Raw genomic sequence first — 72,089 nt, 5'->3', positions numbered from 1 at the left:
TTTTTTGTTTATAAATCATGAACTATACAAATGTTATCAAAAATTAGCATATTTTGTGTTATTGATTACCATTCTTGTGGTTTGTTGTCATTGTTTCTTTAATTCAATTTGTAGCTTCAATCTTATGTATCTACCGTACATGAAGGCTTATGATGTAAAATCAGGTACCTGTGCAATAGTAAGAAAAAACAAATTAATAAAACGATTTATGAAGTCCCAATAAGCCCGCAATACGTTACTATACAGGCTTAATAAGTACGTTAAGCATTTGGTGACGGACCTGATGACAAGTTGAATTTGGTAATATTTTCTACAATCGCGAATAAAAAGTGTCTTTTTCATAAAACTAGTTATATGCTTGAGAAGTCAAAAGGTTTGAAAATAACATTGAAAATAATTTTAAGATGTAGCAATAATCGGAGACCGATTTAAAAATTTAGCATATGAAAGCTAAGTTTCACATTCTAGGACTTACTTTTTTAACGATTGGCGCACCATTCAAGCAAAGAGCCTATGCTTTTATACGTGTGGGTATGTCTCTTGCATCCTAAAAATGCATTAATATTAATAAAAAATTAAAATGACAAAGAACCGTAATACTACAAGTAAAGGAATAAAATATTATCTTTGTTCTTTAAGAAATCAAATCAGAAAATCTACGTTGTTTTTAGTCCAATTTCGTAGATCCAGTGATGGTTTCAGCAATGTGAAACAATTCTGTCTTCGACGCTTCCGATGTGAATCCAGCGTATGTGAGTCATTCCACGTCAACTGACCTAATTTTTCAAATCCTCCCCACTTGACCATCTCCGATTTAGATGAAATGTTATAGAGGTGTAAAGATGTCTTTAAAACTAACCTATGCAAATTTTCAGCTTCCTAGGTCTAAATCCTGAGGATCTAGGATCTCCGAAAAATGTGATCCAAAACGGTGGATAAACTTTTCGTGCCAAATTACCAACTTTAGACTGAGTTTACAGACAATTTTATCACGCTGGAAGCCTGAAGTTTTAGGAACTTAAAGTACAATTGGCCGTTAGTATAGTCAAGTATTTTTGTGAATTTCAGCTTGTTAGATTTTGTGTACCATGCGCCTAAACTTGTGAAAAATCGCGACATGGATAATTTTTCCTGGATTTTAAGTTGTCATAAAATCTGAACAAAAAAATTTCAAAAGCTCGTGCTCCGTAATTCCATTGTAAAAATACATGTTTTAATGAGTTACAGTTGCATAGCTGAAATATCTATTTTCTAAAAGATATTGACATACAAAGTGGCTATCAAAACCGTTCAAGTGAAAAATAACCTATTTTCAAAGCGCTATATCTCAAGTTTATCATCTTCTATTCGTTAAAACCATTAAAAAGAACAGATTTTTTTTCCTTTCAAAATAAGTTTTTTTTTCGATAGTTATTCTCTCATTTAGGGATTTAACAATGAGCTCAAAATTCTGTCTGTCGTAACGAATTTCCATCTTTAAGAGCAGATTGCGGAAAATTTTATCCCACTGGACGCCTGAAATTTTAGAGGCTTAAAGTACTTTCGGTTTCAATACGTTGTAGTATTTTTGTGAATTTGAGTTCATTAAGTTTTGTGTAGCACGCATGCAAAGTCGCAAGAAAAACGCAGGGGAGAAGCTTTTTTCTGGATTTTAGAATGTCATAAATTCTGAACAAAAATGATTCAGAAGCTCGTACTTCGTAAGTCTATTATCAATATACATTTTTTAATGGGTTATAGTTGCAGAGCGTATATATTGATTTTCTAAAAGATATTGCCATCCAAACTGGTTGTCAAAATCGTTCAGATGCAAAATAGCCTATTTTTGATGCGCTGTAGCTCAAGTTTGTCACCTTGCATCTTCTTTTCGTTGGTATCATTAGAAAGAACATATATTTTCCTATAGAAACAATTTTTCTTTCCAATGGTGTTCCTTCAGATAAGCGTAAAAAAATGAGCTTGAAATACTGTTTGTCGTTAGCGAGAAAATCTCGTTCTACAATCAATAAAGAATGGTGAATGCCGTGGAAACTGATTAATAAAGATTTTGCTATAGTTATTAGTCAGAGTTAGTTTGTTAATTTTCTTTTTAAAAGCTATTTTGTAAGTTAAATATGATGGAAAGAGAATCACATCCTGTTCTGGAAGAAGACTGATACATCAGACAGAATAAGATATTTTTCTAAATGCTACACAAAATCTAACTAGCTGAATTTCACAAAAATACTTGAATATATTAACGGTCAAACGTACTTTATCGCCAAAAAATTTCAGCCTTCCAGCGTGATAAAATTTTCTGTCTAAAGTTGTTAATTTGGCACCAAAAGCTCATGCGCCATTTTGGATCACATTTTTCGGAGATCCTAAGATCCTAAGGATTTGGATCTAGGAAGTTGAATGCATAGGTTAGTTTTAAAGGCAGCTCTGCACCTCCATAAAATTTCATACAAATAGAGATGGTCGAGTGGGGACCCCTAGCTCAATTGACATGGAATGACGCATAAGAGAAATTTCCTTTTAAATCTGAAATGCTGAACTGTTAAATTTTACTTTTTATGTTGATATCACACATTGGTTTCACAGACACTACATCAGACATTGTTTTCTGAACTGCATTAAAAGAAATAGAGATTAAAAAAAAAAAAACCTTATTCACTCTCAGTTTTAATTATGGTGAACGTTATATTATACTTTTCATACTTAAAAGTAGTTTAAAATTCTATAGAGTAAAATATCGTTACAACATAAATCAAAACAAAGAAGTAGACAGGTTACGTTTACGCGGAATTTTTTTCAATGCATTTTCTAATTTTTATATTTTAACCTAGGAAATTTTAGAAATTGTGGTTTTATGAAGCAATTAATGAAGTCAAAATGTGCATATTCAGTTGTTTCTCATCTTGTGTTTTAACTGTAAAAAAAAAAAAAAAACGTATTTTGAGCCCATGTCGATAGCGTAAACTTGCCCTGAACACGGGGCAAATATGCGCATCGAGTGGGGCACGTTTACGCATATTGAAAATGATACCAAGAAGTAAGTGAAATATATATTTAACCAAATTTAAATGTTTTATTTCTCTTAAAACACTTTAAAAATAAGAAAATCACAAATAATTAGTTGAAAACATTTTATAGGTTAAACTAAAATCATAGTTCTTACTGCTAATTAAAAACATAAACTACGTAAACTGTTTAAAAAAATCTGAAATTTTATGGTAAAAGTTACTGGCATCTATGTTGCCTGTGAATTTTACGGTAAAAATTATATTTTACTGTAAATTTTTACGGTAGAAAAAAACGAGAGTTCAAAAAAGCAAGATGCGAGCAACAGGTTCGATCTCGGGTCCTTTGTATTAACAGACGGCTTTCCTGATCACTATACCAGGCGTAGCACATCGAATGTGGGGAAATGCTGTTGTGTTATATGACTCACACTGTAAGTCACGTGGTGTATCAATTGGCAATCGCTTATTTTTTCGGGGCAATTTACTGTATTTTTACTGTACTCAATTTTACAGTAATTTACCATAAAAGATTCCTGAATTTTTAACAGTGTATTTAGGCCTCTTCTTCATCGCTGTTAGATTTTAGAAATAAAAATAAAGTATTTCTTATCGCACACTTGTCATGAGACTGCAATTTTGACATCTAAAACATTGAATCCTGTCTTGTACTTTTTTCGATTGGTTTTGAGCTTTCAAACAACAGATGCAAGCACAATTTTCTACGTCGTAAACAGAATTGTTCAGTAATTTCCTTTTTACAGCTTTTTTTACTAACTTTTTCCCTGTCGCAGGTTTTGGTTTCGTACTTTTTTCTTTGATGTCTTCTATTTCTGCTTCAGTAGAAACTTGTAAATTTTTAAGTAATTTCTCATTTTTGCTTTGTTCTGCACATTATGTTTTTTTTTTCCTTTGTAACTTCTAACTGATCTTGTCTAAGAGCTTCTTTAACCGGTGTATCAGGATTGTGAACATCCTCTTTTTTTTTCTTTCCTGGTTCCTAAGCTTTGGTCCTACTTTTCCTATATGGCCTCAGTTGGGTAGTCCGTATGTGACGACGTGGAAGGCCTACTGGGAGAAATACTTGGATTATCGATAAGCATTTTCATTCTTTTGACATACGTGCCTACACGAGTCATGCGTATGTATACGCATATACTCGTGTAGGCACGTATATATACGTATTCACATAAATGCACCAATAAACACGTATTTGGGTACCTGCAAGTATTTTTTATCTATACAGATATACATTCGACTATACACGTATATTATAGTATATGCTCGTATATACGAATATATGCTCGTATATGCTTATATACGAACAATTATATACTCAGAGAAACACGTATATACGCGTACGTACTCGAGTAGACACTTGCATACAATCATATGATATACATGCATACAGGGTGAGTCTAAACTCTTGGTCAAATTATTAAAAGGTGTTAGACGGGAGGATAAGAAGCAAGAATCATAAGAAACATCCAGAATCAAACTCAAGGCTGACGCGCTACATGCACGAAAAGCCAGAAACTGATGGATACAAGACATGTCACAAATTTATTACACAAAGACAATTTTACACAACATTTTAGGGTTTAAGAAAATTTTAAAGTTATTGATGAAATCTGCGGCCGGCAGCTGTAATACATGCATCGCAATCACTCTGTTGCAATTACGAGACTTTTGAAAAACTTTCATCAGTCGCTGCACCTTCGTTGCGATGCGTGTATTAGAAATACTACAGGCCGTAACTTTTAACAACTGCTCTAAATATGTCTTAAAAACTAAAATGTCGAGTAAAATCATCTTTGTGTAACAAATTTGTGACCTGTTTTGCTAACGTCAGTTTCTGACCTTTTGTGCATGTAGCGCGTCAGCGACCATAAGTTTCTTATGATTCTTTGCTTCTTATCCTCCCCTTTCACACCGCTTAGATTTTGCAAAAAATCTTGGATTCATTCTGTAAGCATACATGTATATTAGCGGATATACTCGTGGATATACGTGGATACATGTACTGGTGTATACACGTAAATGCACGTATATACGTCTAACAGGTATATAATCGTGTTTACACGTAAACATACGACTATACTCGTGCTTTCATATATATTTACGTGAGTAGACAGGTACAAACACGAACTGGATATATCCACGAATTAACTCGTGTATACTCGTATAAGTATGTATGTACACTTATATATGCGTATATACGTCGACTGTACACGTATATACTCAGGTATGCACGCATATACTCGAGATACAAGCGTAAAACACGCATATGTTCTTTTCTACGCTTTACTCGCATATACACGTGATACGTATATACTCGTGTAGACACGTATACACTCCTATAGGTAATCACGTATACATGCGTGAGTATATCCGTGTACACACTCGTGTATACACGTATATACTTGAGTAGGCGTGTGCATGCATCTGATGTATACATGTATCTATTCATCTATGAACATGTTAACTTATGTCTACACGACACGTATAGTAGACTTGTGTATTCCCGTATATACTCGTACATATACTTGTAACTATAAAAATAACCGAAATATACAAAAATTAGGGTTATTTGTAACGGTTTTGCAGTTTTTTTAAACTATGACCACTTTACCCCATGCTATAACCACTTTCCCCCATCCCATGGGGGAAAGTGGTCATAAATACAAAGGGAAATGAAAGTGTTATAAAACTACTTAAATTCAATATTTTTTTCCTGAAATGCAATGTACCGTGTTCTTTAATAATGCAATGTAAAATAACAACAAAAAAAGTTGAAGTGTTTAAAGAATTTATTGTTTTTATTATCCACCTAAGTTGAAAACCTACGATTTTATGACCACTTTACCCCACCAGACCCTATTTAGTTCCATTTCAATTGCCATTACATTGCTTGAATTACATTAAAAATTAAATCCTCGTTACAAAGAACAAAATTTACGACCCCTTCCAGTTTATTGTAAAGGGATTTTCTAATATTAAACCATGTGTATAGCATATTCTGTATTATTTTGTTTCTCAAAATTTAATACTTCTGATAATCAAAACCAAATGTGTTCCCAAGAGCAGAAGATAATTGTTCTATTGCTTTACAGCTTTTTCATTCTCCTTTCTCCAGGAAAAAAATGCAAAAAACCCCGGAAAGGGGGGGCAAAGTCGGAAAAATATATTTTTTAATAAAAAAGAAAATGGTGCGAGTCATTTGTGCACTGTCATCTTGTCAGTCCATGTATGTCTGTCACACCCTTCAAACAGCTTTTAAAGAAATAGAACGAATCAAACACAACTTATGCATTCAAAAGAATTTTTCCTTGTATTAATAAGCTGTATTTTTTGACTTGAACAATATTTCGTACAATTCTGAAAATTTCAGAAAAAACGAACAAACTGAAGAGAACTGGTAAATTTTAGTCCAACATGAATCCTTATTCCAAAGGAGAATCTGTTTCTGATTTGTTAGAACAATCTTTTCTTGCTATATACACAGATAATTTAACTTTTTTTTCCTCCAGTAAATTAGGTGACAAACGTTTTGAGATTATAAGTAAACTGAACCTAGCTGTTCAATTCATATATCACATCCAGAATCGATCTGGAGCTTACGTTCCATAATTTGAGTCTCATCCAGCAACTCAACATGTACCTTTCATTACTTTCATTTTAAAAGCAATAAAAGAAAAAAAAAATACCACAAAAAAGACACACATCTTTAAACAAAAGAAACACTTTTTAATTGCAAAAATAACTTTTATTATTTGTTACAAAAAAAAAAAAATGCTTTGAAGTGCTTAAAAACCGCAGTAAAAAAACATCTAGGTATTAAGGAAAAACTCATAAAAAATTTTTGATGTCGCAAAAAACATTCAAACATTCAACTTCTAGTTCTTAACAAAAGTGCCTGGGACCCCTTTTTATGGCTGCGAAAAAAGAGAAAGTACGTTTTACTAATTTGTTTTCCATTGGAGTTAAAGCAAAAAAATAAATGGTTTTCAAAATATACTTTTATGCACTTGTCTGAATTAATTCCTCTTGTGATGGTAATTATTTGCTTTAGCTTTTGACTTAATATTAGATTTTGTGAGACTAGAAGTTCAATTTTTCTATTATACGGCAATTTTTTTCGACAGTTAAAATGGATGGCCTTAATTAAAACTTTTAATACGCACTGGAGTTTCTTCTTTTACCGTTCAATCTCAACATCTTCGTCATAAAAGACTTAATAGCAAATTCACAAAAACACACTATAAAAAATACTAAAAAAATTCCCACGTATGTGTACTCTGAATAATTCTTTTCTTCACCATTATTTTTAAATAATGCATGCTAAAGTACTTTTTTCCTTCAGAATGATTTTGTTTTATTTCAAGCAATCCGCATTTGCATGCAAATGACTTTCTGCTATTCTTATATTTGAGAATTAAAAAGGTTGCATTAAGAATACTCAAGTAATGTTTTCATAAGGTGATTCAAAAATGAATTTTTAGGTTGGAAACATGTTTTCTTGTTCGATATATTTTTTTTTCATCATAAAATGTTAACTTGGAAGATAAAAAAAAGAGAATTGATCCCCCCCCCCCCACTCAAAAAAATCTTATCTTTTGATAACTGTTCAGCGAAAGGTTATCAACTTTCTTCGAGAAATTATTCTGCCTTTTTGTTTTCTTCAAAGGATAAACGTTAGGCAAGATAGTAGTATGACTAGTATTATGACTGTGAGTGATAAGGTTTTATGTGTGTACCCATTTAAAAATAAATCTAAAATTCAAAGAGCTAAATTTGAAAATTGAAATTTTAGGTAAGTTGTTGGTTGGTAGACACTTAAAAGCTTTGCAGTCACTTTTTAAAAATATTATTAGCTTCAGATATACCTTTCTTTTTAATAAAAAAAATTGTATATGAAACCTAATTGCAATGTTACACATTTGAATACTTATAAGAAACGTAATAATTTGTATTTAAGAATTAATACTGATCCGTCAACTGCTGTAATGTTTACGTATGCTTTTCTTATCCGTTGGTTTTAAAAAACACCTTGTGCGAACTTGGAATCGCTTTTATATTTAAAAAAAATGACGCATTACAAAAACGAAAAAAGATCATATATTGTTTCTCAAAGGTTTCTCAAAGGTTAAACGCGCAAACTTCCTCAGTATTTTATCAAAATTTATAAGTAAGGCACCCCCTTTAAAAAAGGAAAAAATTTAGAAACAATTACTTTTTTGGTTAGTTTTTCAAGAAAGTGATTTATTCTGCCTTACTACGCATTGCTTGAATGCATAGCGTTCCCAAATTAAGACTCACTATCGCAGATGGTTAGAGCGTCGTGCTCATAACGTGAAAGCCGTGATATCGAATCCTCATGGTTAAAAAAATCGTATTGATGACTTATTTTCTTCTGCAGAATTTGTTATATTTTAATTACTCAAGTTACATATGAATACTCTTTAACAGTTGTATGAAAGTAAGCCTAATTTTCTCTTTCTTTTTTTTTTAAACCGCTAAAATATTTTAAGTGTAACAAGTGTTGTTTTATGTCCTTATTTAAATTGAATAAATCTTGAAAACTGGCACGATTATAAAGTAAAAACCGAAAACTAATTTAAATAATAATATTAAGAATAAAACATTTTGGTTTTGTTTTAATCCATGTAACTTTTTAACGATCACTAAATTTCTCTTTTTACTATCGCAACCTTTTCATCTTTCAGTTTTGTTGCTACGATAAAATTAGTCAATATCGTAAAACATCCATTGTCGTGTTAAATGAACCAATCATAAATGACTTTACTACGTTCCTTTTTTCCCCCATTTTGTTTATTTTCTTCCCTGCTAGCAATTTATCAATATGAAGTTACCTCAATTGGGAAAACGATGCGTTTTTTTTTCTCTTTATTCTTATCTTCGAAGCATAAGATTCTGCATGTCCTCATTGAGTAACCATTACTCTACTTTATGCTTTTGTTTCGATTCTTCCCTCCCCCTTTTTTTGCCCAAACAAAGACTAATGTTTTGTTTTGTCTTCAGTTCATTTGTTTCTTGCTCCAAATAATCTTGCTGATTTGTTTTCCGCCGTGCTCCTTTGTCATGTTAAATAAAGGCCAATGTATGAAAGATGTCTCGTTAAGTGATAGCGAGTAAACGATTCAGCTATTAATGCAAATGGCGCTGCGTCAATATATTTGACTGGGAAAAGGGAGTTTTGTTACTCTTTTCTGACAACTGTGCGGATGGGGTTTTTATGTGTAGAATATCAGATGAAGTGAATATGTTAGGTAATTAGTCTAATTTACTTTCGCTGAATTGAGTCCTTGTAAATGAATGAGTGCAAGTGCATATGGTGCTAAAAAACCATTCATTGTTTCTGTTTTAGGTAATGAACAGAGATTGGGAAAAAGTGTATGCTGTATGCAAAAACAATTTCAAAATATTTTGATACCGAGCAGTGAATAAAACTCTGGCTACAGGTTCCTCCTATTCAAGGATAATTGAAAATAATTTTGTAGAGAAAATACAGGGTCTGTTCAATAAGTATCGGAACTGGCTACAAAAATCAAAATTTATTGCAGATATCATTATAATTACTTAATAATCTTCAAAATACATTCCTCCTGCAGTGATACACTTATTTTGGCGCGTCTATCAGTCGTCAAAAGCCCGCTGGAAGTCGGTTTCAGGAATACTATTGAGAACCTTTGTCGTCACCTATTGAACCGCATCGATGGAGTAGAACCGATGTCCTTTGAGCTCCCTTTTCATACCCGGAAACAAGAATAAGACTGGAAGATTGGTGAAGCCAGGTCTGGGCTGTCCAAAATTTCTTGCGGAATTTCCACCCGCAACAGTTTTTGTTATTCGCTCAAGACTTTCGGTACCAGCTATGCGCTCACTTTCTTCATCGCAAGATGTTGCAGTGATGTGAACGGTTCCGACTGAAAGGTCGGTCTCCTCACTAATAACGGCGATGGTTAAACTCCTGCCAATGTCCAAAACTGTTTTCACTTTGGCCACCTTGAGCGGCTTGAGGGTCGTCGAGAGTCTGACGCGGTGATCGTCTTCGACAAGTTCCCGGCTTTCCCTAAACATGTCGCGAAAGCTCTTGTGCGGCTTAAGACATCATCCCCATTAGCCTGTTTAATGAGTTCAAGGGTCTCGGACGCGGATTTCCCGAGTTTAAAGCAAAATTTCACAGAATTCCAAGCTGGCGCGATGACACCATAAAAAATCACAGGTCACAAAAATTCACCTCCTTTTTCAACGCATGCCCGCAGGCGACTGAATTAAAGTGTGCCTGAGGGGTGGAGGACCCCTCTACCGAAGCCCATCGACCACAACGCCCTCCAACTCTCCGTTGAAGATACAACGAACCAGTCCCGATACTTATTGAACAAACCCTGTATTTAGGTGCTTTGATATATATGTATACACATTCATACAAACATATATCAGAGCACTCCCAGTCAATAAATATATGTGTCAGATTTCAATAAGAACTCATTGACACTATTCCACAGCAATTTTTACAGACATAAGGAATAAATCACTTAACAGAAGCTAGTTTAACGTTATGAAATCAATATCTGTGAGGGGAAAAAGACAATTCGATACGAAATAGAAATAAATAAATAAATAAAAAAGTAAAAGGGTTGTGCACAGGCAGGCTCATACAATTTAGTTTTTCCTTCATGTATCAGTCCTTTCATACTTCAAAACCGACATTGAAGCAGTGGACATAAATTTATTGAGAGTTATTTAAAATAACCAGGCATTTTTGGATTTGAAAAATTAAACCAGTGCGTCAAAAAAACTAACCTATCCTGGAATCAGATGGCTATAGAGAAAAAAAAATGCATTTGGTTAGCCAAACGGGGGGGGGGGGAGTGTCCAGAAAGGAAGCTTTTAACCGGGCTGAAGGAAATGCCACGGTAGCGGCAAAACACATCTTTAAGTGTTACGAGAATTAAGTCAAGTCAACCGTCAAATCAATTGAATATTTACTTTTAACTACTCCGAACCTGTTTTTATGTGGTAGATAGTGACCGAATAAAAAATCGCATTAAAAAAATCGTTCGAAACTCCACGAGTGAAAAAGTCTCGCGTGTAAAACCTGTCTACAACGATACTGTTGGGACCTAAAAAAAATAGACAGGTTATCGTTATCGACAGTTTGACTATTCATGCTAACTTTTTGCTGGGGCCAAAAAAAAAAAAAAAATGTTATAGACAGGTTATCGTTATAGACAGTATCGTTATACACAGGTTTCACTGTATAACCCAAAAACTTACGACATAACTAGAAATTGTATCCTTAAACGAAATCAAAACGAACCAAATGATGATAATTTTGCCGAATCGTCAGACAAAATTTCCCGAATAAGGAAATTTTTGGGAGGTCACAGTAACCTCCTATTTGGGTACCCCTGTTGTCACTTGAATATTCTACCTAGCACTCTTTTTATAAGCAGTTCCGTCAATTGATTCCCAATCTGATTGAAATGTTCATATGACGCACATAAAAAGAAAAAAAAATCGCAAAATAAATTTTAAAATTTTACAATAAAAGACCGCACAAAACCAGGTTTGAGTGTACATCTTATAAATTGACATAGAGAAAAAATTATGATGATCAAAATTTGGTTTGGCCAAGTATGCCATGGAATTGGCTTGCTGCGAACTAAGACGAGTTTATCCAAATAAGAGGGAAAAGAAAAACATTGATGCGAGTGTTTCATTCATTTTAATGTTACTCCGCATAATTTAGATGCTTATAAACAGCTATAACATCAAAATTGCATCGCAGCAAATGAAAAGATGCGTCTGTTTCTTCTTGTAACCCGGATTTTCGTTCTTTAATCTTATCGATGGTCAGACAGTACTATTTTTCTAATGTGAGAAGGTTAGTCCTAAAGAACTCATAATGAATTTCCCTAAAAAAATGTCGACAGTGTTATTTAGTCTCTAACAGTACGCTATTCATAACTAATTTGTTTTAAAAGGGTACATGCATACCTTAATTCGAAATTTTTCTTAATGATGAAAACATCCGCATTTAACCCAATAGAAGTGCTTTATAGTATTTTATATAAAAACAATCAGATACAGTTCTGATCTTGGAAAAAAAGAGCATACAAAGTAATGTGAAAATAGTATTTATGAAATAGTAGTAAAAAATGTATTATAGACATATTTTATTTTTAACTTGATAATTTTTATTTGACAGTTTAAGAACGGAAACATTTAACAATAGGCTGCTTTTCATTTGAATTTAAACATGAAACTTTGCTTACGCAAATAATTAAATTCCGAATGTTATGACAACTATACATGATTCCTACGGTTAAATTACCATATATATCGAACAAAGTTGATCACTAGCTCTAAAGCAATTACCTAGTTGCTTTTAGTTGTTACAAAACAACTCCCCTCTTATCATTAATATTTTTTTAATTAATAAAGGTAATATTGTTTTCGAATTTTATAAGAAGTTGAAATATATATTTAATTTCATGAAACACAAGCAGGAAAAAGAATAACAAAACATGCTCGCGTGTTTGAAGTAACTGCTTTTAATTACCAGTAAATGTAAAAAATTAGAAAAAAAATGTACCCATAAAAATCTTATTTCCACAAACACATTTCTGTGACCCAAAAGCTCTATTTACCAGTTATAATAAACCAAATAGCACACTAATAACACCTCAAAAAGGCTTTTTCTTTCTTATTCTTTGATGAAAACTGAAAATAAACAGTGGCATTAAATTAACCAAGTGAAAATATTCAAATAGATTGAAAAGTATTTTTTCTCTCAACACAAACTAAGTTTCACTTTATTCTCAACCACCAAGATTAATGAAATATGCTGTGATAAATAGCATCTTCAGGGTTTTGAAGCATTGCTTTGAAGCAGCTTTTTCTAATAAATTGTTTTTGAAAAGAAAGCATTCAAAGGAAAGCCTATTAAGAAGAGAAAACAAGAAGTTTCCTGAGAAACTTACAAGAAAAACAAACATTCCCGGAACTTGAATCATTGTTGTCGTCCTCCAACTAATAGAATGCTCTTACAGGAGCAACGAAGCTTTAAAAGATTTCAATGGAACGTGCTCTAAATATCTCCGAGCTCGAAAGTACGAGATTTTTCATGAGTCTACACTTTTGGAATTCTTAAAGGAAGACAGAAAGTAAGTTCCTATGTCTGAAGAATAACAAGAGTCTCCATGGGGGATTTCCCTCCGTGTAAATGTGGCCTACAAATAGGACGGACTTGAATTGAGTCTCATTGAGTCCGATGTTTTTTCTGCACTCTGTGAGCAAACAATTAAATCGAAGAAAAGTTGTTCAGCCCATTAATTAATTTCTTAATGGTTGCGTAAAGATCTTGTTTTCCCGAAAGGAAAGTTGAGAAAATGTAATTTACCGAAGTTGTTTATTTTTCTCCCTTAGTACTTGGAATCATAGAAGTGTGAATCTCAAACATGTGATGTATTTAATCTCGCCTAATTGCGGATTGTGTGAAATTATTTTTAACCTAATTAGTCTCAGATATTTATACGCAATAAAAAATTAAAAATCATATTGCTTCTGCAAAAGCGTTACAATAGTTTAAACAAAGATCGCTCTCGTAATTTCTACCTCTGTATGGATGGGTACATTGAAGTTTTGAAGCAGTATTTGGTGAGTTCAAGTTGAAAGAAACAGCATTGGGAGAGAGAGAGATTTTTTTAGTTCAATTTATATGCCTGTATTTTTTGATCCCTTAAAAATAACTGGTATTTTAAATATTTTGAAATGATCTATTTAAAATTTTTGTTTTGTTAATTTAAACAAACTAGTATTGTAAACTGGAAATTTACTGATTCCGTGTTTTAAACTTTGGTTTACTCAAAAAACTTTGACAAAAACTAAAACTATATTTTTCGAACCAGATAACAAAATGGAGTTTTTTGTGATAAAGTAAATTTCCAGTTACACATGTACAGTTATTCGATACAGGACGCCAAACACTATGTAGAAACAATATAGTGTACTGAATCAATACAGAAGAATAAATGCTAAATACTTGTAAGAACAGGGTTGCTATTTAAAAAAACGTAAAGCAATAACAATGAATTTAAACCATTACATATTCAAGTTAGGAAATTTATCTAAAACACAAGTCAGTTTATCTAAAAGCAAGCACTAGTTCTCAGTTCATTTGAATAAGAAAACTTTTGCATCCCTACATTAGTAATATACCAGTCCAATCGACTGTAATGGCAGCTATGCATGAACCACATTTTTTTTCACAAGAATTACTACTTAAAAATTTCTACAATAGATGCAAACATAAACAGTTACTCATTACAGGACGCTGAACATAATGCTGAAATAATGAAGTGCGCAAAATTAATACAGAAGAATAATTACAAGAAACTAATAATAAATACAATAATGATGAATTTAAACCATTGCAAGTTTAAGTATTTGTCTAAAAGCAATCAAATAGTTCAGTGTAAATGACGAATAATTGTAAAATCTTTGAAGGAGAAAAATCTGATAGAACGTGCAGCTTCAGCTCCAGCTCGAAATCAAACTTTGGCACTAGGTGCCAACTAATCATCTGCCGTAATCTCAAAAACTACAAATAAGACAATCTTTAAGTGCATTGGTAAAACACACAGACTGGCTAAAGTGCAGATTACTGATATTTTGGCGATATAATGGATTTTTTGCTTTTAGAAGCCGCCGACTTCCTACTTTGGTAAAAGTCTACATCTATTGGAAGATAAATGAAAATTTATCATATAAGCTTTGTGCTACAATATGATTCAAGTGAAAAACTAACGTAAATAAAGCACACATTTTTCTTCAAAATTTATTATTCATTTACATTGGTTTTTCACTTGAATCATATCTATTGGAAGCCCTAGCATGTAACCATCTTTGAGCACAGTGGTGCATTTGAAATACTTTTTTTGAGTTGATGTATTTACAATAAGTTACAGAATATCTGATAATATAGCTGTGACATTAATGCATTCTTTCTGAAACTAAAAAGTTTAAAGTAATGAAAGAAAACAGTGTCCCAAACACGCGAATAAAAAAAAAAAACACACACAAGTAATTAAACTAGATTAAGTACACCATTGAAAAGCAAATAAAACCAAAAAACAACCAACAAAAACCACGCATTTGTTCTTCAAGTGTAAATTATACCACTAAGTAAGTAAAGAAATCCTTCAAATAGTATTCAAAGCTCCATTAAACATAAAGTGTTAAAGAACGAAGGTCAAAAACGCTGGTGGAATGAATGATACATTTCAGTCTCCTCCAAGTTAGGGGGAGGGGGGAATAAGTCGCCAAATGGCAATGTACCCCTATTCTATACTCCTGTGCTATAAAAATATTTAGAACCACCGCGAATAATCAAGAATGATGACGATGGTTGATATAACATTGCTGTTTTCGTGCTAACCAGAAGTTATTGGAAAATATAATCTTATTTTGGGGTATCAGATAAATAATTATTTATGATACACACGATTTTTAATTGCTTTTTTTTCTCGTTTTTAAGACTAGTTTATTTTTCAAAAGCCAAACGAGAAGATAGCGCAAGACAATAAGAAAGAGCAATGTACATCAGCGAATAATAAATATTCAGACTGAAAGCATGGTGTTTTAACGTTTCCTTGATATCAGAAATTACATGAATGAAGCATAGACTATTAATTAAACCAATCGTCAACGAAAAAGACACATATCACAAATAAATAATAAATTCCAAATTGCTTATTCAAAGATGAAATGTATCCCCTTCATTACTGCAAGAGTGTTTAAACCACAACAGCAAGAGGAAAACGTTGCTCTGAAGGGGCTACACTGGGAGCAAAAATATTTATTCGAAGTATGTTCCTCCTGATTTTTGCTTTTTTTCACGATGATGGTTTTATTCATACTTAAGCTCAAATATTTTTTGACCTTTTTTCCATAAAATGCTAATTTATTAGTAGTTTCCATAAACAAAACTGTTACGTGTAGCAGATTCAACCTAGCAAGCTCTTTGCTTGCTTCAAACCAGCTATTTATTTCACATTTTTGAAATTGAACGATAAAAACTGAAACACATTACATAGTCCTAACTTGCAAAACGGAAATAGGAAATTATGAAACCATCTCCGAGATAATTACTAAGCGCGAAGCAGAATGGATACCCAGAAGTCCAAAGAACTTAGAAGCGGAACATTCTGCGATAGACAAAACAAATTATGACTCATATTTAAGAACATTATTAAATTTAGTCAGAATGATAAATGAAGATTCTTTAAAACATTATCACTAACAAAAGGCGTATTTCGAAGACTAAAAAAAGAAGTCAATCCAAAGCGTCTAAGAGACTCTAGTGTAATCCTACATTATAAATTAGGTTCTTCTTCGGATTAAACTGCAGAAGATATGAAATAAAACGTAGTATGAAAACAAACAAATTATTTTTCTTCTTTTCTCACAATACATGGAGTTTATCTTCATTTAATGCTCTCAGTTGGAAAAAAAAAAAAAACCTCTCTTCAGTTTCACTCTTTAAATCCTTTCCATTCATAACCAGTGGGATCTTTTTGCAGCGAGAAAAAAAAGGACTGCTCAAGGAGATAGCAGGACCCACCGTCATCAATCATTTTAATGAGTTTCATATGGGTATTTCTTAACGCATGCAGATTAGCACCCGGCCAAAGTCTGTTGTTGCGAATAAGAAGCTAAAGAAATGCATTAAGGAAATGTATATGCAATAAAAGATTTTGACGCGTCAGTTCAGGGGTGCCTATCCCCCTCCCCCCTAGTGCAATAGTGCAAATTCATCCTCTTATTTTTTAGCGTTCTTTTTTTATTCACTTATTTTTAATTATTATTTTTTTTTATTAGAAAAGTACTGTGAAACATCAATAACATACCACATACACACACAGGTAAAAAAAAAGTTAAATAGAATAAAATAAAATAAAATACAGTAAAACCCCTTATAACGGACACCCCTCTTATGCGGACAATTTTTAATTCCCCAGTTCCAACACAAATGACATTATTAAACCCGTGTCCTGCGGACACCTCTCTAATGCGGACAAAAAAAAATTTCCCTTAGTGTCCGCATTAGAGGGATTTTACTGTAGATAATTCGAATTATAAAAATAAATCAATAAATAAATGTAAATAAATAAAAAAAGTCCCCCCCCCCATTTTGATGACGTAAATTGCGACATAATCCCCCCTTTTGAGCACTCCTTCGTTAGTTCATACTTTTGTGTTATTATTTCATGTTACTTGACATAATCAAAAAAATTTTTTGAAGCAAAATAATTATTGAAATTATTCAAAAACACTACAACCATTTATGAAGCACTCAGGAAGAAGGAAATGTATATATTTATATTTATTTATTTATACAAACGCCAGTCATTAACACTTAAGTTATTCGCCTTTTTGCTACCCAATAATTTCGGACAGCACAATTAAAATCTTTAAACATATTTTTATTGATAACTTATCATCAAAATAATTATTTTTTGAGTAATATATCTGGTTTACCTGAATTGCACACACGATAAAACTGCTCAATAACAGACTCGTTTACAAAATTCTAAAAAGTAAAACGTAGGAAAGTTTAGCACTGGCTCAAAACAGTTGTAATATATTTAGTAGTTGTAGACGTATTTTCTGAATACTTACACATATAAAGATTTCTGCTATCAGTCGAAAATATATCTACGGCTGCCGAACTACAACTACAAGTTTTAAAGATGCATATGAAAAATGTTCTCAGGTACACCACCACGAACATACATGTTTGCAAAATTGTAGAAAGTAAAGCAAGACTGAAAGCTTGGTATTGGTTTAAAATATAGTAAAAAGACGCTTAGTAACTAGTCATATTTTTTATCCCAAAAATCCATAAGTTATTCAAGGATATCTGCTCTCGAGTAGAAAAATATGCACTCTAACTAAACTGTAACTATTTTTTAGTAAAGGTGTACCTAAACTGTATACGATTGTTAAAGTGCCCATGCATACCATTAACATTCTCGAATTCATTTACAAAATTTTCGAATGCAAAACGCAAGCTTCAATAATGATTTAAAATAGCAAAAAAAAAAAAGGTTCACTAACAGTAGAATTATTTTCTACTTTTACTAAAGTTAATTATAAAAAAACTTATACATTACATAAACTAATAAAATTAAATTACATAACAATTTATTATTTTTTTTAAAAATAATAAAGCAATCAATAAAATATTATTTTGAAGAAAAATACATTAATATAAATGAATTAAATAATAATAACAAATAAAAATGATAAAACTATTAGCCTATTTGTCTAAGTTAACTATGATGAGGTTAATTCGCTGGAATTGCAAGTCAGTATTCGCAAAGGTGTAGCGGGTTTGATTATTTCTTTGTTGTATGACTTCTGCATTCATGAGTTTTACAAGAAACTAAAACTAACAATTAACGCCTATAAAAAGTAAAGGTAAAGCTGAAAGGGCACCTGCTCTTTATAAAAGCAAAAATTATTTAAACGCAACCAGAAACTTTTTTAAAAGAAAAATTGCAAACAATGTGTAATAATTTCAAATAAATAAATAAATATAAAAATAAAATGATTAAAAAAAAAAAAAACGTTAGATATGTTTTTGCAAATTTCGGTATGTGGCTTCTTTTTTGGTATGTGGCACGCGGGCAAAGAACAAAAAAAATTTTTTTATAGTCAATAACACTATTTTTTAAAAGAAGAAACTATTCAGCACAAAAACGTTTCTGTTAAGACATTTAAATGCTAATATTTTTTGTCATTGTCAGCCATCAAAGTTTGTTAAAATGTAACACTCAAGGATAAATGTTTAATCTTTTCTTCTCTCTCTCTCTTTTTTTTTTTTTTTTTGTGAACGAGAAACAAAAGTTTGTACATCCAGCTCGTTAACTCATTTTTTAAAGTTATTTTCTGAAAATAAAAAGAAAAAGAAAAATCTAAATGATGGACTCTGAGATTTTTCTTCATCTTTTACGCTTTTATCACAAGAAAAAGATAAAGGGTCACTCGAGCGTAAAATTGTAAAGGGAAGGCAAATGCGCATTCATGCTTATTATAGTGTATAATGTCAAGAGAAGAAATAATAAAAGATTTTAAAAGGTTTAAAGCTTACTTTGTTTTCTAATTTCGAGGAAACTTAGCGAAGAAAAGGTTTAAAAAAGAAGAGAATGGCGAAAAGGTTCATAAGATTTATGCGAAAATACATTTTTTTTTTAATTTTTTGGTTTTTTTTTTTTTTTGTAATTTTTTGAAATCTGATTCAAAGCCGAAATTTAACGTGGAAAATCTTACTTGGTTGTATTAAGTATTCTTATTCTTACATGATATAAAACATCATTTTTTAAAAAAATTCTTTACGTGAAATTGAAATTTATTTTATCTTTCGTGGTTGTAGAGGTTGCATTTGTTATTTCAATTACTTTTCTCTTATTCGTAGTTGGCTGTTGAAACAATAGTAATGAAAAAGAAAAATTATGCTCTCAGTCAAGCTAAAAATAGAGTGTTTTAATTTTAGAAGTGAAATAATAGGTTAAAAAACATTGAGGAATAATGTCTGAAACGGGACATGAGATTTTGAAAATTATAGCATTGATTCCCTTCAGGATATATTTTAAGTTAAAAATAAATAACAAAAATTTCAAAACATATATCTTCAAGGGAGTTTGCTTTTAATTATCAAAAAATCTACATATAAGGGAAGTGTTTTGTTTTTAACGTGTCTCTGGTGGGTCAAACAACATCGTAGTACTTAAAAACGGGGGTAATCATCGTGTTTTACGCAACTGAATACTCTTGAAATGTCTCCCTCCCATCTTCAAAAATGTATAATAGTTATGAGTATATCAGTTTCTAAATGGTTGTAGAAAACAGGGACTTTCCAAATTTTCTAGAAAAAAATTTCTCTTCCGTATTTTAATTATATTTTTATCTAGTAACGGTACTCTAATAGTCTAAACTAAGCAACAAAGCTTTAAATCAGAATACATTTCATGGCTCTGGAATATTTTTATTTTATTACATTAGAAATGTTAAACGAAAAAAAATTTTGAAAAAAAAATAGAACCGACTTCAAAATTGCTCCAAAAAGTGAAAAATAATTTATTCTTTAAACACCATCGATAATACTTTTAAACATAATTTTTGAAGTGGGCGCAAAAACGATCGATAAAATCATTCACAGCCATAACTCAACTACAAGTATAAATTTAACCACGTCCAGTTTCTTCACTACCACATGCATTACGCATTGATGACAGCATATTTGAGTAACGATATAAATGTTTCGTTCCTAAGTTTGGATGATTTTTTGATAAAAATATGAATGAAGCATGGTTACAATGGATTTTCCTTTTTGTTTTTGCGCCAACTTCAAAAATTATGTTTAAAAGTATTATCGATGGTGTTTAAAGAATAAAATTTTTTTTCACTTTTTGGAGCAATTTTGAAGTCATTTCTATTTTTTCAAAATTTTTTTTATTTCATTCTTTTTAGTGTAAATGTAGATATTTCAGTAAAAGTAAGAAGTTACCGAGTAAGAAGTGCGGCTCTATATCACTGTATTGCTTTAGAAAAGCCTTTATTCAAAATTATCATTACAATTACTATTAATGTTACAGTTATATGGCACCAAACTTTTATAACAATGAGTTTCATATTGTCGCGTAGATGAAGATAGCGAAGACAATGTGAAAGCCAAATGAAGCGAATACTCGTTAGTCTCAACTCGAGATCTTTATTCAGAACCACGAATGAACGTTACATCTCCTTATATACAACTTGAAAAAGTGCTGGAACTTTCCAGACTTGAAAAGATACAGAAATTAATAGAACATTCGAGAAAATACGGGAAACAGTAGAAACGAAATTTTAGTAAAATTCACTTTGTCCTAGTCGGGATTTGAACCCGGGTTGCTCGTGTGGGAGACGAGAATTCTACCACTGAGCCACCGTTATCCACGGATGAAAAGTGCGAACTTCGCTACAATATCATTTTAATCATTTAATAGGGAAATTTACTGTTTTTTGCCCATAACTTTTTTCCTAAAGAACAAATATGGTCAAACAAAGTAATGGGACCTAAGTTGAGCCATCCTCTATCCATTAAAAAAAGAATCATCAAAATCGGTTCACTAGGTGAGACGCTATGAGTGGACAAAAAAAAAAAAAAAAACATACGGTATGAACTGATAACCGCCTCCTTTTTGAAGTCGGTTAAAAATGTCGATTGTATAAAATTTTTACTGCATTTACAAATAAACTTTTTGATGCCTCGTAATTATATCAAAGGTTGTGTTTCTAAAAGAAAAAAGAAAGAACAAGGGATTATTTTCGATCTGTTTTCTTTACTAATAATATAGCTGAAAGTCTCTCTGTCTGTCTGGATGCATGTGACGCGCATAGCGCCTAGACTGTTCAGGCGATTTTCATGACATTTGGCACAAAGTTAGTTTGTAGCGTGGGGGTGGGCACCTCGACGCGATTTTTCGAAAATTCGATTTTGTTCTTTTTCTATTCAAATTTTAAGAACATTTTACCGAGCAAATTATCACAACGTGGAATAGTAAATTACGAAATTATCATAACGTGGAACCATAACGTGGGCGAGCCACTTAACATAGCAAATCGGCGAGAAATTAATCATCCATTATTTGTAAATATACATGCGAACCAAATGACCGTTTAATTTTCTACAACGGGCAAAGCCGTGCGGGTACTATATATATTAGTACAAAATATAACAGCACATTCTTCCCGTTTTATGCCAGTTCATGTCGTAACACTATACAAATATCAGATGGGGCAGTTAAAAGCCAGGAATTAAAGAAGAGGGCCAAAAGGGGGAAAACTCCGCCTTTTTAATACTTTCAGTAATCACAAAAATAAATAAATTAATAATTAAATAAAATAAATATTAAGATTCAATTTTCAAGATTTTATCTTAATATCCAATGTTACGAGGGAACTGTTGCCTCTACGACACCAACTTTTATGGCATTTTAATAACATACAAGGTTACCTATATGGAATTAAATGTGTTATAAACCTATCCAGTTTTTGCCTTATTAAGTACCTAAAATTCAAAAGGCTTTTTGAAATTATAATTTATAATCTATATAATAGTTACTTCTAGTAGGAGAACAATGTGAGTAATGCATCATTAAAATTGAAATGATGCATTTCTCCAACAGATTGCTTTATAATTATTAATACTTTATAGACGCTTTTAAAAAAAATAATTTACCGAGACACAAATAACGCGCCAGATTTTGTCGATGCTTCTTTCCACAATAATAGCGAACGTTATTCATTGAGTCAATTTTTAATCATGACATTTTTTACATCGATCTTAATTACAGTACATTGAAATTATAATAAAATTGAAACTTTATTGTAATTGCAAAAGAATCTGCAAGGGAAATTCATCATTCAAATTTAAATAAAACATATGTCTAGCACATTCTTAATATAAGAACATAAGAGAAAATTTGTACTATAAATAATTAGGCCGGATTTTTATAGATGCCTCTTTCCAAAAAAATGCGAACGTTGTTCATTGAACAACTTTTTTTTAAACATGACTACTCTGCATCGATTTTAATTACTGTACATTGTAATTAAAATAAAATTGAACCTTTGTTGCAATTCAAAAAGAATCTGCAAGAGGACCGAATAATTAAAATGCATTTATCTAGCAGAATCCTTAATATGTAAGCATAAAAGAAAAAAATATTTCATCGACTCTTTTAAAAACTTTATTTACTGTCGACACAAATAATGTGCCGAACTTTGTCGATACTTTTTTTCTAGAAAGAAAAATGAAAACTTTTTAAACGTGAATTTTTTGCATCGATCTTAATTACTGTACATTGAAATCACACTAAAATTGAAATTTTATTCTAATTTCAAAAGAATCTGCAAGAGATATGCATTATTAAAATTGAAATACTGCATTGTGCTAGCGTATTCCTTAATATAAAAACAATAGAGAAAATTAATTGTTCCTAGATGCTTTTAAAAACATTATTTACTGATACACAAACATTTTACGCCGGATTTTTATCAATGCTTCTTTAAAAAAAAAAACAAGAAGTTCTGTCTAGAACTAAACGACCCTACTTTCCGTATAACAATATCGACTTTCTAGAATCTGATCAACTGATCGGACTATTCACTTAAAAGCTATTTGGGGAGGGGTAGACAGGCAGACCGACAGACATTTTCCCCCATATCAATACCCTACTTTCCAATTTATAATTTTTCGATATTAATTTAATTATTTTATTTTTTTTCAGTTATTTTTTTTCGTGATATTTTAAAGATGTTTTAAGCTTTCTTTCATGCTTATTTCTTCCTTCTCTGTTTTTTACTGTGAAAGTAGACTAAAAAGGGTACGCTATTAATTGGGCCACTTTTTATTCGATTTAAATTCCTGTACATTAAAATTACAATAAAATTGAACCTTTATTATAATTTCAAAATAATCTGCAAAAATAAGGTATTATTAAAATTGAAATGCATTTATCTAGCATCTTCCTTAATATGTAAATATAAAAGAAAAATAATACTTCATAAACGCTTTTAAAAACAGTATTTACTGGAACACAAATAACATGCTAGATTTTTGTCGATGCCTCTATCCAAAAAACGCGAACGTTATTCATTGAACCACTTTTTTAAACGTGACTTTTCTGCATCGATCTTCATTATTGTAGTGGCACATAAAGACCAAAAGAAAAAAAAAATGAAAAGAAAGCGTTAACTTTCTTAGTTACTCAATCTCTTCATTCAAGTAAACTTAATAGACTTGTCGAGATTATTATCAGCGTCAGAGGTGGAAAGCGGAAGGAAGGAATGATTACATTGTTTCCCAAGATAATACCATACCTTAAAGCTAAATATCGATTTCCTTGTTTACTTGTGCCGTTTTTTGTGCAAGTGATTGTTTTTCATATTGTGCGTAAGCTCCCCTTCCTCGCTATCAGGAATATTTCGGAAAAATAAAATGACATGGATTTTCCAATCTTTAGTCAATTTGTTAGAGCGCTTGTAATTTTTCTGATGTCAAAGGGAAGCTCGATCAATTTATGCAAAAGCGCATTATTTTACATTTTTTTTATAATCAGATTCTAGTTTGAGTGAAAGAGATTGTTATTATGCAAATTTCAGTTTGCCTGAATGGATGCGTTTAATAAACTGACGGTGCGATGCTTAAGACAGACATTGAAAAGAGTTGGTACTCGAGTGCTGGAAATTAAGTAAGCGATGAATGATTTATTTGGGTATGCGCGAAAAGAAGATTAAAAAACTTAAAATGGTGCAAAACATACGCTTGAAAACAAACTTAAAAGTTTAAGGAAATTTTTTGAAGCTGCGTAGAGCCAATATACACAAAAAATCTAATGTAAACACCGCGCGAGTACCGTGTACGCCTGATAACGATTCAAAGTTTTTTTTTTAGTTTCTGAAAGATAGGCGTGAGTGTATGCAGTTTGGAGATATTATTGTTTCAATACATTTTTTTACATACATTTTTGTTTTTGCAAATTCCTATTCATTTTTCTACAAATTTAAAATTTAGTTAACAAAGAGGATAGTACTTTCAGATTCAAAGAAATGAGGTTGTTTCCATCAGCTAAAGTACTACTGAAGTTGATAGAATGAGCGAAAAAAATAACATGGAACGAGAGTAAATTCTTTTATTTTCAGAACATTAAAATTTTAATAATTTTTTAAGTGTCCAATTTTTCAAATAAGGCGTGGTTTTTATGACGTCACAAGTGATGAACTTAGGCACTGGCCCTCTGAATTCTTAAGCTTGCTGTCTGCCTGTTACAAGATAATTCAGAAACGAGTTAAATACTGCGCTCTACGCTTGCTATCTACCATATCGTTGCGAATACATGTGAGTAAATAAGCGAATTAAGTTTCTACGGAAGTGTCTCTAAATGTCTCTCAATAATGCCAAAATGGCACTCAGTTCGGCATCTGTGTTTTGTCTCAAATATTTTATCACAAGTTTAAGCTTTTTAGATGTTTTTTTTTTTTTTTCAAAATGACGCATAATCAAAATGGCGTAAAAAATATAGATCAAAACGTGAGTTACATTTTCGAAACATACTTTTTTGAAGTAAAACTTCTTATAAAAGAGATTTGAAATTCCTATCCAGAGCACAACAACCTTTTTTGTTACGAAAAGTCGCACATGCGCTGTTCTCACATTCTTTCTTTCTCGTTGTCCGTTGCAGCGTGTGTTGTGTTCAGATGGCTTGGCGATCACAGAGTACAACTGTTGGTTACCATCAGAGCATCCCGTTGATACACAAGTGTATAACTAACGCAATTCGAATATTGTACAATATTATCGTCGTTAATAACCTAGTTTATTCATTAAAATATAAAATGATGTTCTGAATTTGCTGAAGTCAGGCGTAGAATGAACAAGAGCTTGGCTTGAGAGAAATTGAGCGTGAAAAGTAAAAGTTCAGAATTAAAAAAAAAAAACCGTCATGGAACAACAATCGGTGCAGTTTTCCCACGGTTCGAAGAAATTTTGGAATCAATAGTTTTCAATACATATTTTAGTTATCATAAACCGATAAATTATCTTTTTAAAAAGGAAAAAAATAATGCATATTGACACAAACGTATATAATACTACGTAAATAAATGAATGATAAATGCAGTCTTTGCTATACAAAAGTGATTGATGAATAACTAAAATGTATCCCCTTAATACAAACCGTTTTACTTGCACTGCGCTTCTTTGCGACAGACTGTTAATTTTTCTTTGATTCACGAATATGTTAGCGTTTTTCTTTCACATGATCTAATTTTCTTTTCATACTTTAAAATGTTTAAAAAATATATTGCTTATTTCAGATATCCTTTAATAGAACACGCATCTAGAACTGCGGGTCAATTGGTCATTAAACATGTGATAACATGTGTTTGTTCGGGGAAGTGTCATCTTATTTTTAACAAACGCTTTTCCTTCCTAAATCCGCATTACGCCATGATTCCATAAATATTTTTAGAGCGCTTTTAGTTTGATATGACGTTAATTTTGCTAAATTTCATTTTACTTTTCGTATCGATTTTTTAATTTTAAGTCTTCCATATTTTGGGTATCTCTCCCTCCGCTTCTACTAACGAGTGATACAAGTAAAGTACTACAAATACAGTCTAAGGCTTAAAATACTCAAAATACATCGCCAGCTCAGTTATTCCATCCGAGGACTGCAGTTTCGTGTTTTTTAGCACTCATCAGCCCGGAATAGGAATCACATGAGCTGGAGGCGAAAAACCTCTTAAGGGAGCCAAGAGAGCCAAACAAACTGGTAGCTAATGCAGAATTAGCAAATGATCAGAATTAGCTTTTAAGCACGAAACTGCAGTCCTAGAATGGAATAACTGAGCTGGCGGTATATTTTAAGTATTTCTGCCTTAGCCCTGGCTTTAGGGCGGTAACTTACTTCAAAAAACAGTCTAAGGCTGTTTTTTGTGGAAAGTGTTTTCTGTGTGGGAGGTCGCACCGTGCTAAAACAAGCTCAAAAGTACTCCTCACACAATTGCGAAAAGTGCACATGTAAAAATTTACTAAAGCAATGTAGAAATTTTAAAAAATAAGATCAAAATAAAAATACTTATGTATAAATTTAAACCAGTTTTTTTTTTTTAAATATATGTTTTTATCAGTGCGAGAAACACCATATATATAATACAATAGACTTATGGAAACACTTTGATATCTATAGGTGACACTAAATTTGATTAGCTACAACTTTCAGAGATTGCAGTTTACATTTTTAAACTACTTCCATATTTCGTGATGCATTTAGTTTTGAATCACACGATGTCAATATTATTGGAAACTGAGCACAAGGAAACGGAAAACTTGATTAATTTAAAATGTCTTTCTATTTTCAATTTTCTCCTCTGAAATAAAAAAAACACTTTAATGTTACGACAAAAATATTCCAGAGAATTGAAGCCTGGAAAAACAAAAACAATACGTCTCGTTTTTACTTTTCTTCCGTTCCCTGAAATGCTTCTTATTCAAAAGAACAGGATATGACAAATGATACGGAAGTATAGAGCAAAATTCTACCCCCTTTTCATTTTGAGGGAATCGAGAAGAATGGTTCAGCTGGAGAAAGAATTTCAATCAGCCTGGTTATTTGTCGGATTCTTTGTCTTGTAAGGTCCCTTAGCATTTCCTTACACTTTTTGAGTGTTCCGGAAAATTTTGGTCTCGAAAAATTTCTCTTATTTATGATGCTTTGAAACTCCCCGGCACCATTTCTTTTTGGTGTTTGTCATTCAACTTCCTGTGGATTTATCGTTGCATTCTGATATAAAATCAAAATAATATACAATTTTTCTGTTTTCAGGAAGAATACTTTTTTGTTAAAAATATACGCTCGTTTTGTTTTTATGCGTAAGTTGGAGAATATTTTATAAAATAGAAACCTGGAAATGCATTGCTTTATGCTAAATGGTTGCTTGAACTCTTTTTTGAAATTTAATAATTGTAATCAAAACTTTTCCGCAGAGCTGTTTTTTAATTAGATATTCAATAAGTGTTTGCAATGAAGCAATGAAAGTTTTTGCATGCAAATGAAGTAAAAATAAATTTATCTGATTTTCTTAAAATAGTTCAACAAATATCGCATGCTAGTTCTACTAATCAATTTTTTGTTTTGGGCATATGAGACAATACGATTTATTTACTTTCACGGATATATTTTCCTTTTGCAGACCTTCTTCTTATACATTTCGTAACGTTTAGACTTAACTTCATGAATGAGTTTTTTTTTCACTTTGTTTTCTCCTCATTTTCGAACAATCTGGCGAAAACGATTTCCGGCATTGTAACTATTTGCTAACTATACCATTGATTGAAGAGTTCTATTTACTGCACTCGATTCAGTCTCGCTTTTATAGCGTAACTGCAATCACTTGCAATTCTTTTTCTACGTTAACGTTCAATTTTTTATTTGTTTGTTTGTTTATTTTTATAACTTGTGAAAGTGCCCTCAAAATAGTATTTTTTCCAGATTTCTGAAAAAATATCGTAGGTTATATCTAAATATTGAACATCTGTTGTTTTACAAAGAAGAAGGGTTAATGAACGTGATATTAGCAAGCCAAGTGCTAAATAAATTTGTAACCTAAAATGTGCAAAATCTATAGCTGGAGACTGATCTAAAATGATGGAGTGACCCTTAAAATAGCTTCAAGTTACAAAATTAGGTTACCCCGAAATCGCATTAAATATGAAAGTTAAAAAGTCAATAAAAGAGCTTTTCATGTGCCATTACTTGGAGCGTTTAGCGAACAGTGGTTCTTGACCTTTTCACTACTAAGGACTACTTTGCACCCTTCCGAATCCTATCCGGACCATATACGATAGAAAAAGTACTTTCACAACAAGTATATTTGTTAAAATGACATGAATACAAAAAATACCCCAAAATTTTTTGTGCGCCACTTACTTGGAGCAAATGGAATCAAATAGAATGTATATTGCAGAAAAAAAAGACATTATTCAAATAGTCAAAAATGCGTCTGTGAGAGCTAAATGAATGGTTGAACAGTTGGAATGGAATATTATGGCATATATCACACGTTTATAGTTTATATTTAAAATATTAAGGGTAATTTCGAGTGGCAATAAATTGCATTAAATTATAAGTTGGATTTGAAAAGTAACTGCGTGTATGATAGGCGTTCGCATTGTACATGTGTAAAATGTAGATAAACACAATCAAACTGCATTTTGTAGTTATAAAGTATAATTTAGTGTTTGTAATAGGGGTGGGCAATGTCGTTCTTTTCAATGATCCGTTCATCAAAAGATCGTTCATTCGCTTGATCCGTTCATTCAACTCGTTCATTTGAACGAATTCGTTCATTTAAAAAAGTTGCAGGAGATCTCTCTACACGACATACTCAACTGCATTCGAAATGTTTTTTTAGATCAGTAATAAAGAAAAAATAACTAAACTTATCTAAAAGTAAGAAAATATGTCTGTGAAAAATTAATCAAAAAATCTTTTATTTGGGGTCAGCTGTAGAATGTTGAGATAAGCACAATTAAGCTCCTTCTTCGTCAGTGGGGGGGAGCAGCATACCCTAAAAGGAGCCCCACTGGTTTTGCGACGCGTCGCGAGTCAACAAGTAAACAAGGCAAAAGCATTTCTTGATATATTATAAGCATTTTTGAAATAATTGCAGAACTAATATTCATTAAAACAATCCAGAATACGATTTAAAAAAAGGCGAGATGTCATTAGTTTAAAATAAAATTAACGTAGTTACAGCCAGTTTGTTGTAAACTGATTTCAAAAAAAAATTTTTTAGCAAACACCTGCTCTTTAAATAAAAACTTGCGTAAGTTGTCGAAACTGACCTTTTTTGATCCCAAAACAAACAGGTATCAATCATGACATCTACCCAAACGAAAGAGGTGTGTTCTTTGAATGTTTCTTTTTTCCAGTTACCAATAGACCATGTATAGCGATAAAAGTAACAACCAATATATTGGTAGCTCTGCCGAAGCACCGGATAACTTAATTTAAAAAAAAAAGTCTCGCCTAAATATTAGGGAGTTTCAAAATTATTCCACAGTACCGATGAGAACAGAAAAAAAACAACACTTTTTTAAATGCTGGAAAAAATAGACAGTAATAATCCTTATTAAAAATCTCTGGACATTGAATGTTAATGAAACGACTTTTCAGTCGCCAACCATGTTAAAAATAAAGCAAAATCAATGTAGTTCGTAGTTGATAAGGGTGTTGTAGAAGGTTAAAGGATAGCCAGAAAAGTGATAAAACGAATTTTTAGAAATAATTTTAGCGACAGAAAGCGTCAGAAAGAATTTAGCAGGTGCGTAGGACAGGAAGTGGAAAGTCCAAACATTTTGTTAGTTGCCCAAATAAGTAACACAAAACATCACTAGTGAATAGGGGTAACTAGGGAGACTTGACCCAATTTTCGGTTTTTTATTTTCCATTTTTTCTAGAATAATTAAAACGAAATAAAACATACTTTTAAATAGTTTTTCTTTTTGCAAATTATTATGGCTAAAAATTATAGCATAGGTCTAAGTAGTAATGGAACAAAAAATTATATTCCCCAAGTCTGCAAAGTTGTCAACTGTCCCTAGATCTAATGAGACTTGACCCGACACTTAGGGAGACGACCCACCTTCATGAAAGTAAGAAGACTCGTAGATACTGAAAACAAAACGCAGGTTTGATGGTGTTTTCTGCTTTAATAAGTGATACTTGAAGTAAATGAACAAATGTTCATTCTTTAGGTGAAGTGTCACACATTTTTTAAAAATGAATCTACTTTCAGCAGAGAAGCATAAGTCTAATTTAGAACTTCATCAGCTTATACCTAAACAATATTTCAGTTACTTTAATAAGTAACAAATTATTGGGCTTAAATATTATTAGTATTTTGGTTATTTTTCAAATAAAAACAACTTATTAGACCAAAATATTTTAGTTATTCATTGAATAAAAAAAAATCAGACCTTCATATTCACAATATTAGAGATATTGCTTAAATAAAATCATTAGGCCTATATCACAATATTTTAACTATTCATAATCCAAAAAAGGACATCAAGTCATTCTTAGGGTTGAGTCTTGCTAGTTATCTAGGGTCATAGCTAACTAGGTCGCTTCTTTTTTGTTTACCTTAAATGTTTAGCAACTTAGATCAATAAAATCAAATCATCAGGCCTAAATCACAATATTTGAGTAATTCATAAACAAATATTAATTAAAAAACATAAAATTAAACAAAAGCATCAAATTAGTCTTTAGGTCAAGTCTCCTTAGTTAGCTTGGGTCAAAGTTTGGGGTTTGTTTTTTTTTTTGGTTACCTTAATTTTTTAGCAACTTAGATTAAAGTTATATAAAACTACTGCATATCAATACATAGCTAGAAAGTGACTAAAACATGAATTCTTCTTAAAATTATTTCCCTCAAAACTGGAGGTTAAAATTGAACCAAATTTCAAAATCTTCAATTTTTACTTGAAAGATGAAATATCATTTAACACTGAATTTCTTGTAAACCGTAGATAATTCTAAAATATCTTCGCCCTGAAAAATACTGTTCTAAGATAGGTCAAACAATAATGTGTCTAAAATTTTCCCTAGATATCCTTTTCATGGAAAAAAGCCAGATGACTCATGCTTCCCTATGGGTCAAACCTCCCTAGTTTCCCGTACATTGGAAAATGAAAATGAACTGCAATTGTTAAAAAAAAAGATAAATGAAGCAGAAAGTAAAAAAGTTCGAAATCAATACATATTACTGCTCCGAGAAAAAGGAAATGTGAGATTAATGAAGAATTAAAAAATTGAAGATAAATGTAATTCAAAAAAAAAAAAAAGAGCGATTTTATCACAAAAGCATCAATACAATGTTCCAAATTGTTCATCGTTCAAAAAAAAAAAAAAAAAAAAAAGATCGTTCTTTTTGACCCTCTCGTTCATGAACGACACATCCGTAGTTTGTAATAGACAAAAAATTGGGAGTAAGCTGTCAATGAACTTTATAAAAATGCAAAATATGTTCAAAAGTTAGCTGTGCGGAACTTTTGACGTTGCAGCCTGTTCGCCCCCCCCCCTTCTCCGCCTTTTTTTTTCTTTTAATTAATTTATTTTTTGTGAAAGAAAGAACACCGGATGCGAGCTAAGATCAGAAAACTGGTGTAATAGATTTTTAAAACCATACATCACTGTACTGTAACTTTTAAACTGTACATAATAACACACCTACATAAATCCTCCAATAATCTGGCAAGTAATCCTGTGTCAAAGAATTGAAGATGATGAAAACCATCAGAATAAACTGAAGCCTGGAATTTTCTCTCGCAAATGGCAAAGTGATAGCGTTCCACGTACTTTCCTGGGATTCTATCCAATATTTACAACGTAATACGCAGCTTAGCAGAAATCCATTCAACAGCTGTACTAATCTGATACTCCTGTGTCATTAATTTGCGATTTAAACTCCCATTACCAGAAACTTCTCAAGCGTAAGACCGATTTATAACCACCACAGAATATTAGGTTTCATATTTTCCTACATGGCGATTCTACCTAATTTCAAAGGTAGCGTTCGATTCTCAAAGATTACTGAAGCTTACGGTAATTCATCAAGTAACAGAGTTTAAAGTGATGATATGTTCTCGAATTTGGAAAGAGATTAGTGAAAGTGTTCTCCAACCTCTAGTACCGACCCAATACTACTAATTCTGCTAGAAGTTGGTTTAATTCAATGCATGAAACGGTCCAGACGTTTATTCAATACTTTCTGGAAGTCTTCGCCTGTTCAAGGCTTGAGAAAAATGTATGTGTTCATTTTATTAATTACTTGCTCTATTGAGTTGAGACGTTTTTGTAAGTGAAATAAGAAATATTTTATTATATTAGTCCTTATTAGTTTAGATATTGTGTGACAGATGTTCGACACAAACATTTAAAGTCATTTTGCAAAACTTGTTAATTTTCATTTCATTTTCAACTGCTATCCTACCTCACCAGCTCTTTTTAACCCTTTGTGGCATGGTGGTTTCTCGTCTGAGGTCACCATTATTTTTTCTTTTGATAAGTGTGGTAATCTCTGTGTCAGTTCACTGAAAAATGAATAAATAAAATAAAGATGGAATCATATGAAACTGCCGTGCTTCAAAGGGTTAAAATGCACACAAGTATCAAAGAAAATGTCAAAACTGATATTTCGCTTCTTAAAGGACAATTTTCACTTTTCACTCGCGGGTCCCCAGAGATCCTCGGAGCACAAGTGCCTTACCGATCTGGTCACCACAGGCATTTTTTACAGGACAGCAGCAATTATTTTATTTTACTCAATTTTATTATTTTAATTATTTTATTATTATTTTCCTCAATCATTTTATTTTTTGTCTCGTTGCTTTAAGTTTTTAAAATCGCAGTTATGCGTATGCGTATTTTTCTCCCCCATGTTTGTACCTGTATGCATACAGTGGCTCCCAAAAGTGTTCTTACACCTTAAAATTTTGTAGTAAAACCAAAATAACGCAAACCTGAATTCGAATATGAAATCCAATTTTTTTTTTCACACCATACCTATGCCAGTCTGAATAAAACCTAGTAGTTTTTTTTTTAATATTGCCAGATTTTAATTTTGAAAATTGTCAAAAAACGAAGACAAAGAGAAAAAATACGCTACAAAAGTCATCGTACACTGAAATATTTTCGAATAAATTCATGATTAAAATTATCATATGTCGTTTTTTCATTAATCTTGCATTGTGTCGACCCTTAAAAGTCATTTGGCTTTAAATTTTTGTTTATTTATTCCTTAATATTGGGCTTATTACTTTAAAATGGCTGGTATTCGTAAAAAACCACAAACACCATTCGAAATTTGAATTTTTTCCCTCACAGTACAGGTAAATTGGTTTGAAATGTCTCTAAATTAGATAATTTATACCATTCTATAGTAAAATGATTGATAAAATGCTTTAAAGACAAGAATAGGATCCAAAACAAGGTAAGAAAAGGTCAACTGGCAAAGTTTACAATGCGTGATCGGAGGTTTACTGTTAAAAAAACTATGAAAAATACACATTTGAGTGCTGAAAAAATTTCTGCAGAATTGAATGAAACATTTTACGTTTAATTTTCACCTAAAACTGTTCGCCAAGTTCTCTGATAAGCTGGAATATATAGGACCTCTTCCCGCAGAAATTTTCTTGTTCGTGCGAAAAACAGTAAGCTTACGCTTTCCGTCGTAATATCAATGATAAATAAGCTCAAAACGTTTTGGAACAACTTCTTACTACTAGATGAAAATAATTTCATCATTTTGGGGTAAATTGTTTATAATTGTAAATAGAAGAAAAAATGAGAAATTTAATCTTAAGAACTTAGTTGGATCAGTTAATCAGGACGGTGAAGGTGTTCTAGTGTGTGGGTGCATTACAGTATCAGGACTTGGAAATTTGGAATTTTTTGATGAAATAATGAATCATGCTGTTCATTTAAATATTTTAAAAAGCAATTTTAAAGTATTAGCCCAACATTTGGTAATCGGAAACAACTTTGTTTTTTATCAAAAGAACGATAAAAAGTACACGTTTGCGTTTGGGGCCTCAAAAATTGTCCTTAAGATTAGAAATATCTCCTCAATCGCCAGATTTAAACTTAATGGAACATATTTGGGGATATCTGATAGCTAGATTACGAAAATACACAATTAAAACGAAAATCGAACTAAAAACAGTAAGACTCGAAGTGCGGCTGAACATTTACTCAGAAATTGCACAAAAAAAGAAAGAAAAAAGAATGAAATCTATTCCCAGACGTTTAAAAGTTATTGTTGACACTGCATGATATTCTACTAAATAATAATTTTGTAAAAAGTTAGATTATTTACTAATTTTTTGACATTTTTTCAAAGTGTACGAAGACTTTTGTGAGATAAAATTTCCGGCAATTTTCGGTTTTTTATTTTTTAAAAATTATGTTTTAATGTTTTATTAAAAAATTTCATGTAGTTTTGTTAAAGATAGATCATATATCTTATAATAAAATACCTGTTCCGAAATATTATTTTTAACCAATGGATAATGGCCTATTTCATTGAAAGTCGTAGGTGTACGAACCCTTTTGGGAGCCACTGTACATTACGTATATGAACTCGATACAACACTGACTGTTGTGGTCGAGCATAATAGACAAATGTTCGAATTCCCTTGCGCATTAAAAAGACATTCAATTCAAACTATTTACTCAAGTAACCTATTGTTAAATTGATGAAGTTGACGCAAGAAAGTCTTTAGTTTCACAAATCGAAAAGATTTTCAATGTATGACATTCTGCCATTTTGGTGGACAGCGGATAGCGCATTACCAGAACGAAGGATCAGTGTGTGTTCTCTATAAAAACCAAGTCAATATCTTGTGCTCAATTGCAAAGATACTTTTATCTTGAATTATGCCAAAAAAACCCAGATTGCAGGATCACTTAAGAATTTCCTCAAAAATAAAGGAGAAAGATTCATATTAGTACTACAAATATCTTTTTCAAGGGCTTGCCATTTTCGTACATTTCATGTGTGTGAATCTTTGGCTAAGTATCACAAAAGTAATCAAAGGTTAAAGAATCCAATAGCTTGACGAATCCATTTTTGTTCAAAAAATAAAACATTGCCAATTTAGCAAAGGAATTCGTAAATCTAGCAGGTGTTAGTGATAGAAACACTTTATGTCTACTTCTACTCTCATTTATAGATATGGTTCATAAGTACATACAGCTAATAAATTAAGAGAACGTTTATGTTTATTGCTTAAACCGATGGTATTATCAACAGAAGACGGTAATAGTTACTTGTTACTGACTGAATGGCGAGTGGGTAATAGAGCAGCATTGAAGGTAAATACACAAGGAAAGAAAAAAGTTCTTTAGAACAAACTATAATAATGTATTTGCTGTTTTAGAAACTTCGTGATTACTCATTAAAACCAAATGCGTTGACATTGAAGGTAAGCAAAATTTAAATCAAAAAAAGAAAAAAAAAAAATGTGTTCATCAGCTATTAACCACAGAGACAGAGACGTGGGTAATGGGTTGGGATGTAATGTAAAAGAAAAAACCTAAGAGAAGGAAAGAGAGAAAAAAAGAAAAAGAAAGAAGATTATTGCGTCAGCTTTTTCTAGTATATCTAGGAAAGACCAGGGCACGTTTACGAAGATTTTTTGAAAAATTCTTTCTAATTTTTATATTTGAAACTAGGATATTTTAGACATTGCGGTTTTATAAAGCAGTTAATGAAGTAAAAATTTGTATTTACAGTTGCTGCTCAGCTCGTGTTTTTAACCGTTTTTTTTTTTTTTTTTTTTTTTTTGAGTCCAAATCGGATGCGTAAACTTCCCCCAAGCACGGGGCAAATTTACGCATATAGTGGGGCACGTTTACGCATAAAAAATGGTACCATGGAGCAAGTGATATAGATATTTAACCAAATTTAAATGTTTTATATCTCTTAAAACACTTTGAAAATTAGCAAATCACAAATAAAATAATTAAGGAACATTTTATAAGCTAAATTAAAATCCCAGGGTTTTTTTGCTAATATATATTAGAAACTATTTAGTCATCTTCATCGCTGTTAGATTTTACTAACAAAAATAAAGTATTTCTTTTCGCATACTTGTCATGGGACTGCGTTTTTACATTGAACCCTGTCTTGTGTTTTTTTTTGCTTGGTTGTGTGCTTTCAAACAGTAGATGCAAGCGTAATTCTCTACTTCACAAACATAATCGTTCACTAATTTCTTTTTTTACAGAGCGTAGTAACTTTACCCTGTCGCAGGTTTTGTTTTCATAATTTTTTCTTTGATGTCTTCTATTTCTGCTTCAATAGAAACTTGAAAATTTTAAAGTAATTTCTCATTTTTTTTTTGTTCTGTTCATTTTGTTTTTTTCTTTGTAGCTTCTAACTGCTCTTGTCTGTGAGTTTCTTTAATCGGAGTATTAGTTACGAAAAAAAAAAGAGGATGCTCACAATCCTGGTTCCTAAGCTTTGTTCCCACTTTTTCAAATGGTCGCAGTTGGAGTAATCCATATGTGACGATGTGGAAGGCCTAATGGGAGAAATACTTAGATTACTGATAAGCCTTTTCATTATTTTGACACCTAACATGGTTCTGTTAGTGTTTTGAACGTAATGTCTTACCATCTTTAAAATAAAGAAAATTAAGTATTACAGGCTGAATAGTGTATGAAGTGTTAAAGCTGAACATGCATGAAGACAACACTATATGATTGTAAGCTATAAGATACGAATCTGTTACGTAATTAAAATAATTAAAAATGAATGGTGATTTTCAAAACTAAATAACCTGAAAATACTAAAGGTTTGAGACAGTACATAGCAAAAAAAGTGTTTCGTGGGCTGTTTAGAAGTAAGACAGAGTAGTAAGACACAGAACGTACGTAAATATGCCCCGATGAAAACGCGCAAACGTGCCCCGTCGGCAAGTTTGGATTTATTTTTAACTTGCAACAAAATTTAATAACTTTTCTGTCCACATAAATACAATTCTCAAAAAAGGATAAAATTCTACTTTTTATACATTTATTTGTTTTTAACAAAGCATTATTTATTCACAATAAGCTTCATAACGTTCAAGTAGCATCAATCTGATATAACTGTTGGTTCTCCTTTATAATTCGTTTTGAAAAAAAAGCACTGCGTAAACGTGCCCCGGTCTACCCCACTCTTTCTATCTCAGAGATTTACGGAAAGTTGTTTTCATTGGTGGTGAAATTTTACAACTTACTGCTTCCTAAGCTACTTTAAAAAATTCGATAACTTTGGTTCATGTAGTTTGCTTATGACAGTGAAAGTCATTTTTTTCAAGTAGATTTTTATTAGTTTCCTAAACCACTCGATAACATTCGCTTTGTATTAGCGATTGAAACTATTTCAAAAACCTGGTAAACAAAAGAAAATAAAATGAATTCATTACTGTTAGTTTTTTCGTTTTTTTTTTTTTTCTCGTTTCACTGGAAGTTTACAATTTGTTTGAATTTAACATTGTGTGGTGTCCCATACTATTAATTCGAGTTTCCTAATTTGTATATATATATATGTGTGTATTTCTCTTATTCAGTTGGAAAGAACGGAAGTCGAGTTCCTGTGATGGTGTTCATTCATGGAGAATCCTATGAATGGAATGCAGGAAACCCTTATGATGGTCGTGTACTGGCAAGCTACGGTAATGTCGTTGTTGTAACAATCAACTACAGGCTGGGGGTGTTAGGTAAGTAAATTATCACCTCTTGAACAAAACTTACATATTTGCTTTAAGTTTTGAAATATGCTGCTTAAAAATTATTTTTTAAATTAAAGATATACGAACCTAAAAGATTTTTTTAAAAAAAAAGAAAAAAAATTATTTTTGACCTCCTGAATTCAAATTATGTTTTTCGCAATCACGAGTGTGTGTGTGTGTGTATGTAGGCGCGTGTGTTTATGTGTGTAGGGGGGTATATGTGTGTAGGAATGTATGTTTATGTCTGTGTGCAGGTATGAGTGTGTGGGTAGTTGTGCGTATGAGTGTCTGTGTGTGGGAGGGGGAATGTGTATGTGTGTAGGCATATGTGCATGTGTCTGTGTGCAGGTATGAGTGTGTGGGTAGTTGTGTGTAGGTGTATGTGTTTGTGTATGTGTGTGTATGTTTGTGTGCGTATGTGCGTGTGTGTGTAGTTGTGTATGTATGCGCCTGTGTATAGCATATGGATGCAACCTGACGGAGACGGTTTTCGCTAGAGGAGCAGCATCGTGAGGAGCCGTTCGACGGTGATGCTGCAGAGGGTGCTGGCGGGAAAATAAAATGATAGGACCTCAAAACAGTCAAATGAAGGCAATAAGCAATCGTGATTGCTCAAAAAAAAAAAAAAACACTGACAGAAAAACTGTTTACCAACAGGATTTTAACAATTTCGATGCACTTTAACGGAAAAAAAAATAGTTGAAAGTTGTGCTAATGGTTTGCATTTTGACTAAACCAATTCACAGTGAACTTTCCTGCTTTAATTTTACGACGTTTTGTGAATCTCCAAAACTGTATCAATAGATATCCATACTACATCTCACTATTTATTCGTTAAGGTCACATTTAAAAGCAAATTTTAATTCCCGTGATTTATATTAAACTGTGTCATTTTATTTATTTTTTTTAAATTTAAGTAAGCACAGGCTTACACAGGTATTAAACGCTCTCCAATTAGCACGAGTCTAATTTTACTTCATTCTGATCAATTTAGAATGGATTTTAAAATTTCGGATATTTTTCTTTTGTAATTTCCAATCAGGAGAGCAACGACAAATACACCCAAACCTGTTTTTATGCGGTGGAAAGGGGCCGCATAAAAATCGCATTAAAATTTTTTTCGAAACTTCACGAGTAGCTATAAAAAGTTGTCTTCGCAATTCAATCAAAAAAAAAATATGCGGTGAATAGGGAGCGCATAAAAAAAGTCTCACGTAGAAAATAACCCAAAATGTTTCATTAAAACGAAATCAAAATAAACCAAGTGATGATAAATTTACCGACTCCCAAATAATTTCCAAAAGAAGGAAATTTTTGGGAGGTCACAGTGACTTCATCAGGACCATCAGGATGTCCCTGTCGTCACTTGAAGACACCTCGCACTCGTTTCATAAATAATTTTCACATGCCGCACACACACAAAAAAAAAAAAAAAAAAAAAGAAAGAAAAAAAAATCGCACAAAAAAGACCGCACAAAAACAGGTTTGGGTGTATAACTATTCACTCGCAAACATGCGTCACAATTGCTGCTTGTTAAGGCTTCACATTCATCTATGTAATGCTGATGAGTAAGTGAAAGTCGTAAAATTACAACAAAATCATCTGCTCGAACTCGGTCCGCACTTCTAGTAGCGCTTCTGTTGAAATGAAGCATGCAACACAAGAAATATCAGAAAAACTTATAATTAATCCCTAAAGTTATTTTACTGAATTTGCAAGGGACTATCTCCATTTTCGATCTAATTTGACATGGTATTGATGTACTCAATGGTGACATTTCATTTATTCGATTGAGTCTTGAATTTCATCCTTGTAACAAGGATTTCAATAAAAAACATTCTGTGATGTTTTCGGCTACTTTTTATGCGACTTTTTTAAATTCTATGTCTGCTGAAGAACAGTTACGGGTATGAAGCGCATGTCTTTTTACAAGCAAAGTTTCTGTTCCTTAGAAAAACGCTTACAACACTGACCAAGCTTGCAACTTTATCCATAAGACTAACACAACAATTTTCCTACTTGGTATTGAATTTTGGATATCAAATGTTCTCACATAAATCTCATGAGCATAAAATGTTTGATTCAACTCTTATTTGCTAGTATTTTTTCGGGAGGTTTAAAAAGTGTAAAAGCAGATTTCATCTACTCTTGACATTCTATACATCTTAAATGTTTACTTTTAGAATCATTTTTGAAATATGAACTAATTTCGTTACTCTCATTTCCCATTTTCAACTTGAGTTTAAATCTGTGCTATAATTTTTCATTTTGTACTTTGGGGAAGCAAGACACCGAATGTCATTGCCTTTAAATCCAAGAAACTTTTGTTCAACAAGTAACGCATGATGAGCAAGATAGTTTTCATTACGTACGGAAAGAAATGTTTTTAAGTAACTTTTTTCTAGAGCATTAATATCGACACATCCTGCCGCCAGGGTAGTTATATGGTTATCATACATACGATTTATTTAAGGCAGCCCTTCACCCCCACAATAGGGTTTCTATAGCAAATAAGGCTTTTTCTGTCATCTTTCTGTCAGAAACATTATTGTTCCCCGGTCCAATAAGTGAAAATATACCACTTTTACTTCCTTTTACAAAAAAAGAAGTATTGTAACCACGAAAAGATTTTCACTCAAAAATCGGTCTTAATTTCCATTTTACTCATCCCCGAATGAATGTTGAGTTTTTTTTTCCGAACCGACCACACGTGGATATATTCCTAAGAACGTGTAGACACCCGAATACCACGTGTAGACATTTTGGCGATCCCTGAGTTAATTACAACGAGTTTTCTCGTGACGTATGTATGTAGGGGCTATGTATCTCGCATAACTGAAAAAACAGTATGTCCTATAATGTTGAAATTTGCTACGTAGACTCTAAGTGGGGTCTAGCTGTGCACATCCTCTTTTGGTTGCATTCGGATGTTCCAAAAGAGGTCTTTTACATCTTTTTGGGGGAACCTAATTATTAATTTCAATGCAAACTCAAGTAGTGTTATAATTTGGCAAACACTTTTGTTGATATTTCGCCAAAGTTTTGGTCACCAAGTTTTGTCGCCAACTTGACGAGAAATTTGGCGCTTTTTTTAAAATTTGGTTTTAATTTGGCCATATTTGGAGAGTTAACCATTGAATAACATTAAAATTTCCAATATTGGGAACATTTATCTGTATAAAACGTTTTCTTTGCTTCGGTTCGCAACAAACTTGAGGTGAAAATATTTAAAGTGTTTCTTTTCTCACTCCGAGGTACTATTATTATTAAATTTGAGTAAAAGGAAGTCATGTGAGGCACAAATCAGCTCGTTTATTCTTCCATTTGCACCCTATCAACAGGGTTCATAATCTTGCATTTAAGTACAAAATTATAAGGCCTGTTAAAAACCGTTTATATTACTATAGCACCTTTTTTTTTCTATTTAAAAGTCTTTCTGTTGTTCATTCGATAGAAGTAAGTACTAGAAATAAGATTTTAGAAGTGTTAATCACAAATCACGATGTAACACAAGCTAGGCTATTTGAAGACTGATGAAATTCATTTTCGTAGCATATATACCGAAAACCTTGCATTTCCATTGATAAAACGTAGCACAGTGCTTTGTGGTCAGTTCTTTTCTGTCGTCCAATACAGGCTGCCTTACCCCAGCTTGTAAAATCCTTCACAAAGCGCTGAGAAAGTTTTAAAACTTTACTATAGATTAAGAAACTTTATTAAAATTATTTAAAAAAAAAAACTAACTGAAGTCCTTGATTCCGAAATTTGACTTTTTTGGAAACTTCTTTTTTTAATATGAAATTTGAATTTTCAATCATAAAGTATATTTTTTTTATTATGAAAACTAATAATCCTCAACAGATTTTGAATTTTCCTATTTTTTCACGTCGTTCGTATGTTCCTTCTCCTATTTGCATTTTTTGCCTTAAGTCAATTTGGTTTCCGAAATATTCTTCTCCTTTATCGAAGTCATAAATTTTGCATTCATGGAAATATCGTGCGCTTGATATATGGGCCCACAAAAGTGAAGTACAAATCTGCATAAATAAACACATCCCTCTTGATGAGGCTCTTCATTGCCGATATCAATTTTCCACGCATGACGTGGCGCTCCTGGCAATATCCCGCCTGAGTGAGAAAGAAGAGATAAAATCTAGTCTTCTTTCACCGTTTTTTTTTGCTTTTCCGCTTTACTTAGCAGTTTTTCCCTTTTGTGTGGGCTCGGGCATTCTCAAATTTCTCGTTTCAGGCATCAATGGGAGAGGATGTCTTTTCGAAATGACGTCATCTATTTCTTCTGCAACATCAATATGTTTTGTACGCCCTCTAGAGATGTAGGAATACGAGTTATCCGATATTTGTCTGAGAAAGATGGAACCTAGCTTTTATACCTCTTATGAAATATGAATATGTATTTTGTAAGGCTTTCATGGGAAATTCCATAAAGCCTTAGAATCCGATAGTTGAGTTTTCTTATGAAATTCGTAATATGTTCTTGATAAATGTTGCTCCATCTTAGAAGTTATTACATGGATAACTGGCTCAAATGTCAAAAAACTGCATGGGACAAATTGTTTTATGTACCCTGAAAGGATTGAAAGCACCAAAAGTTTTAGTTAATTGATCCTTGGTATCAGCTGTAATTTCCTGGTAAGTAAAGGAGAATACAATTTGACTGAAAAAAGGACATCAACTAAGACTCTCCCAAAATAAATACTAAGTATAAAAACAGTACTGACGAAGAAGATGCAACATTTCCCCTTTCCATTTTTAGCCTCACCAAGCTAAAAATTACGTGTTTTGCTAAGAAAAAAATACTTCCAAATTTTTTCCTTCTATAACTGTTCTGCGAAAAAATAAGGTAGGTGAACACCATAAATTATGTTTTTTCTTCAATATTCATCACCCCTTTTAAAGTTTTAATCGATTGTAAAGTATAACCTAAACTGCACATTTTGACTATTTATTAGTTGAAAAAAAAAAATTCGAAAGGTTTTTTTTTTTAGTGAAAAGCAATTTTTATTAAACAAAAAACATCCATTTCCTTAACACTTCCACTGCTTTCACTTTTTCATAATTTTTAGATTTTTGTGTGTATATCTCTGCGATAGATACCAAAGAGTGTTATGACTCTTAAATTAGGAAATTAAAAAACAGGTTTTATGTGTTATTGTTTGCAAAAATCCCTCGGAAAAAGTTCTTTTTGTATCCTAACTTTAATTAATCATTATTTCAAAACCATTTATTGCATGTACATTAGCTTTTATAGGTTTATATCACTATGTTGAATCACCATCTTTGCAAGTTTCAAACGTATAGAGTGAATACTTTTTTTTCTAGAGTTGTTGGTCTAAATAAAAAGTATAAAAACGGGCTTATGAGAAAATCAAGAAAGAAAAAATAAATTTCATCTATAAAGCAGTGCATTTGAGTTGAATAAATTTTATCTAGTTTTCTCAATAGTTCATCGATTAAAAAAAAATAAAAAATAAATGCGGATTTAGAAAGAAGAATATTGGAGCTTTTTAAATTTATCAAAATTCCAAAATCAACTTATTTTGAAAATTAGAGTGTTCGCCAACCTTAATATAAGATAGAATAGCATAGCATTCCGCAGCTATTTTACTGTAAAAATTCTCAGTAAATGGTTTTTTGACATTTCAGTCTTTGATCCTTCAATCAGCTAGCATTCCTATATTTTCCTTTCTGCAAGCCTTTACTCCTTGCTTTCAAATAAATAAACCGTAATTCTCTGAATAAATTCAATTTTATTCATTTATGATTTATTTTCAGAATTTAATAAAATACATTTGTATTTTAAAAGCTGAGAAAATTATTTTAATGCAAATCATTCTTACAAAGTACACATTTGCCTATTATTAAGTTAAGCTGCAATAAATGAAATTAAAGTTGTTCCATTCTTTTAAGAATGCTCTTTTCATATCTAATAAATTTTGCGTATGTAATACTGCGTATGCAAAATTGAACTCAAATTATCTCTGCTTGAATGAACATTTCCAAGTATCACAGTTGGCTGATTTCAGACAGGGCCCTTGAGGATTTTTGAGCTACGTCATTATGCATATTTATATATTTCATTTTTTCCTTTCGCTGCTTTTAATCGCTTACTGAAAGTTATCACTGTGTTTGCTACGAGAAGTATCACAGGTTTCTGTGCATCAGAATGACGAATTAATTTTGTCTTATGCTACTTCTGCTAATTTTATAAATATCTTCTTTAGGTAAAAAACTGTTTCCTTGAAGTGCGAATAAAAAAGAGCAAAAGTTGATCTTAGAATACACGTTTGAGGGGTTAATTGTTTGTGCTTCGAATTAAGATATTTCTGAATTTAAAAAAAAAAACCTATTGGAAGATCATTTCTCTATTTTAAGTTTTAGATTTACAGGCATCTGAGAAAAATTAAAACAGTTATGATTTTATTTCTCGTTAATATTTGTGTTTTGTTTTTACGCGGTCCTCCGATCTTTTTTTTGTTACTTAACTTTCTTACACTCTAAATTCTTTCAGACACTTATAACTTAATCGTTGTACTGCGAAATATTAACCAATACTTTCGAAATCTCAAAAAAAAAAAAAAAAAAAAACTTTTTAACAAGAGGACTTACAAATTTTTTAGCTCTGCTTAAACAAGGACTTTTTTTTCGTTTTGAATAACACACCAGAATTTTCAAAGTAATTTTGCTTGTTTCTAGTATGAATATTATTTAAGGCACAGTCCATGGCAATTCTGGCAAGCAAATAAAAAAATATGTTAATAGTATCTGAAGTTTTTGAATTTGACGTATGTTAAAATTTAGAAAAACTGAGTTACATACGTACTAGTATTTTTTGTCGCTGTCTCCCAAGAAAAAAACTCTGTCCTAAACCAGCCCAAGGTGACAACCTTGGTGCAATTTCTGATCTGTGGTTCTCGACAAATTTTTAAACTGATCTCTCCTCAGAACAGTGCTTTTAATTTGTTGTTTTATAAACTATAATTATTTTCTTTTTAAAACAATGTTCACCATTTGGAACTATGGTTTTATTTTTTTTTCCTGCAACAGACTTTTGAATCAATATTTGTTTTTTTTTTTTTTTGATTTGGCAATTTATTTATTTTTATTATTTGTACTGTTGATCAGTATCATAAAAAAAGTACTATATTCCCTAAAAAAGAAGTTTTAGAGACATTTGAAAATCTGAGAGTTTTTCAGTAAATGTGTATGTAACAGTAGACTTAAAAGTGCAAAATTTCATTTAATAGCAAGCGGTCAAGAGAAACTTTGAATTTAGTTATTTAACCACATTTTCATTTTTAGTAGCAGTTTCATTTAGAGTTTTTAATTTTAATAAAAGGAAGAACGTGATATTTAATCAGGACAAAACCTCTTTCCCCACGCAACCTTTTACCGTACTTGCAAATGCCTTCTTGTCTTCATAAAAATAAAAATTTCGGCAAATTAAAATCAAAATGTGGCTGCATAAGCAATGTTTTCTGATGGCCACTTACTACTAAATAAAATTTTGAAGTCGTCCTTCACACATGCAGTTTGGATGAAATATCAAGCTCAACCCTAAGAGTGGGTTTTCAAGAAAACACAAACCTACGGCCTATAGCGGTAACAGCTTCATTAGCTACCCGCCTCTTATTGGTGCAGTGGACGCTGTCATTTGATCAACTCTACTTGGAACAAAGTTTAGTCATAGCCCACTAAACAGTGCTTTAATAAAACTGGATTTATAGCCACTTCAAAACAATTAGTTGTGATTTCGCCATCATCTGCCACGATAGAATTTGGATGGATAGGCTTTGAAGATTTTATTAGACAACGATTTGAAAATCGGAACTATTTGAGAAGATATATTTGTCGATAGCACAGTCCAACAAAAAATGTAGGAAACTATAGTAATGATGTTTAAAGACCCAGTGGGGGAGGAAAAGACTGAAAAGCAGCGAATCCAAATAAAGACGTCAAACACATGCTTAAGCAACTTACATGGTAGAAAAATTATTATGTATGGTAAATAGTTTAGTGAGAGCAAAAAGGGATTTTTGTTGATTTTTCTTTGGGAAAACGAATGCTCAGAGAAATATTGACTCATTCTTTAAAAACTGTAAAATAAGGGCAAGATTGTCAAGTTTTAAACCGCGTTTCAAACATTAATTAGTTAAATGCAGGTACAGTGTATTCTGTAGCAAAATTACGATAAAAATGTTGATGCGTTCGGTTAGTCTACAATACGTTTGCCATTACCGTATGCTGTCCTGTTGATTGTAGATAAGCAATGAAGCGAAGAAACGTTATGACTCAACGTTAAGAAGTTGGGTGAGGTGGAAAAAGTTAATTGAAGGTGGTCAAATTACGAAAGCTATACTATAGTTAGATATGATTGAAATGCATACCATACAAGCATTTCAATCATATTTAAAATTGTTTGCATTCATTTGTTTGCTTTAATTCTATAAAAAACATACAATTATTTCTAGATTTTTTTTTTTTTAAACTGAAAATCTGTTTCCGCTATTAAGTTATAAGAAACAAAGTTTCTGCTTGTTATAATTCACAAGATTAATTTCGTTCATTGTGGGACAATTGTCTTGACGTCTTATGCTTTATTGTTTTTCTCATAACTACATGCTCATCAATGTAACTTTTCTCATTTTATCTTTAAATCTCTTTATGCATATAAAATTTAATTTTCTTGTAGGGTTTCTGCCTGCTGTTGATAAATCAGCTAGGGGAAATTATGGGTTGATGGATCAAGTGGCAGCTTTGCATTGGATTCAAGAAAATATTGAAGAATTTGGAGGGGATGCGTCTAACGTCACCATATTTGGTCACGGCTATGGTGCAGCATGCGTAAATCTTTTAATGCTGTCACCCATGGCAAAAGGTAAATCGATACTAAATTTTATTAGATTACCACTCTCATATACTTAGCGCTCATACTAATAATTGTGTTAAAGTAAGTAATTATACTGTGCAGCCCCCTCCCCCCCACCCATCAAAATATTTCTGATGCCATTTTTGCTGATTTTTATGTGAAAAGAATCCGTGAATTCAAATGTGACCACAATTTTCCCGCATTATATCTCACTTTTTGAAAATCCCCCCCCCCCCCAATGTTTTCAGTTTTCCAGAGTATTGTAGCCATTATTTTTTATTGAGAGGAAAGGTGGTGTTATATTAACCATTAACATTTTTTCTGAGGGACTAGAGAGGGGCAAAGTTCACACAATATAATTTTAAAATTTGTATTCTTTTTTAAAAAAGAAACGTAGAAGTCATTAGGCACTTATAAGAATGTGTAATCACAGAAGACTTGAAAAGATGACCGAAATAAAACCAATTAACTACAAAAAAATGGTAAAGGTCTTTATAAAAATGATGATTAAAGAAAAAAAAAAACACGCACATGAAATTAAACGAGGAACACTTCACATACTAAGCTCTATGAAATTGAGCTTCTTATTAAGATTTCTAAGATTTAACTTCGAATTCCTGTTTCTTATCACTTAAAAGCGGCTTGAAACTTACCTTTGTAGAACAGTATTAGGTACCACTATTCTACAAAAAGGTTTTTTTTTTTCCACCTGGTGAAAAAAATCCTGATCTTAGCATAAAATACTGCGCTGAATTCATATATGTTAACAGTTTTTCTCCATTGCCCACAGATTTTTTGTAACCCACAATGGAAATTTGTAAGAAATGTATATATTAACATGTATGATTAATAATTTTAAAAAAATGTCAAAAACTTAGTGACTGTGCATTTCATTCTGTATTTGGTATCAAGAATTTTCCTCTTAAATGTCCAGAAATAATTGGTATGCACTTGTTTACTTGTACAAAAGATGCCCTGAAAACATGCCTTCATTCCTTAGCTATGAAGTGTTTTATCACAAAACTTGGAAATTCTGGTTTTAAATATTGAAATTCAGCACCGTGCTATCTATAATCTTCACAATTTTTTTGAAAAGACCAAACTTAATGCCAATTTTAAAAGGAATAATGGGTTAATTCTTTTTCTTTTTTTTATTACTTTTGCTATTTCAGTCCCATTCAAACAGAAAACGAGAAAATCGTGCAAAGACCGAGCAGTTAATCCTTGTTGTTGTTGTTGACGTGTGTGCAAAAGGTGAAATTAAATTGGGCCAAAGGTACGAAGTAAAGTTTTGTCCATTTCTTGGGCATGCTTTGAAAAAATGATGTCCTTGGTCCAGTCGATGTCAATATTGATGAGAGCCTATTGCATGACTGGACAAAAGAAGAGATGATGGTGGTCAAGTTGCGTAGATGGACAATGCGGCAAATTGAAGTTAAAGTTCTTGATCCATCCTTGATCCGATTCCAGTTTTTGAATAATGGATCAACCCGACGACCAGCAGCATTACTGATAAACATAGCTGTATAGGTGAATTCCAGCAGTAACAGAAGGACGGTTTTACAAAAAAAAAAAAAAAAATCGATGGATTTCTGTCTGTGAGCATACCAAAATACATATTTTTTCAAAAACTGATGCATACACATCATAGAAAGTTGCTAAAAATCCGAAGCCAAGAATTTTTCGTTGGTAACATTTTTAAAAATCAAATTTTAAAAACGGTATCGGACGGACATTTTTGAGGCATGATTTTTACGCTATCATGTTCTCCCCAAAAGTTCAGCTAATATAAAAGGGAAAATTCTATAAAAATTAGAGCACATACAGGAGTGTTCAGTCATTACAATTTCACCTCTAGTTTAAAAAAATAGTATGAGATGGTAGCTTAGTTTTCAGACTATAGTAGCTTAGTAGACCATAGGTCGAGATGGATCTAAAGTAAAAAATATCGCTTTTTCCAATGGTGCCAAAAATAATACTGTGGGACAAATCCTTCACTCTTTATTGATAGATTTAATGAAGAAAGTAGCGCCTGAATTTAAACTAAGCCTAAACAAATTCGAGCTAAAATGCAAGTAACTCCCACCGTAAGAGCATTGAAACAAATTGCGTAGAACGCGAGAAATTCTATTCTCTTCAACGATATATAATATTAATATGTGCAAGTAATTTTTCATTCCCATATTCAGGAATTTATGTGAAAATTGGGCCTAAATTGTGATAAAAAAGAACTATGCATCGAATTTTTTTTTGGACTAGTCAGCAAACCTTTTCAGGACTTAAAGGAACAAGTTGTGAAAATTTCAGCGAAATCGGCTGGGTAGTTCTCGAGTTTTGCGAGTTCAAACACACAGACGCTTTTTGTAGAGATGACCATTACATTAAGCAATGCTTCCAATCATACATACACTGCTTTGCTCGACAGTAATACCATTTTCTCTTATTTTAGGACTATTCCACAGAGCAATAATGCAAAGTGGTTCTGCCCTCAGCCCTTGGGCAATCGCACACGAAGCCATTACTCATACGCACCATATTGCAGAGGCATTGGACTGTCCAGCCCAAGATAATACGGCCCTGGTCGAATGTTTACGGAAACGAGAGCTTCAGGAAATAATGGATGTCGAAATTCCGGTACCTGATTACTTGTCTGCATTCGGTCCCACGGTGGATGGTATTGTTCTCCCCCAAGATCCGGAAGTAATGATGGAAAGAAGTCCAGAGCTTTATACGCAGTATGATCTCCTGTTCGGGAGCACAAAAATCGAATCCTACTTTCAGTTTTCTGCCTTAGAGGAGACGTTTGGAATCGAGAGTTCGAGAAGGGATAGAATTTTAAGGACGCTTGTCAGAAATCTGTTTACATATCATTTGCAGGAGGTAATTATCTTCGTCTTCCTCTTCTTTTTCTTCTTGTTATTATTATTATTATTATTATTATTATTATTATTATTATTATTATTATTATTATTACTTTGCTGACACTTTAAAAAAAGGAAGGAGTTAGTAGCAAAAACTCATTTTCAGAGAGGTACTGTTTTGATGCAACAGTTTATCTTCATACATGACTTATTAAACTTTTTTTTTTTTTGGTAATTGTAAATAACAAAAATATTTGAAACGGTTTTAAATTTAAGTTTGAAGATTTTTTTTTATAACATTGGTAACAGATACTTAATTATTTATATATTGATAAAAATAATAATTGTGAAAGAAACATGCATTAACTAGTAAAACCTACATTACTATAACAATATAATAATACTTACATATATTTTCAAATATATTGAAGTTTGAAATCGACAAGATTGCATGAAGCAACTAGAAGCAAACAATTTGTTGCTGACTTTGAAAATAATTCCTAATAATTAACATAAGCTTAAAAAACGAAAGTTTTGACCTTGCGCTACAATTTTTCTCACCTTTCAATGTAAATCTTACATTTAAAGGAAATCTTCCTTGTAAAAATAGGAAGTTTTTTTATTCAATATTTTTAAACACAGTCTAAGTGCTTTATATGTTCGACTTGACGTGTCATTAGGCTAAGCAGTTACGAGACTAAACTATTCAAATACGAATTAAAAATCTCCCCAACAGTTCAAGAAGAGATCTCTACTCGAAATTAATTATATGCTTATAAAATACATTTACAGTTTTAGTCGCAATTTTAAAATGTAGTTTTCGTTTTAATTTTTCTGCTATATAAAGTTAAATAACGGTTTAAATTGTTACAACTTTGTGTGAGTATTACTTTTTTAATGTATGCATGCACTTATTTGTAAAATTATCACGGAATTATCTGATAAGTTTGATTCAAGTAATTATTTAAATTTGCTCGAATAGTTAATTGATGAACCCAAATATTGACTTAAGCACATTACGAAAGATTCAGTAAAATGCATTTAATTTAGAATTCATTACCGTTTATTATTATTATTATTATTATTTTTTAATTTTTGTAAATTGCACTAGAGGTGCAAAATATTAGCATTATTAAGTCGCAAATAGGCAAAAATATTGCGTACACATGCATCAAATAAGCATTTAACCCCTTTTCCGACTGGACGAAAAGTTGATGATTCCCACAAGAAGCAACTAATTAATATTTTATATATCGTCGCCTCAGAGCAACAGGAAGATATCTAATCCCAGAAATAACACTAAGATGTCCTACTGTTGCTCTGAGGCGACGGTATATCTATTTATTATTATTATATTATTATTTTTTTTTGGTTTCCTCATGTAACGAAGCTTTAGAAAATATTATAGTGGAAAACACTAGCATAATCAAGGATAACACTAAACTCATTTTCATACCAGGATTTTCAGGAAAAAAGTTTTAAGCGGTCCCGCCCCCTTTTTTCTCTTTTCATTCTAAACCACTTTTTCTCGAACGACTGACGTAACATAAAAAGGGTTCAATGATCTGGTTTCAATACCAGTAATTCCTACCATATTTTTTCTTTCTAGATATTTCTGACAATAGTCAATGAATATATGGACTGGTCAAAACCATTTTTACACGCAAGCAACATTTTCGAGAACACCGTCGATGCTCTAGGAGACGCTGTAGTTGTTGCCCCTATCATCCGAGCGGGATCCTTCCACAGTGGTGGCCTCCTACGCGACTACAGCTATCCTTTCCAATCGTCTTCGACCACAGCAGCAGAGAAGAGAAGCTACTTTTATGTCTTTACGTACCAGACGGAATACGGGGACTTCACATCGAAAGTCGGATGCATAACTGGAGAAGATCTGCCATACGTTTTTGGAGCTCCACTGGTCACTTCTTTGGCTCACTTTGGCAATAACTACACGAAGGCCGAGGTTTCGCTGTCTGAAGTGATTATGACGCAATGGACTAACTTTGCCAAATACGGGTATGAAGTACCCTTTATTTTGTCAATATTTTTATTTTTCATCTTTCAAAGAAAATCATCAGTCTCATGAGATGCTTAAATAATCTACAGTGCTTAAAGAGAGTGCTTAAATAATCTACAAAATTTGTGCATAAAATAATTTTTCCCAAATGCAGAACAGATTGGATTATCTGAGAAATCAACTGCATTTGAATCAACCAAACTGTTCATGAACATAACATCCATTCCATTTTTCTGACTCAACACGGAAACATGAACCCATTTGCGTCATATTCAAGACAATAAGGAGTTGGGATAGAGGGTAAAATGAATGTCAATGCCACTTAATTATAACAGCTGCCTGTATAAAATGTGAAAGAAAATTGTTGACACAGTATTTCGTAAATCTACCAATTGACTATCAAATTAATTAAAACAAAAATTATCTTATCTTTTATTTTTATTCAGATTACAGAACATACTAGTCTTATAATATGTACAGTACATAACAGTTAGAACTTTACTAAAATGGATCATAAGTGCACAGGAAACGAGAGAAATACTTTGCAGTGTAAAATAGAGTTTATTTAATTGGAAATAAACATATAATATGTAAACAGTTGAAGTAGAAAAGCAATATGTCAATAGTTGACGTTTTCTTTTGTAACGTATACAAATCATGAATGCTTCAACCAGTGCTTAGTAAATAATTTTAAAGAAAGTAATGCAAAAATTGCTAAAAACCCTGATAATGAGGTTAAAAAACAAACGTGTAAAGCATTTGGTAAAATATAACTAGATTCGCTAGAAATTATGCCTATGCAATGCTCGGAAAATTATTAAAATATATTACAAATAATTTGCAAGTATGTACCCTTTAAGAACTAAAACATTTTTTAAGTACATGTCTGCTATACGAAAACAAAATAATTACCTAACATAAAAAATAATTCCAAGTCATTCTATAATATATCATATATTAACTGTGAAAAAAAAATGTTTTCAATTAGGGCGTAACAAATCGAAAAATATTTTACGAATGTGGACTTGAGAAAGTAGGGTAGACAACTTTTAGAAATTAATTATAAGAAAAAGGTTTGTAAGCTAAATGTTTCTAATTTAACTAGATAAAAAAAGAAAAATAAAAGAGTACGTGTTTTTCAAAGTAAAAACTCTTTATGAAAGCATCTAATTTTAACCATTACGAAAACTATAGGTACACTTTTTTTTTAAAGATTGATTTTATAATTTGTCGCAGAAAAAAAATTAAAACTGACAATTTTTTTTTCTACGAAAACCTATTTTGATTTTTAGTCATTGGAAAGAAAAAAGACAAAATTCCGATTTAAAATAAAAATTTCACCAAAAAATAATAACACGTATTAAAAAACAAAATAACTCTATGGATGTAAAAAGGAGCAATATGAATTCATAATTCTCTGACTTATTTTATGTCATTGTTCAGTTTACAAAAGAATGATTTTCGGACTATAGAAATGTTTTCACAATCTCTCAACTTGTTTTCAACTTTTTTTTCTAATTTCAAAACTTTAACGTCTAAAACCTTCATTGCGCCACATACTTTAAGGAGAAATTAAGCCTTTTAATTGTTAAGAAAATTAATCTTATATGGGAAAATATGCAGCAAAATAAAGGGGTTTACCTTAACATAAAAAGTGAATGAGATACATTTTGAAATGAAAACTTATTATAGATCGTCCAATTTAAAATCCTCCCTAAGTTCAATACTCTCTTTTGTTCTTTTCAAAAGTAGCCCATAATGTGCCTTAAATTCGTGGAAAAACCTTTTTGTTACAGCGTAATACATTCATTTTAATTTCATTTCAGAAATCCAAATATTGTGACGCCGGATAGTGAAACTCAAAGTGAAAATTTGAGAGGTCGCTACGAGAAAGCTAACTGGCCTGCCTACGAACCTATCCATCAGAAGTATTTAAGCATCAGTAAGGGAAACATTACATAATTATATAAAGGCTCTGCTATGTTTTACAATTTCAGATTCCTAAGTGGTATGTTTGCAGGTAAAAGAAATTTTCATTTACAAGCAAGGAAAACGTAATACAGTCAACCCGCTTATGACGAGCTCTGATTTAAAGAGAACCCACATACAAGGAGGAAATCAGAAATATTTGGCCGGGGACAATGTTGAACCTTTGGGAGCATTACTTGCATTTTATGAACAGTCCCTGCTTAAAGCGAACAATATTTTTGGGATTCATAAAATTTCTATTGACTTCCTGTTTAGCTTATAATTTCTTTGAAAAAGTCCTTGAACATTGCGAAGTCAACCAAAATATAGTGGTAAGTAATAGATCCCGAAAATAAGTGACTAAGTCGGATCATCACTTGTTAACATGTGAGCCATTAATCAATTGTAGAGTGAAAAAAGCATTTTAAAATTAAATATTTGCTTGCGACAATATAATCACCGCTGAGGTACCTACTTCCCAAGGATATTGCATCTCAAATTAGATCTAATGCTTGTGAAAATAATAATCATAGTGACAATCATAACGACAAATGTGAAATAGAACTACCTCAATAGACTCAATAGTTTTTGATACCTTTAACTTCAAATGTTTTGTAAAGACCAGGCAGCAAATCACGAGGTTTTGGGGATCATGAAACACAAGAAAGAATAAATTCGACAGTTCAAAGCCAATTAACCAAATTCTTTTATGCTGTGAAGAAAAAAAAATGTTTGAATTTTTATGATATTTCCCTATTAGGTGCTTGACAAGCACTTGGTTATTATCAGTAAATATCGCGGTCTCTTCACGATCATTATAACTGAGTTCGACTGTATTGCCAAAAACAACGGAAAGGAACGATAAACAATTCAAATGGATTTTTTAAACCACTTGAACTATGTTTCGCTCCAACCTGGTGTCCTTCCGTCCTTAAGCTCATATTTTCTTTTACACTGAAAGGGGCTTCCTTGTAATCCCGAAAAAGGAGTCTGCATTTTTTAAAGACAATATCGTGGTTTTTTAATTTAATTTAGTATATGGGTTGTTTATAAAGTCTAGCACTGATAAAGAAAAAAAAAGAGCTGTTTCTGTTTTAAACATATAGTATACACACTATACCAAAAGTATTGGGACAATTTCAAAAATATACATTTTTAAGGATTTTTCAAGAAATAAAAGACCAATTGCTTTGAAACTTTTGTCGCATAAAAAGTACGCTTCAGTTGTCATTTTGCAATAAACATCATATCACCCTTGCTTTTCGGGGGTCAGTAACTAATTGATGAAATCAAAAAAGTTTTTCGGTCATCATTCATCGTAAATCGCTGAGAATAAGCTGTAAATTTCAGAAATAGGTTAACACTTACTATGTACAAGCATGTTTCATAGTTTTGAAAAGGTATCAGATATTCACGAAAATATAAGCATTTCTTCCAAAACTAAAAATTTTATTTGAAGGGTTTTGACTCATAACATGTAAAGTTTTTCATCAAAGCTTCTGAAACTTTCAGAAAACTTGACAGGTATAAAAGAAGCATAATACTAAAATTTGAAATAAAAATGTTGAAAATTTGATAAAATATAGACATTCAAAGCAATTAATTTTTCACTGCGCATGCGCGAAAGATAGCAATTTAAAATGTTCATAATCGAAATCCCAACTAATTTCTTCAAGTCCTGAAAAAAATCAAGTTCAATATCTTAAAAATTCAGAAAGTTATCAGAGATCTAACGAGCCGAATTTCAATAATTCTTGGGTAGGCGACGTACTTCTGAGCGATCAATACATTCAAATTAAATATAAAACAACCGTTGAGGATCTATCTTAAACGTCTATACAATATTTTGAAACTATCTTGCACGGAGATTTCTTTTTATCCATTTTTTAATGATTAATTGTATTTTTAAACTTCTCTTAAATTTAACAAATAAGAACTTGAATCTCCCCCAACTGTATTTTTAACGCTGAACCTTGTTTTACAGCAATGAAACCCAAAGTGAGAGATCACTACAAGGCTCATCGGTTATCCTACTGGCTGAATTTGATTCCACGCCTCCATAGTTCCGGCGAAATGAACGTTTCCGTTCAACACCATCGACTACAAGACCACGATAACCCTTCGAGTTATGACGGAATTGTTCGCAGCTTTCCAGGAAGTAGAGGCCCTTTTCCATCCACACTGCCTCCTCCTCCATCCTTAGAGGGCTCTTCAAATGACCACCAGAACGAGTCCTTCAGAGATGAGAATATGACGGCGAAAACAGAGGCCAAAGAAACGGAATTTATTTCCAAACTTGATCGAGGGAACAGTTCTTTGTCTACGAGCGGAAATCAGAGAATGTACTCCACAGCCCTCATAGTCACAATTGCAGTGGGGTGTTCCCTTTTGATTTTGAATGTGATTATATTTGCTGGGATATATTATCAAAAAGAGAAAGACAACCTTGAGAAGAAACTACAGAAAACCTTTTATCAGGTAATTTTGCTTTGAAATATTATTTTGGTTTTAACTAAAAATACAGAACAGATTAAAAAAAATAATGTGAACGTCGCTTACGTTACAATATCTGTACATAAGTCAAAATAAACTTGAAAAATCGCCTCTTTTGAACTGACTCTAACCTGCAATTAAACTTAATAAAGCGGCAAATACTGTCATTCGGTGTGACTTTGATTCCCAGTATCTCTATTTTTAAACTCCCTACTCATATTTTACTACCGTTAACGCATTTTTCCGCATCAAACTGAATAACTGCTTTGGTAAGTTAACAGAAAATAAGAAATAAAACCATAAAACTTTTAAAAATGAGAATAAGTAATCTGGATTAAAGTAATTTTGCCATTTTAGGCAACCATGTGAGAAATCGAGAAATGGGATGTAAGATAAATGATTTGAACTAAATTCTTTTGCTACCATATTGTGGCATCAAGAAAAAAACTAAAAGTTAAAATGGCTTGGCACCTTTAAAGGAATTTTTTCATTGAAAAGTTTTCATTTAAATTTTGATCCTATTATTGAAGTTTATTATTAAAAAAAAACGAATGGAAAGTAAAATTATTTTTAATGGAAAATTTAAAATTTCATCTGGAAAAAAGAATTTCAAATATCTTTTCTTGTTTTATTTCTCAATATTTTGGTACCAAAAATTTGCTTTTATTCACTCATAATAGTATGTTGTACAACTTTGGCGAATGATTCTGTATTAAGCTAATGAGTATTTAAAAAATAAAGATAACGTTTACGAAGAAAACTTAGAAAACGTTTTGAAATGACTTTCGTTTTTAATAGCTATAGTCTTTTTTAGATTAGCAAAACCCATCTCTAATTGAATCGTTGAGTCCTAGAAACCAGTCATTTTACTTTTTTAAAACCAAATTTAGATTATTTTTCTTTTGCAGTTCAACTGATATTCAACTGTTATGGACTTTCTTTTTTTTAATGAAAAAAAAAAAAAAAAAAAAACAAACTTCCCTCTAGTTAGAGAAAATAATAATCATTGAAATATCTATTTAATTTTTGAAAACATGCCGTACCCTGCGAATGACTTGTTCTCTAAGTAAACTTGGACCCGTACCGAACATACACTTCAAAACTCGACACAGTGATAGAATCATCAACCACATCACAGAAATTCACTGTAAAAGAGATAGCAAGGGATATGATTCTTGATTTCAAAAGCTGGTGGCCGGAGTAATAAAGAAAATTGTACAATCAAAATGCTCACTTGGAAAAATAAGAAAAGAATATAAACACTATTTCAAGTCTCTAATTATTACTGTTTTACTCATGAAAGCTTGGCACCTGGCAAATTTAAGTATCTCATTTCTTGGTAACTTACAGTTTTACTTATAAAACTTGCACCTGACTGAATTTGAGTATCTCAGTTCTTGGTAACTTAAGCAAATTAATGTTTGCTTTGTCAGGAAAAAAAAGTGTCCAGTAAATTAAGCCAGTAAAGTTGCCGTAGACCACGAATCAATTATACACATTTAGAAAATGTTACATACTAAGGTAATTTTTTGTATTTTTACGAAGAAACTTGTTTAATCCCGCTCATACTGTAATGGACCAGGAGAATATTTTAAAATTTCGACTTAATTTAGTTTTAAATTTGCTTCGTTAACTGTTAAAAATATTACAGTGGCAGAAATATCCAAATCCATTTTATATCTAGTACGTATAAGAAATTTTATTTCAAGTTTTTACTGAAGAATTGTTAATATTTTACATTCCGTAAAGAAACTAAAAGTAATTTTTAGTTTCTGTCCAAAAGCAAGTCACCTTCTATTTTTGATTATTCTTAAAACAAAAGAAGCGTGTTCCTCTCATGAAAGTAATGGATTCTTGAGTAAACAACCATAGTCAATGTTAAAAAAAAGGTAATTAAAATAAAAAAGACTTATAAGCCAAAAGATTATTGAATAAATTACTTCTTGTATCTCCTGTAAAATTAGTTTTGATAGAAATGACTGGTTTTAGAACTTATACACTCAATTCCAAAAAGTGCATTGTATTGACGAAGATATCTTGATGTTTTAGGATACTTTAACCCTTAACAAGGAAGGTGAAAAAGTAGGACGTAACAGGGGACGGGAGGCCTCAGAGACCGCTCTATTTATTTTTTTTTTTTAATCTTGTAAATAAGGTACATTCCTGTTGTTTCCCTTAGATGTTCTTTGAACTTTTATTGGCACGGGATTTTTTTTTTTTTTTTTTTGAAACTTTGAATTTAAATATGTTTTTTGGAGGAAAGTTTGCTGTTCTTAAACTTTTTCCAGGGAAATCATATGTTGCAGTAAATAATTTAACACTCGTAATAAAAATAAATATGTTATTTATTAACGACTTCATTTTAGTTAATAAATATATACAGAAAATTTTAATACCAGAAAATTGATTCTATCACAATACGGGAAAATTTTGACAACACCTGAAATACTAGTATATAGTATCGTATTTCCAGAAATAAAACAAGTCTCATCGTCCCTAGAACATTCATTGCGTATCTTTTGTGAAAATTTCAAGCAGCTCTCAACCTCATCTAGAATATTTTGCATCCATTCCGTATGACAAGGATAAGATAAAAGATTCCATCTCCGCGGTCCTAACGTTTACAGCCATATCTACTACCACGAAAAATTAACACTACAGGGGAGGGGAGGTTTCACAGACCGCTCCTTAATAATGCAATGAAATTTAAACCAGATGCACTTGCCAAAAGATACTTATATGTATGGGGGAGGGGGTGTTGAAGGTCATAAAACAAAAAGTTATTGAGAAAAAAAACCATTCAATCGGACTAAAAATGAAATAAGGGTGATGGTAGGAACTTTTGAGCGGTCTCTGAGACTGTTCACCCCCTGTTACGAGTTAAATATTATTTTTCTTACGTTTTATTTTGTGAAACTTTTCAAATTGGGAAACTTACTCACGGCGCCTCTTGAAGTTTTTCTTCTATCTACGCCATTTTCAATTTTTGAGTATTGGCGTATACATGCTTTCAGTTAATACTAGGGGTAGGGGGTAAGTTTTGGTGAGAGAAGGATCAAAATAAAAAATAAAATAAATCTTCAATATTTTTTTGAAAAAAAAAACTTTTCTTTATGACGAAAACTTTATAAAACTCAGCATAACACTTTGCGTAACATGGCTGTCATATTTCCGCAGGAGAGACGGAGCGACGACGAAGAAGGACACCCTTCCGGCGGGAAACCATTCCTCGTCAAAGACCTGTCTTCTTCGATGATGCTCAATCAATACTGCTCGCAGCAAGAGTATGACGGCAGGCAAGCTCTGGATCTCGTCCAGCCCAGCAAAGTCAAACAACAGTACCAGCAGAGTTTGTCGTCCGCAAACAGTCACGAATCCTGCGACGGGCAGTTCCATATGAGCAGCCGGACACCACAGTCCGAAAGAGGGATCGGGCTCAGAGAAGCTCAGCCCCTTTTGACGCCCCCGTCCTCGAACCCACACACCATTATAGCAACAGCTGATTGTTTACAAAGCTGGCAACACAACCAAGAAATGTCAGTGTACGTATTCTTCGTATATTTCTCTAATGCCCGCTATTATTAAGAGAACTACAGGTTTGTAGAAGTTTATCCGCTAATGTGCGAAATATAATAAGTAAGATGACACTTAACATTAAAACCGTGCTATATTTTTAACTATTAGTCATATGAAAAACAATAATGGGTTGAAAGGGCACACATAGAAACGAATTTCGGGGTTACACTTAACTGTTTTGTCCAATCAAAGAAAAAAAAATCATGAACGGAAAAGTTTCCGAAAAAAATTTACGTAGTGTAAAATTAATCTCTTAAGTTTTTATACTATAATATTCAATATCATTTTCATTGGAGTTATTTCTTCCATAAACTGATATTTTTGCTCTTCGTTTTTTGTAACACAGAAACACGCGTTATCTGTTTCTAATTGCTGTAAATTTCAACTTTGTTTTGTTTTCCTACGTATCGTACTGACGCAAGCACGTATAAACATTTTTTTTTTCATTCATCATAATGCCATATACATTTCTTAACAGCTCAGAATTGCCGTTTTGTGGTAGATTTGAACTATCACTAGTTTGTCACAATGAATTTGATCCTAATGTGCGCCTCTCAAGTGTGGACACTCTCTTATGCTGACAGTAAGACATCGAGAGTCGAATATATAATAAACATGTCTCGTGCGGACAGCCCCTAATACGGACACGGACATTATTTTATAAGTTAATTGTTTGTTTACATATATCCTTTTACTGTGGACACATTATTTCAGAAATACAAATTTAATTTCAAGAAAGTATTATTAAAAGGAATTAAAATATTGCGAAGTTCATTTGTGTCAAGAGGGTTAAAAATCAATTTCGAAGGTGTCGAACGTGTCTTCGGTAAAATCTAGAAAATGACTTCATTTCGTGAAACAGAAGTTCTTCCTCCCTGCCGTACTGCTCACTGATAAAATATATTTTTAAAATATTTTTATAACATTAATAAAATTAGTATATAAGAAGAAGAAAAATAAAAATTGGGTGTGTAATGAAAAAGCTAGTCAGGAGAAACTACCCTACCAGTCTGTGACAACAACCCCATTCAGCTTTCAATGCCTGCACGTTACAGGAAAAAAAAATGATACTCTAGACATTTTTTTTTAATGATCTAATTGGAGTACCGTGGTATCACTGGTGTTCCCCGTGCGCACGCTTATGAGCGGAACATGCCTTACGCATTGGTCTCGAACTAAGCTGAATTCCACGAACTGAACATTGTTTATTATTAATGCTCTTATTCGCCTACCATTTCTACCAGTTGCACATTTCTTTCCTTCTGCATTTCCGCAACTGAACAAGTAAAATTTATCTTTCTGTACAAGCTTGAAAACTTTCAAAGAAATATCCATTTAATCTTCTTGCTATTTCATTGACACTTAAACCTTTTGCTTTTAAGGAAAATATTTCGTTTTTTTTTAGTAAAAACCTTAAAACCAATTTCGTTTTCAATGCCATTGCAACTTTTCAATCTTGAAAGATAAACATTTAGCTTTTAACTTTATCAGATTTACACTTAAGTTTGGTGTGTCTTTAACACTATATTCTTAGTTCAGTGTTTTTATTTATTTTGCTTTTAAACTTTAAAAATTAAAGTTATTTATCATATTTTGCTGTTATTAAATAATAAACAATATTTTTTTTTAGTTTTTATAGTGCTTAGATTTTTAAAACATCTTTAAAAGTATGCAAAAGTCAGACTTTCTGGATATGATAAATGCTCTAATAACTAAAGTGGTGTTTAAAGTGTCTAATTTGACGCATTTCTCACCTTTTTAATTTGAAAACCCCGTGCATGTAGATGTGCCTTTTAACGTACGTCAGAGTAAATGTCAGTTTTCACCGTCTATGAGTTAATTATCAAGAGTTTTTTCATGACATCTGCACTTTCGCATGTATGTGCGTTGTTTATCTCGCCAACTTAAAAAACGCTATGACGTAGAAGGTTAAAAAACGGAAGTTGTGCACTTCCAATCCCGGTTACATTATAATGTTCTAAAACTAATTTTTACACGATTTTTCTGTTAAACCAAGGTTAATTTTAATGCAAACTGAAGTAATATAATAAATAGACGACAACTTAGCAAAATATCAGTAATTTTTTGGTCGCCAAGTTTTTATAAATAAATTGCTTTTATTCCCAACTTGGCGGCATATTGAAAAGTAAAAGGAAACAGAAATGATTTTCCGATTTTTGCCGATGTTCTTGTATAACTTTTAAATTGTCAATATTTATAGAATTAATCTCTGTGAAACTGTCAGTTTTACTTAAGTTCTTAACGAGGAGTTTGAATTAACTCCTTGATTGAAAAAATTGATTAATTAAAGTGTTTTTCTGCCCTCTTTTTAAATGCTCCAATATTATGTATTTCGGTCCTTTCACACGTTCCATTCAGTTTTGCTTTTACAATCTCACCTACCAGAAGCCAAAAAAAAAAAAAAAAAAAAAAAAAAAAAAAAAAAAAAAAAAAAAAAAAAAAAAAAAAAAAAAAAAAAAACATAGCGTTTTTATTAATATGCATTTAAGAAGTATTACTTGAGAAAACGCATATTATTCAGTTAATAAAAAATTACTCCTTTTAAAACGTTTATAAGTAGTATTGTATTCATATCATATTCTTCGTATAAAGGTAATTTTTTACTGATACACAAGACAACTGGTACCGTTAGCTCTTCTAATCTAACATCAATGGCTAAACCTTATTATAGATTATGATAAGACATTTTGTAAGACCTAATTTTCTTACGTTGATTTGTATTTGAAGTCATTTTAAAAACGAATAATGTTATTATCACTTAAACATTCAACTTATTATGATTATGTTCGAATAGAGCAGCGGTTCCCAACCTTTTTCTCTTTGCGAACCCCTTTGGAACAGGCAAAAAAGTTCACGAACCCCCTGATGTTGAAATTAGTAACATGTAAGAAACAATAAAAAAACAGCATGTTTGCTTTCCATTTTTTGCAACATTTGATTGCAATAAACAAAAATATAATTGTAAAATATCATTAAGTGCAAACATTAATAAAAAGTTAAAACTACATCTACAAGAAAAATTATAAACAAGAAGTTTTATAAACCAACTATTTTTTTAATCATACTTTAAATTGGGGAAAGAATCCTTAATGCGATATTTGTGGCTGTTTGACGGAACTAAGAAACTGAAAGTTTGGTTCAATGTCTGACAGTTTGAGTCTTAAATCAGGCCCTGCATTCAATCTGCTTCGGTATTTATCTTTGAGATAAGTATAGGAGGAAAATCCTTTCTCGCACAGATATGTTGTACAAAATGGTAATAAAATTCGAATTGCTTTTTTGGACAAAACGGTATAGTCATTTCTTACACTGAGCCAGAAGTCAATTAACGAGAGCTCTTTAAAGGTAGTTTTCAATGAATTATCACAGGATAACTCGATGAGCATTTCCTTTTCAGGTAATGTCAGGGTGTTCTCTAAGCATGGATTTCCTTCAAAAGGATTGCGTATCCAGTTGTTTGAGAGAGGGACGTTACGCCTATTAGGAAAATACTCGTCAAAAGTTAGTTCAAGATGTTGCAGATGTTCACATACATTTCTTTTAACGCTTTCATCAAGTTTCATTGAGTTTTCTGATAAAAAACTACTAAGAGAAGTGAAACAAGAAAACTCACCCATTTCCAGGCATTCAATTCCAGAAATTCAATTTTTTTACCATAGCTTCAATTTTATCATATACAACGAAAATACTAACAACTGCACCTTGCAAGGATAGATTTAATTCATTTAATTTTGAAAAGATATCAGCTAAATACGCAAGCCTTTGCATCCAAAGAGGATCGAATATGCAAGTGGACAAGTGAAATGGATGATCAACAAAAAATGCTTGGACTTCTGACTTCAGTTCAAATAAGCGTGTCAAAATTTTGCCACGGGAAAGCCATCTAACTTCTGTGTGAAGAAGTAAAGTAACATGAAGGCTTCTCAATTCCTCACAAAGCGCGTGAAATAGACGGCAGTTTGTGGCACGTGATTTTATGAAATTTACAATTTTTACCGCATCATTCAAAGTAGCGGATAATTTTGCGGGAATACGCTTACATGCTAATGCTTGTCAATGAATGCAGCAATGAGTCCATTCAATTTTCTCGTTGATCTTCTTTACTCGCACCACAAAGTCAACAAATTTTCCTGTCATTGATTTTGCACCATCCGTGCACACACTTACACACAAAGACCAATCTATTCCATTTTCTTCAAAGTAACTGTTGACCAGTTCGAAAATTGCTTCTCCAGTTGTGTTGGTTTTCAAAGGTTTTGCAAATAGTACATGTTCTTTAATTGTATCGTTAAAAATATACCTAACATAGACAAGTAATATTGCAGCGTTTGCTACATCAGTCGACTCATCAAGCTGGATCGCAAAATTATTCTCTTTTATTCTATTCATAAGTTCTTTCTCCACATTACTTGCCAAATCAGTAATTCTGCGTGATACTGTGTTGCTTGGTAGCGGAACCAGGTCAATTTTTTTTTTGCTGACTTTTCTCCCAGCATACACTTAGCAATATCTTTAGCACACGGTCCAATTAAATTTTCTGCAATTGTATGTGGCTGTCCAGATCTTGCAATTCTATAACTGACTCGATATGAAGCTTCAAGGGCCATTTTACTATCTTCGTTGGATTCTAACAGGAACGTAGAGACGCTACACTTTTTATTATATTCCAATTTTCTTTTAAAATATTCGATAGGTTTGTCCTTGTGTGTCGGATGCTTTGTTTCGAGGTGCCTTCTCAGAAGTGACGGTTTCAAACTGCTGTTCGCTAGAACTTCGTTGCAGAGAAGACAAAGCGGTCTAAGTTCAGACTCTTCTCCAGTAAATAAAAGCTCATTTGTAAATAGTCACTGTCATATTTTCGCTTTTTTCCTTTTTTCTCCCCTAGTTCACTTTTCTGTTTAGTCGGGAGAGGCGGCAGTTCATTACAGCTATCTATTTCAATATCCTGTGTTGATTCGAAAGTTACTGCTGATGTTGAGGGTTGATCGATTGACTGCTTGTCCATTTGTCGCTCAACCAAACTACCAGTTTTCAACCATCGATCCATAACAGCAGAAAATTATTAAATCATAAAAATTACCAACACGATTATAACTTCACAAACAGAGTAGTAGCAAGTTCACGTAGCAAAACCAATTGCAAACAAAATCACTTGTTTTCAAGCATCTCTAAAGTATCTCTAAATACGTCTGTTAACAACTATTTCCCCAGAACTATGAGCATGCTGATGTTATATATTTTTTAAAACGAACAGATGGGTAAAATCCAGTAATAAATTTTAAGTTTGGAGCTTTTTGCTGTCATGTCTGCTATTTGATGACTGAATTCGACGGAAATTCCCGAGTTATATTTCAACCAGATTAGAAATAATACCCCTATGATGCATTGTTTGAGAATTCTTTATTTTTTCCGACATATGTATATTATGTATATTGTTTGATTTACTCCACGCGATGGCGCCTTTTTAAGGTCATCGTGATCCCCGCCACAGCTTAATACAACGTTTCTGCATGGCGCCTCGCAATAAAGAAGGAAGGATATCTCTTTTTCTTGTCTATCAAAAAAAAAAAAAAAAATGAGAAAATTTCTTTTTAACCAAGATTATAAAACCGCTGAAAGATTTTTTTTTTTTTTTTTTGGAGTTTAATACAAGAGTCTGGCGCGTTTTCAAATTAAAAAAAAAATTTAGTAACTATGTGTGCAAATTGAATATTTTATAATTTTTTACTAAACTAGGAAAAATCCGCCATTGCACCGAAATTTTCGCGAACCCCCTTCCTGCACCTCGCGAACCCCTGGGGGTTCGCGAATCACCGGTTGGGAACCTCTGGAATAGAGTAACCGGAGTAATGAAGCGGGCGCGTTCTAACAGATACAGGTTGATGAAAACTAACGAATACATATTGTAGACACTCACTGTGACGTCATTAAGGCAACCAACCGGTGAAACCGGTTACTCTACTCGAACATACCCTATGTCTCTATATTTTCGCCTAAGTTCATTAATTTATATAATATTATTATTATTATTTTTGTCTGTTTCAGATTTGGAATAGACGCCCATACTTAATAAGTACATTTGTCCAGCTTTTCTACATATTTACCAAAAAAATTACATCCACTTGAGCGGCTTCAAGAACTGGTTTTTAAGTTTCTTTTCACGGAACAAAGTATTAACGTAAAATTGAAAAAGAGAAGAAAAAAAAACATATGGAGCATGATCTATGTAAAAATTAATTTCATATAAATACAACTCTTCAGTTTCTGAGTCTTGTCACGCAAGAAATCTTTACTCATATTTTATAGAGATTTGTGTACTCAAAATACAATTTTACAGCTGTGATGATTTCATTGTGAAAAAGAAATAAAACTTGTGATATTTTTTCATTTATTTGATTCACTTTCTTTTACTTTTACTACATCAATAATGGGCTCATTTCGAAATGAATCGCGCCTTTTCGAGGATTCTATAATCATAAGACCCATTTCGTCACGAAAAACAAAAAATTCGTAAGAGTTGAACATGCTTTTCTAAAAGAGTACCTCAATGCTATTTGACGTATCATGTTGGTAAATAACAACACTTAATATACTGTGCACAACAGAGTGTTTTGAATTACTTTAAATTTACTCTTAACAAGTAGTTTTTCTGGAAACAAAATGGTGCAATATCTTGATAAAATAAAAATTAAGCAAGCAACATCGCAGTCGGTAAGTTAATATTACCATACTACTCTTCAAACGAATAGACTTTAGTACAAGATGAAGTTTTTGCATCATGAAAATGGATCTAGGATTTATTACAAAAAAAAAAAGAGTTTACTATTTTACTTAAAATAAAATATATCGCTTTTTATTTTAAATTCTGTGAAATTATAAACATTTTATTTAGAATCTTGTACAAATTTGAAAAATAAAAATTTGAACGGAGCAAAGAGCTGCATAAAATAATAATAAATATGTTTTTTATGCAAGGGGGGAGGGACGAAATTATTTCGTTTTAGACTTCGTTCCTTTAGGTAAAGGCGAATAAAACAATTCTTTCTTTCCTTTTTTTTCCACGAGCGTTTGTAATATACAATAGAAGTAAACATTTCGGTCAAAATTTGTATTTTAGTTTACACACTTAAGCAGTAAAACTTTGTTTTAGTGCAGTCGAGCCCACTTAATGGAATAGCCAATTTTCCACTCACAACTACTTCTAATAACAAGAATGTTCTATTATCCGGGATCAAAATGATTAATTACAATGATTTTGTGCATTAAAAAATATTTCATGAAGCGAGATTATTGTAAAATCTTTCTCTCTCAAAAGTTTTCTTCTCATAAAAGTCCCAGAGTTGTTGAATTGTTGTTTGAAAAATATGTTGCAAAACATTATTTTCAGAGAACATATACGTAGATAAAGAGTGCAATCCAAACTGTTCTAATGTCGAGTCCGCTTATTAGATCACAGTGAAATCGCGTTAAAACGAATACTAATAAAAGGAAACATCCGTTTCAGCGAAACAGATTTTCAGTACCTAAAACTGTTGCCATCATTTTAATTAAACTCCATTGCAACGAAACTCTCGTTATAACGCACAACATTTGCGGTCCCTTAGAAATCGTTGTAACGGAATTTCACTGTATCAGTTAAAACAAAATCCTGCTAAATGTAATCAGTTTCAATGCACTAAACCGTTGCAATTAGTCATTCTGATCTCGGATTATGGAATATCCCAGTCATAATAATAAGTAGAAAACAGCCCGTCAAGGTATGACGGATGAAAATTGCATCTGCATTTGAACGAAGCAATTTCCTGTTTGGTGATATTTTAACAATCAAAATTTTAACCCTAACTGCAGTGGATTAACCCTAAACTCCGGTAGATAGCGTTCAATGTTGACCACTTTTTTGTTTGTTCATTCTCTTAAAATGAGTCTTACGAGTAAAACAGGTAAGTTACCGGATCTAGTTCGGCCTTGTCCAAATAAAGCATTTCCCTGCATGCCAAACATTACAAAAAAAAAAAAAAGTCGGATTATCATGCCGTGGCTCGAGTTTCATTTCTGGTGACGTCAGCGTTACTCTATCATTCGCTATAAGGCCGCTATATATACGAGCTGGCTCATCAGCTAAAAATCAGCCATTTTGGATCGGAGCGCGTGTTTGAGTAATTGTCTTCTCTGGCGAGTTATCGCGTTTGGTGATTAATGACTGCGAGCAATTATTATCTGCACGTGAATGTTTATTAAATAAAATATTATTTACGCGAAATTTGGCGAAACACGAAACTTTGCTGTGGGACCCTACATCCGCAACAATGAAAAATCCGATCCTTAATGGCTAAACTTAAGCTGATGAGTCGGCCTATTTATATAGCGGCTCTAATCGTTACCGTCGCAACACACCATCGCACATCACCATACAGGTAATGGTTTTGTTCAAATGTAGAAGCAGTTTTCACCCATTATGCCTTGAAGGCCGATTTTCTAGAAAATGAGGATCGTGTGTGGCGAAATGGTTATTCCATTAAAGGCGGTCTTGTTCGCATTAAAAAAAAATCCTTCGTTTTCTAAATTTATTTAATTAAATCACAAGATAATGTTTGAAACTAAAATTCAAAAATCCACGCATCAAATAATTGCTCCAAAATATTTACAATTTTTCTCATATAGTTGTGTCAACTGTTGATGTAAAGTAAAAACTATCAGACATCCTTTAGTTACATCCATAATACCTGAATAACAACAGAAAATAAATGAATAAATAAAAGATCTGCTTTAGCATGTTCTTAAACGCCTGAAATTTACGCAGCAGTGTTATCAGTTGCAAGAAATAAAAATTTTAAAACTAAATGCAAATAATTAAAAATTATTTCAGATTTTTCAAATATATTCGTAAACAGATGCACTCACACAACACAAAACTCTACTTTCCACCTTATATACATTTTGAACTGCGATGTTCTACTCTTAATTGTATGCGATATTTTACTTTAATGTTAGTTTTAATTTTAAAAAGCAACTAAAAGCATAGGAAAATGTCATGTGCATAAGTAATTTTCTCTCATCAAGATAACGGTAATTACATTCATTTCCATATTAATTAATTTTAGCGTTGCAAAAAAATGCTTAGATTGTTCACAAGGTTAAATTATTTACCTTTTACTGAAAAGTTAATTACGCTTGTAATTATTCAAAGAAAGTTGGTAAAAAACAGCGTATTTCTAAAGTTAATTTTAAATCAGTACGTGCGATGTTTATTTTATACTAGTTCATTTAATTATTTGTTGTGCAACGTTTAATATGTTTTTCTCCTTAGCAGCTTTCGCATTTTGCAAGATATTTTTTTTTAATTCTTTAATGGAATGAGATTCATAATAAACAGGAATTTATCATTTTTAAACTTATTTTATGTCTCGAGTTCCTTAAAGTTCTTATTTAATGAGAAAGCCTAATTATTTTACAATTAAAACATCAAAAAGTTTGCAGCATTATTTGATAGAAATGTCGAGAAGAATATGTCGCATATTTCGAAAAAACTAGAAGCAAAATTTATAACATTTTAAGTTGAAAATAAATGGCTAATTGAAATTGTAATAAAATTTAGGGCCACCAGTAATCAACTACTATCATATGTGTATCATCAGAGCGAAGAACTTCAGATAAATCAGATTTTTTTATATACATAAAGCGCCAACTCAAATTTAATGAGTGTACTCTTGTTGTTATACGCACAAAATTCGTACTTAAAATTCGTTCTACAATGCATACATCCTAAGTTAGTTCAAAAACTACTCATCAACTTTGGCTTCAAATTCTTGTATGAAATAGAAATAAAAGTAATAGTATCATAAAAACTTAAAGGAAAAGGGGTTGTTATAACAAAGTTTTATTTCTTTGTTTTAAATAAATAATGACCAGAACAACAAAACTATTGAAAGAAAGGAGAAAATTTTAGAACCTTTAATCACGCTGAAAAGAACAATTACTTCTCAATCTTGAATTAGTTTTTGAAACACGAAACAGTCATTCCAGATTGAGGTCAGTTTAAAGAATAAAGGCAGCGAATAATTCTACAAAAAAACTCCATGAAAATTGGATGATGTAATCTTTGTACCAGGTTTTAAAGGATACTATTTCTTTTCAGGTTTTTCAAAATAAATGAATTTCTTACATTTTAGTGAAAAAACAGGTAGATTTTTTCTGTTTCAAATTACTTTTGGAGTACGAAAATTAAAAAGAGAAAGTAGAGATCCAGAAAATTAAAAGAAAACGAAACTTTGTTCATCTGAAGAAAAATATGTTTTCTTATTATTGGTTGTTGCACAAATGATTGAAAATAATTATCACTTAATACTCGTTTCATATGATGTCCCAGATAGACAGCCGATAGGTGAATATGCATATACATTACACTCCCAAATATAACTCACCTATGGGTAATATCTGCCAGAAAAAGTGTAAGTTATAAAAAAAAAAAAAATCATATGAACATTAAATTATTAGTTTTTTTTTCTTTTCTGAAATTGACGACTGAAAACAAATTATCCTTTGACTCAAGTTAGCTTGTGTAACAAAAATAGAGTTTTTACTTCCTTTTACAAAAAAGGAAGTATTGTATTCGCGAAAAAATTTTCACCCGAAAATCGGCCTTAATTTCCATTTTGCTCACCCCCTAATGAATGTTGAGTTTTTTTTTTTTTCAACCTGACCACACGTGGGTATGTGCCTAGGAACGTACAGACACCCGAAATATCCATTTTGACGATCCTCGAGTTAATTACAACGAGTTTTCTCGTGACGTCCGTATGTACGTATGTGTGTATGTATGTCGCATAACTCAAGAACGGAATGTCCTAGAAAGTTGAAATTTCGTACGTAGATTTCTAGTGTGGTCTATTTGTGCACTTTCTCTTCGATTTTATTCGTATGATCCAAAGGGGGTCGTTTGCCCCTTTTTTGGGGGAAATCATTGTTAATTTCGTTGTAAACTCTAGTGATATTATAAGTTGGCAGACACTTGGCAATATTTCGTCAGTATTTTGGTCCTCAAGTTTTTTCGCCAACTTGGCGACAAATTTGGCGATTTTTTTTTTATTATTTTTCTTTCTTAATTTGGCTTTAATTTGGCCACTGTTGTTGATATTTAGAGAGTAAACTATTGAATCATATTGAAACTGGCAATAATGAGAAAATGACATTAAATTGGAGTAAACGGAAGTCATGTGATGCACACAACAGCTCGTTTTTACTTGTAGTAAAGTTCGGGGCCGATTGGTAAAACACTCTTGCTTTGAGCGTCGTCTGTAAAACTAGCGTTGTAGGTTCGAACCCACTCAGGGGTCCTGGGTATTATTTCCTCTTTGAGCGATATAAAAATGTCTTGTTTGTATATTAAAATAAATTTCGAATTGGTGTAAAGTTGCTTGGCGTATATTGGTTTTGAGAAAGCATGAACATGATAAACATTGAATAAGCAAATGATTGAAAGCGAAAGCTGCAAAGCTGATAAAAAGAAGACATTTCTAGCATGAAATTGGTTTTTCCTTCAATTTACAAAAACAGAAGAAAAAAAGGTAAATTCGCAAAAAAAAATTTCACTCAAAAATCGACCTTAATTTCCATTTAGCTTACCCCCGAATGAATGTTGAGTTTTTTTTTTTTGACTCGACCCCCCCCCCCCATGAATAAGTGCCTATGAACGTATAGACACGCGAAATATCCATTCTGACGATTCCCGAGTCAATTACGATGAGTTTTCTCATGACGTCTGTATGTGCGTATGTATGTCGCATAACTCAAGAACGATGTGTCCTAGAAAGTTGAAATTTGGTACGTAGACTCCTAGTGAAGTCTAGTTGTGCACCTGTCCTTTTGGTTGCATTCGGGTGTTTCTAAAGGGGCTTTTGCCCCCTTTTGGTTGGAAATCATTGTTAATTTCGATGTAAACTCAAGTGGCGTTACAATTTGGCGGACACTTGGCGATATATCGCTAGTCTTTTTGTCGCCAAGTTTTGTCGGCAACATGGCGACAAATTTGTCTTTTTTTTAATCTGGTTTCAATTTGACCATTGTTGGTGATATTTAGAGAGTAAACTATTGAATCACATTAAAATTGCCAATAATGGGAAAATGACATTAAATTGGAGTAAAAGGAAGTCATGTGATGCACATATCAGCTCGTTTTATACTGCTATAACGAAGTTTCAAGTATTGTAACCAACTAATATAGATTTTTTTTTCAATTTAGAACCCATAGGAAGAAATAAGAACTTGATCATTAAATATACATTTGGGTGTAATTTAAGCCCTAAAATAGTTTACATGAAGTATAAGTCATCTTACACTTAA

General features: G+C 32.0%; 1 protein-coding gene across 1 annotated transcript; it reads left to right on the top strand.

Moving 5' to 3' along the window:
• The first annotated feature begins 37,775 nt into the window (after positions 1–37,775).
• LOC129231019 (neuroligin-4, X-linked-like) lies at positions 37,776–66,115 on the top strand. The gene is made up of 8 exons (XM_054865269.1): positions 37,776–37,911; positions 46,635–46,820; positions 49,261–49,691; positions 51,282–51,691; positions 53,519–53,634; positions 55,645–56,138; positions 59,331–59,695; positions 65,796–66,115. The coding sequence occupies exons 1-8, from the start codon at positions 37,791–37,793 to the stop codon at positions 65,818–65,820; spliced, it is 2,148 nt and encodes a 715-aa protein (XP_054721244.1). The 5' UTR covers positions 37,776–37,790; the 3' UTR covers positions 65,821–66,115.
• Positions 66,116–72,089: the final 5,974 nt, after the last annotated feature.

Source organism: Uloborus diversus, chromosome 1 (genome assembly GCF_026930045.1).
Source record: "Uloborus diversus isolate 005 chromosome 1, Udiv.v.3.1, whole genome shotgun sequence".
Classification (NCBI taxonomy): Eukaryota; Metazoa; Arthropoda; class Arachnida; order Araneae; family Uloboridae; genus Uloborus; species Uloborus diversus.
Note: the sequence above shows the minus strand (reverse complement) of the source record. Positions and strands in the feature narration are given on the sequence as shown.

Excerpts from the sequence above, each read along its gene's own strand:
- LOC129231019 (XM_054865269.1), top strand. The coding sequence starts at position 37,791 with ATGGTGTTCATTCATGGAGAATCCTATGAATGGAATGCAGGAAACCCT. Across the intron at positions 46,821-49,260 it reads GCTGTCACCCATGGCAAAAG|GACTATTCCACAGAGCAATA; the intron begins GTAAATCGATAC and ends CTCTTATTTTAG. Across the intron at positions 49,692-51,281 it reads TTACATATCATTTGCAGGAG|ATATTTCTGACAATAGTCAA; the intron begins GTAATTATCTTC and ends TTTTCTTTCTAG.